The sequence below is a fragment of the Coregonus lavaretus genome, assembly GCF_964263955.1.
Source record: "Coregonus lavaretus genome assembly, chromosome: 32".
Lineage (NCBI taxonomy): Eukaryota > Metazoa > Chordata > Actinopteri > Salmoniformes > Salmonidae > Coregonus > Coregonus lavaretus.
The window spans coordinates 23485452-23557540 of NC_140019.1; the positions used below are offsets into that span (position 1 = coordinate 23485452).

The 72089-nt window shown below is 42.7% G+C and overlaps 3 protein-coding genes across 4 annotated transcripts; all 3 read right to left on the minus strand.

Moving 5' to 3' along the window:
* Window positions 1-23191: 23191 nt before the first annotated feature.
* On the minus strand, window positions 23192-28107 carry LOC311107350 (cyclin-A2-like). Of its 2 annotated transcripts, XM_084149836.1 has the most exons (9): window positions 27814-28107; window positions 27453-27699; window positions 26755-27004; window positions 26536-26642; window positions 26219-26442; window positions 25753-25957; window positions 25231-25344; window positions 24174-24307; window positions 23192-23921 (listed from the first exon to the last, which is right to left on the minus strand). In XM_084149836.1, the coding sequence occupies exons 2-9, from the start codon at window positions 27663-27665 to the stop codon at window positions 23870-23872; spliced, it is 1299 nt and encodes a 432-aa protein (XP_084005962.1). In that variant the 5' UTR covers window positions 27666-27699; window positions 27814-28107; the 3' UTR covers window positions 23192-23869. The 2 variants fall into 2 exon arrangements, with proteins under 2 accessions (XP_084005962.1, XP_084005963.1); XM_084149837.1 differs by having other exon boundaries at window positions 27453-28096.
* A 2003-nt stretch (window positions 28108-30110) lies between these two features.
* Window positions 30111-39031, minus strand: LOC311107483 (BBSome complex member BBS7-like). The gene is made up of 19 exons (XM_084149979.1): window positions 38494-39031; window positions 38197-38262; window positions 38007-38069; window positions 37479-37654; window positions 37075-37261; window positions 36846-36918; window positions 36632-36748; window positions 36281-36411; window positions 35983-36067; window positions 35706-35808; window positions 33699-33891; window positions 33456-33530; window positions 33300-33365; window positions 32924-33063; window positions 31686-31850; window positions 31341-31450; window positions 31061-31164; window positions 30831-30954; window positions 30111-30638 (listed from the first exon to the last, which is right to left on the minus strand). Exons 1-19 carry the CDS (start codon window positions 38527-38529, stop codon window positions 30505-30507), a joined length of 2148 nt encoding a protein of 715 aa, XP_084006105.1. The 5' UTR covers window positions 38530-39031; the 3' UTR covers window positions 30111-30504.
* A 174-nt stretch (window positions 39032-39205) lies between these two features.
* Window positions 39206-44674, minus strand: LOC311107874 (transmembrane protein 33-like). The gene is made up of 8 exons (XM_084150452.1): window positions 44545-44674; window positions 43632-43706; window positions 42618-42712; window positions 41730-41917; window positions 41290-41357; window positions 40892-41025; window positions 40633-40716; window positions 39206-40467 (listed from the first exon to the last, which is right to left on the minus strand). Exons 2-8 carry the CDS (start codon window positions 43683-43685, stop codon window positions 40338-40340), a joined length of 753 nt encoding a protein of 250 aa, XP_084006578.1. The 5' UTR covers window positions 43686-43706; window positions 44545-44674; the 3' UTR covers window positions 39206-40337.
* Window positions 44675-72089: the final 27415 nt, after the last annotated feature.

Sequence of the window (72089 nt, forward strand, 5' to 3'; positions counted from 1 at the left end):
TGGTGGAGTGCTGCAGAGATGGTTGGATTTCTGGAAGGTTCTCCCATCTCCACAGAGGAACTCTGGAGGGCTGTCAGAGTGACCATCAGGTTCTTGGTCACCTCCCTGACCAAGGCCCTTCTCCCCCGACTGCTCAGTTTGGCCGGGCGGCCAGCTCTAGGAAGAGTCTTGGTGGTTCCAATCTTCTTCCATTTAAAGATGATGGAGGTCCCTGTGTTCTTGGGGACCTTCAATGCTGCAGAAATGTTTTGGAACCCTTCCCCAGATCTGTGCCTCGACACAATCCTGTCTCAGAGCTCTACGGACAATTCCTTCGAACTCATGGTTTGGTTTTTGCTCTGACATGCACTGTCAACTGTGGGACCTTATATAGACAGGTGTGTGCCTTTCCAAATCATGTCCAATTAATTGAATTTACCACAAGTGGACTCCAAGTTGTAGAAACAACTCAAGGATGATCAATGGAAACAGGATGCACCTGAGCTCAATTTCGAGTCTCATAGCAAAGGGTCTGAATACTAACGTAAATAAGGTATTTCCGTTTTTAATTTCTAATTCATTTGCAAAAATGTCTAAACCTGTTTTCGCTTTGTCATTATCGGGTAATGTGTGTAGATTGATGAGAAAATGGTTTTATTTAATCAATTTTAGAATAAGGCTGTAACGTAACAAAATGTGAAAAAAGTCAAGGGGTCTGAATACATTCCGAATGCACTGTTTGTGTTATTTGTACATGGATGTGTGATCATATTTGAAACAACACACTGGTGAACATGAGGTTTTAAACTAATTTCCCTTGTCATAATAGAAAATGAAGATTTCACCTTGAATATTGAAGACAGGTCAGTTGGAGGACTCTGGGTAGACTGGAAGTCTGAGAATGTCTGACTACCAGGAGTCTTTGACTTGGATCTTTTCTCTTGGTGTCTAGAACATTTTGTTTAAGAACATTAGATCAAAAATACATGTTTATTCAGAAAATGTATTAATGATGTAAAATTATTTTTACATCAGCAGTTGTAATAAAAGTACTTTGTGACAACTGCTGATGTACAGTAACCTGGCAGTAACCTGGCAGTAACCTGGCCTAGACACCAAAGAGCAAGAAAAAGCAGAAGGAGAGCCACATTGGCTAGGAAAGCTCAGGAAAAAACCTAGAGATACCTGGCTCAGAAGGCTGGCCCATCCTCTTCTGGCTGTACCAATTTAATACAATCTAGGATCCAGGGCTCGATTCAATCCATATAGCTGAAGTTCAGCTCTATAGAGTAATTGAAATGTAAAGGTAATTTCCGATTGAGCCAACATATGAAGTGCTTACTGTGAATGCAGTTTCTGCTAATGTGGGGACATTGCCTTTAAATTTCAATTGCGCTATAGCGCTGAACTTCAGCGATACGGATTGAATCGAGCCCCTAATCTCTTCAATTATAATTTGAATTATTTATATATTTGAAGTATATAACGTATACATGTTTGATGAGCATAGCAGCTAATGGGCGTGGCGTTTGGCCGTAGTGATGTGGATGGGTGCCAGGCTATTGTGTTACCCTATCATAACCCACAATATAAGGTTTAATTATTTACAAACAACAATCATTTAAACAAACAATGTATTGCTGCAAAATGTGTTTAAAACAATCATGTGGATGCCATGGACTGCCAGTCCTTGCATCTATAGAGTGCTGTCTATGAATTTGAGAGCGATTACATTTCCCCAGCCCCATCTCTCAGCTGTATAATGTGGCAGCCCACTGCCATTTAGCTGAAAAACAAATCCCAAATTGTAAACTTAAGAAGTAACTCAAATCCAGTAAAGTAAACTTAATATAGTCCTTTAGTGGAAATGTCTCCATTCCTGAATTCTATTGGTGTTCCTATAGACTGGTCGCTCTTCATTGACACACAGCTGGGGTATTTTGGTCTCTCCTCCTGGACCCTGTCAAAAACAGTAATATTTTCTCAAAGTTTCTGAAATACTTTCTGAATATCCAACCAAACTTCAGTAAACCAAACTTCATAATCTGTAGGCCTACCGTTCCTCTGTAGAAATGTTTCTACTACTGAATTCTATTGGTGTTCAAGTTTCAAGATTTAATAACACATGCAAAAGTACAGTGAAATGCTTTTCTTGCAAACTCAAAACCCAACAATACAATAATCACTAACAATGTAATACTAAAACAAAACACACGAGAAATATGAAGAACACGATAAGTAAGAAACAATACTATATACAGGGTCAGTTCCAATACCATATTTACAATGTGCAAGGAGTGATGGAGGTAGATATGTATAGGGGTAAGGTGACTAGACAACAGGATATAAGATAAACAGAGTAGCAGCAGCTTGTATGTGAGTGTTTGTATTAATTTGTATTTGTATTTATTAGGTACCACATTAGCTGCTGCGTTACTCTTCCTGGGGTCCAAACACATTAAGGCACTTACAGTTGAAATCTGAAGTTTTTCACAATTCCTGACATTTAATCCTAGTACAAATTCCCTGTCTTAGGTCAGTTAGGATCACCACTTTATTTTAAGAATGTGAAATGTCAGAATAATAGTAGAGAGAATTATTTATTTCAGCTTTTATTTCTTTCATCACATTCCCAGTGGGTCAGAAGTTTACATGCACTCAATTAGTATTTGGTAGCGTTGCCTTTAAATTGTTTAACTTGGGTCAAACGTTTCGGGTAGCCTTCCACAAGCTTCCACAAGCTTCCTCCAAACATAACGATGGTCATTATGGCCAAACAGTTATATTTGTGTTTCATCGGACCAGAGGACATTTCTCCAAAAAGTACGATCTGATTTGTTCCAAATACAATGCTTTTAGTTTTTGAAATATTTACTTATTCCTTGCCACCCATTCTAAAACTAATTCATTTCAGTCGCTGTAGTAGCTGACATGTATAGTGTTGAGTCATCTGCATACATAGACACACTGGCTTTACTCGAAGCCAGTGGCTTGTCGTTAGTAAAGATTGAAAAAAGTAAGAGGCCTAAACAGCTGCCCTGGGGAATTCCTGATTCTACCTGGATTATGTTGGAGAGGCTTCCATTAAAGAACACCCTCTGTGTTCTGTTATACAGGTAATTATTTATCCACAATATAGCAGGGGGTTTAAACACATACGTTTTTCCAGCAGCAGACTATGATCGATAATGTCAAAAGCCGCACTGAAGTCTAACAAAACAGCCCCCACCATCTTTTCATCATCAATTTCTCTCAGCCAATCATCAGTCATTTGTGTCAGTGCTGTGCTTGTTTAACGTCCTTCCCTATAAGCATGCTGAAAGTCTGTTTTCAATTGATTTACTGTAAAATAGCATTGTTTCTGGTCAAACACAATGGGTGTGCGTGGTGTGTAGAGTCAGTATAAATGTATGTGCATGTTATGTGTAAGTGAGTGAGCAGATAATGGAGTGAGTGTGTGAGTGTGTAGGGCCCTGTGAGTGTGCATAGAGACAAAAAATGAAAATAAAAAGGTAACTGAGGATACAAGGTTAACTCAGATAGTCCGTGTAGCTATTTTGTTAGCTATTTATCAGTCTTATTTATTTGGGGATAGAAGCTGTTCAAGAGACTGTTGGTGCCAGACTTGATGCACCGGTACCTCTTGCCGTGCGTAAGCAGAGAAAATAGTCTATGGCTTGGCTGGCTGGAGTCTTTAACGATTTTCCGGGTCCTCTGACACCGCCTGATATAGAGGCCCTGGATGGCAGGGAGCTTGGCCCCAGTGATGTACTGGGCTCTCCGCACCACCCTCTGTAGTGCCATGCGATCAAGGGCAGTGCTATTGCCATACCAGCCAATCAAAATGCTCTCAGTGGTACAGCTGTATACCTTTTGAGGAAGAAGAGGCGCTGTCGCACCTTCACGACTGTGCGCGTTGGTTTGGACCATTTTAAGTCTTTAGTAATTTGGACACTCATGAAGTCCAGGATCCAGTTGCAGAGGGAGGTGTTCAGACCCAGAGTCATAAGCTTCGTGACGAGCTTGGAGGGGACAATGGTGTTGAACGCTGAGCTGTAGTCAATGAACAGCATTCTCACATTGGTGTTCCTCTTATCTAGGTGGGTGAGGGCAGTGTGGAGAGCAATTGAGATTGCGTCATCTATGGATCTGTTGGGGCGGTATGCAAAGTGGAGTGGGTCTAGGGTGTCTGGGATAATGGAGTTGATGTGTGCCATAACCAGCCTCTCAAAGCACTTCATGATTACAGAAGTGAGTGCTACAGGGAGGTAGCCATTGTGGCATGAAGCCTTAGAGTTCTTAGGGACAGGAATGATGGTGGTCATCTTAAAACATGTGGGTATTACAGACTGGGACAAGGAGAGGTTGAAAATTACAGTGAATATGCCTGCCAGCTGTTCTGCGCATGCTCTGAGAACTCACCCTGGAATACCGTCGGGCTCCGCGGCCTTGCGGGTGTTGACCTGGTTAAACACCTTTTTCACTTCGGCCTCAGAGAGTGAGATCACCCAATCCTCTGGGTCGGTGACGGCCCTCACACCCAGCACTATGTTTTTGTTGTCAAAGTGTGCATAAAATGCATTGAGTTTGTCTGGTAGACTGGTCCAATAGATGGTCACTCTTCATGGACACACAGCTGGGTACAGGTGAGTCTGGTCTCTCCTGATGGATTTTGCTTTAATACAATATATAATAGAAACATCTTTAATCACTGGTGATGAAGGAGAAATATCACTCCTCAGGAATTCAGTAGATATAATCTTTCGTGGACAGATGCACATAACATAGGATGGTAGTGTCTGTCAACAGACTGTGGGATGCGACGACTACAAGGAACTTTGGGTCCTGCCTTAAATGACGTGCAGCTAAAGCCTTCATAAACACTACATAAATGTGTTACAAATCATCTATAACGCGCATTTGGGCGGAAGTGTCTGGGAACAAGATTAGGTGTAATGTGATTAACATGACATCACTTTAAAGCGTATGCCATTCTTCAGCACAACATGTCACCCTTTATAAAGCACATACATGTTTATATCATATTCGACATTGTGGGTTATGTCACATTTTAAATGGGTGATTATGTCACACAGTTATGCCACATTTATGAACCCTTTATAAAGCATGTATCCTATCTCTCCCATCTCACCGTTCCTGTCCTGCACACAGCAAACCTTAATTAAAGTTACCACTTTCGAGGAGACAGAATCGCAGGTGAGAATTGTCTCGTTTTGAGTTAGCAGTGGTAGAAAAAGTACCCAATTGTCAGACTTGCGTAAAAGTAAAGATCCCTTCATAGAAAATGACTCAAGTAAAAGTGAGTCACCCAGTAAAATACTACTTGAGCAAAAGTCTAAAAGTATTTGGTTTTAAATATACTTAAGTATCAAAAGTAAATGTAATTGCTAAAATATACTTAAGTATCAAAAGTAAAAGTACAAGTATAAATCATTTCAAATTCCTTATATTAAGCAAAGCAGATGGTCACATGTTCTATTTTTTATTTATTTACAGATAGCCAGGGGCACACTCCAACACTCAGACATCATTTACAAACAAAGCATGTGTTTAGTGAGTCCGACAGATCAGAGGCAGTAGGGATGACCAGGGATGTTCTATGATAAGTGTGTGAATTAGACCATTTTCCTGGCCTGCTAAGCATTCAAAATGTAACGAGTACTTTTGGATGTCAGGGAAAATGTATGCAGTAAAAAGCACATCATTTTGTTTAGGAATGTAGTGAAGTAAAAGTAAAAGTTGTCAAAAATATAAATAGTAAAGTAAAGTACAGATACCCCAAAAAACTAAAGTACTACATTAAAGTATTTTTACTTAAGTACTTTACTCCACTGTGAGTTAGTATACAGGTCTTGGTTTCATCTGAGGGTTTTTGAAGTCGAGTCAAAGCTAAAGAAGCAAAGATACCAACACATTCCAACAACAACATACAGTGAGAATCTTACACCACCAAAGACTTCACCCCACCTTCAACCGCCAGCCTGACTGTATGATAGAAACTAACTGTGGTAACACTTTATAATAACTTAAATAACATGAATAAAGTAGTTACAGATAGTGTATCCTACATACTATGAATACATATTTCATTCTTTGTAGAGCGTTCATAAGTATTATGAAATGTTTAATAATTTATGAAGCTTTTAGAAGCATTTATAATTGCTTATTCTTTTTTAGGTTATTAGGTATGATGTGTTACCTATGTTGTCCTGTTGCAAGTGGAAACATGTTAGTGTACTCAAGGCCTACCAGTGCAGCGCCGCATATCCTCCTTCCTCTCAAGAATACTGCCACCTGTTGCTGGAGTTCAGACAGAGTTCACCCTTCCACAGCAGCCGTTTTTCTTCCTCACTCTCAGAATCAACGTCTAGTCGATATGGAAGGATAATTTTTTACAATCTCATTGGACAGCTCACTTTCCAAGTGCTGATAGCGGGACAATAAATTAAATTAATAAATCGAGGCGTCTGTCTCGGTTTCCACCCACTACTTATTTGGTCCCATACTCCTATACTCTGAGGAGGTGGCTGATGAAATGGAGTGGTATACATTTCCATGGATATTGACAGCTCTTTGAGATATTGAGTGGACTGTCTGGGAGCACTTCTCAAATCAGATCATGAGATTTGGTTGGGTTGAAGTGATTTCCTTAAGGGAATGGAAACACTTTAGGAAGTAAAGATAAGAAAAGAGATGTATTCAGTCCACTAATACTAAACGTGCATTTTACATAGAAACATCTGTATTTTTAGGATTTTGATCTTGAACAACGTTTATTAGGGTTGTCACTAGTTACCACAGCCACAAAGTAAGAATTGGCTGGAAAACAACATTTGCTTTTTGGTCTTAATTTAAGGTTATGGTTAGGCATAAGGTTAGCCGTGAGGTTAAGGTTACCGTTAGGGTTAATTCTAGAAATAAGCGGGGTTTAGCCATAATTATGACTTTGTGGCTGTGGTAACTAGTGATGACTGTTTATTAGCGGTGTGGGTAGCGCAATCTTGAATCGCCATAGTAACGACTGATGCCAACGCGTCATTGGAAGGATAGATGCGGTAAAGGGGTCAATAGAACACAGACCGTTCCATTGACCAGATTGGCACACATTCAACAAATCTGATCTTACAAAGTAGATATTTATCATTTTATGCATTGTAACAGGCCCACAATGTGGTTACTTGAGTCCGATGTTGATATATTTGGCTGTTTTAGCTGTTTTAGTTGTCCCTTTTCAGGTTTAGAAGTGACTGCTAAATGCTAACTCCTGTTCGTATAAACTAGTTAGCATAGATAGCATACAGAAATCGGTGGTGGTAGTCAAAGTCGTTTTTAACTGTAATGTAGTTGATTGGTGATGATGACATGAAGATGTGTTGGGGGTTGACATCCATACAATCATTATACTCCATTTTTACATTTGATGTGAAATACACATATAAACAATAGGGGTGTAATGGTTAACCAAACCCACGGTTTGGTACGCATTGCAGTGTTGGGGTCACGGTTTGGTTTCGGTACAGTGGAAAAATGAAATTCCAACAGTTACTGTTTATTTGGCTAAATATGCTAAATTAAAAACCACCTTATTTGTGGCCCAACTCCAGTTTGACATCATGCACAATGCTCCTGTCATTGTCTGTAGTGACAGGGATTGTTATGTTGGGCCTTAAGTAGAGGTCTAAAAAGTTGGGCCTCTTCCAAAAAGGACCTGAGGCTTTCCCACCCAGACAAATATGCATAAATCACAGGAGGGTGGTGGCACCTTAATTGGGGAGGACGGGCTCGTGGTAATGGCTGGAGTGGAATATGTGGAATGGTATCAAAGACATCAAACACATGGTTTCCATTCCAGCCATTATTATGAGCCATCCTCCCCTGAGCAGGCTCCACTGGCATTTAAATACATTTTTCATTATAAAATGGGTTGTTTGGATCCTGGATGCTTGTGGGACAACTCCCGCAAAATACCATGATGTATTAATCTCATAATTCCAATGTCCCGCAGCCCAGGCAGGAAATTCATAAACATCCTCTCCCTCAGGAAAAAAGTGTCTACACATAATTTTTCCATGCTACTATTTGGTTTGCAGCAGTTGGGGGTTGTACAAACCTACCTGTCTGCCTCTACGACCTGTGCAACAATGTATCATTTTACAAATGCGATCTCTCCGGTGCCAGTAGAGTAGCTAGCCCAAGAATGAATGTGAAACTAATAATTCACCATGGAAACCGTCAACACTCAGAACCCATTAATGTATTAACCAGCGCAGTGCGACCTATGTAAGCCTATTGGATATTTATTAAAATGGTCCAAACAAGCATTGTGATTGGTTGAGACACGTTTTAAGCCATACTAAAAAACGTGTTTAGCACAGGTAAGCCTATGACGCAAAAATGGGAATCTTGTTTTCTGAGAAATCTGAGAAATCCCTGTCCCATCAGCCCTGCCAGCCAATTAATTAACTTGATCTCCACTGTAAAAGGCATCTAGACATTATTTCCCCTTGCTTCTAGCCTAACATTTGGTTAGCAACAACGGCGGTTTGTACAAATGTTGCTGTCTGTGTAAGGGTTGGTGTGAGGTGTGACCCAGGTGCGGTGCAGGATAGACAGTAGGCAGTAGGCAGAGATGGTGAAACAAGGATCTTTACTGGTGGTCCCAAAACCGGGATACAAAATAACGGACTTGTCACGAAAAAATTAAGGAGGAGCAAATTGGTCTCCAAAAACAGGCTGACAGCAAACATACGAAATACTAACTACGACTGAAAACAACAATGAAACAGCGAGAACACTTCTCAAGTACCTGTACATACATCTCGCGATCAGACACTGATTAGTACTGTTTGGCATCGAGAACTAGCAGAGAAAACAGAGCAAGGGAACACAGGGAAGTGAGGGCATAAATACACAGGTGAACAGGTAGAGACAGGTGACACCAATAGGATAATGATTCGTCCAGACTGTGAGTGAGGAGGTGCCTAAGGTTGTCGGAGGATGACACCTAGTGGGTCGCTCCAGAACTGTGACCCCCTCCTATGAACAGCCCCAGCTGTTCACCTCGGCACCTCCGAGTGGAGGCAAAGAAATGTTGTTATCAGCCCTGGGTCCAGAATGTCCCTCCTGGGCACCCAGGACCGCTCCTCCGGCCCATAACCCTCCCAGTCCATCAGAAATTGGAGACCTCTCCCCACCCGCCGGCAGTCCAGGATCCGATCCACAGTAAAAGCCGGCTACCCTCCGATGAGGCGCAGCGGGGGAACAGGAAGAGGAGGGGGAGCCAGGGGACAGGTGGCGATGGGCTTGTGGAGGGACACATGGAACGTGGGATGCACACGCATGGTGGGGGGAAGTTGCAGGCGGTAGGCCACTGGGTTGACTCGCCGGACCACTCTGAATGGCCCGACGAACCGGAGGGACAGGTTCCTGGACTCCACGCAGAGGGGAAGAACACGCGTGGAGAGCCACAGCCTCTGTACCGGGCGAAAAACCAGGGCCGGGCGACGCCTGCGGTTGGCCTGATGTTGAGACCTGACGAGGCCCGCTTAAGCGCCGCCCGTACCTGCCTCCAGGTGCGGCGACAGCGACTGATGTGGGCCTGGACCTACGGGACCACCGCCTCCTCCTCTTGCTCGGGGAATGGGGTTGGTACCCGTATTGGCATTGGAAGAGGGACTCCGTCTGCCCGTTTGATTGGGGATGGAAGCCGGAAGACAAGCTGACGGAGGCACCGAGGCAGGTGGCGAAAGCCTTCCAGAACCTGGAGGCAAACTGAGGACCCCGATCCGACACCACATCTTGGGGAAGGCCATGGACCCGGAAAACGTGCTGCACCACCAACTTAGCCGTCTCCCGGGCTGATGGGAGTTTGAGAAGGGGAACGAAGTGGGCAGCCTTCGAAAACATGTCCACAATGACCAGGATGACTGTGTATCCATCAGAAGGGGGTAGGGCGGAAATGAAATCCAGCGAGATGTGGGATCAGGGGCGCTTGGGAATAGGCAGGGGTCGGAGCAGCCCTGCCATGGGCTGACGTGAGCTCTTCGTGCGGGCATGCAGCCGCAAAAGGCGCACGTATCCCCCTCAGCTGATGGCCACCAGAACCTCCTACGCATTAACTCCAACGTCCTGGCGCCCCCCGGATGGCTGGTGAGGTCGGATGCGTGCTCCCACTGAAGCAGTCGCGAGCGCACAGCCTTGGGTACGTACATCCTCCCCGATGGACATCCGCCTGGATCGGGCTCCCGCCGTAGTGCTGCTCTGACCAGCCTATTGATTCCCCACGAAACTGTGGCAGCAATCAGGGCGTTGGGGACAATGGGGTCGTCCCTCTCCACCAGGTCCACAGGGTCAAACTGCCGGGAGAGTGCGTCAGGCTTGGTGTTCTTTGACCCCGGACCGTATGAGATTGTGAACCGGAACCTGGTGAAGAATAACGCCCACCTGGCCTGGCGCGAGTTGAGCCTCTTGGCCCCCTGAATGTAGGCTAAGTTCTTATGGTCAGTCCAGACGACGAATGGATGGGTGGCCCCCTCTAGCCAATGCCTCCACTCCCCCAGGGCGAGCTTGACTGCTAGCAGCTTACGGTTCCCCACGTCATAATTCCGCTCCACCGGGGACAGCCGAAGGGAGAAAAACGTGCAGGGGTGAGTCTTACCGTGCGTGAGGAACCGCTGGGACAGGATTGCTCCCACCGCAACGTCTGAAGCATCCACCTCCACAATGAACGGCAGGGACGGATCAGGATGCCCTAGGACCGGGGCCGATGTAAAGCCCCGCTTAAGCGCATCAATTGCGTTCCCCGCTTCCGGGGTCCAGGCAAAGGAGCGCACACTCGTCTGGGTGAGGCTGTCAGGGGAGCGGCTAGGGAGCTAAAATTGGGAATAAATCGGCTATAAAAATTAGCGAACCCTAAAAACCGTTGTAGTTGCTTGAGGGATGAGGGCTGGGGCCAATCCAGTACCGCGCTGACCTTGGCTGGGTCCATCCGTAGGTCCCCCTGGGTGACGATGAACCCCAGGAAGGAGACTGTCTCTGTGTGGAACACGCACTTCTCCGCCTTGACGTAGAGCTGGTGACGGAGAAGGCGTTGGAGGACCTGCCGAACGTGCTGCTGGTGTTCACTCATGTCCTTTGAAAATATTAGGATGTCATCCAAATACACGAAGACGCAGTAGTCGAGGACGTCCCGGAGCACGTCATTGACCAATGCCTGGAACACCACTGGCGCGTTGGCTAGACCGAACAGCATGACTTGGTACTCGTAATGCCCACTGGGTGTGTTAAAAGCCGTCTTCCACTCGTCCCCCTCCCGAATCCTCACCAGGTTGTAGGCATTTCGTAAGTTCATCTTGGTGAAGACCCAGGCTCTCTGCAACGACTCGAATGCCGTCGTCATCAGGGGGAGTGGGTAGCGGTTCATAACCGTGATGTCGTTGAGTGCCCGGTAATCAACGCATGGCCGCGGCCCACCATCCTTTTTCCCCACGAAGAAGAAGCCTGCGGGCGCGTGTGAGGTAGAGGGATGGATGTGACCCTTGACGAGTGCCTCGTCGATATACTCCCTCATGGAAACGTCTCCAGCCGGGACAAGGAAAACATTCGCCCTCGTGTGGGCATGGCGCCCGGCAGGAGATCGATAGTGCAGTCGTATGGCCTGTGAGGAGGTAGGCCCTTGGCACGCCTCTTACTAAACACCTCCCCCAGATCCCAATGCTCCCAGGGAACGCCTGCCAAGTCTGGGCCGGTGACAGAGTCTGTAGCTGCCGTCCTCCCGGTGGCAAACGCCGCTAGGGCGGTAGGTGGTTCGGAGTGCGGGACCTGGGAAAGAGGTTTATTTATTAGGCTATAGGGCTAGAGGTTACCAACTCAGTAGCCATGTGGTAAGATTGTCTGCTCTAAGATTGAAAGGTTGGGAGTTCGATTCCTGGCTGAGTCCTACCAAAGTTAGAAAAATGGCACCTGAAGAAGTTGTAAAAGCCAGTTATTGTTATCAGATGTCATTCCAGTTCAATTTTGATGACAATATCCCTGAGATGAATGTTGTGTATAATCTTATGGTAATGTTATGGTTATGATAGCTTGCACTTTGTTTACAGGTTTGAAGGAGACAATGTATCCCCCTAACCTTATTCTCTGAATAAAGTTATGTTTTTATTAATATATTACTTGTGTATGTCTTATCATATGTACGACTAAATGCCATTTGTAATGCACTATATACAAAAAAGTAGGTGGACACCCCTTCAAATTAGTGGATTCGGCTATTTCAGCCACACTCGTTGCTGACAGGTGTATAAAATCGAGCACACGGCCATGCAATCGCCATAGACAAACATTGGCATGCTCTTGTGGCTGAATGGAAGCAAGTCCCCGCAGCAATGTTCCAACATCTAGTGGAAAGCCTTCCCAGAAGAGTGGAGGCTATTATAGCAGCAAAGAGGGATCCAACTCTATATTAATGCCCATGATTTTGGAATGAGAAGTTCTACGAGCAGGTGTCCACATACTTTTGGTCACGTAGTGTATGTTTTGGTACATACAGTATGTGTTTAAGACACATAGAATTCTAGAAAAATACCAACAGTCACTAAAATGGCTGTAACTCATTCACAGTAAAGGGTATTACTATTCTGATTCCAGATCAATCCTTACAAAATAAGTGTTAGAAATTGCATAATTCAAATCTGGTATTGGAGTAAGAGAAAACATAATCAAGAGATATTAAATCCAAGCTAAATTTATTATATGCAAAATGTACAGTGAGGGAAAAAAGTATTTGATCCCCTGCTGATTTTGTACGTTTGCCCACTGACAAAGAAATGATCAGTCTATAATTTTAATGGTAGGTTTATTTGAACAGTGAGAGACAGAATAACAACAAAAAAATCCAGAAAAACGCATGTCAAAAATGTTATAAATTGATTTGCATTTTAATGAGGGAAATAAGTATTTGACCCCCTCTCAATCAGAAAGATTTCTGGCTCCCAGGTGTCTTTTATACAGGTAACGAGCTGAGATTAGGAGCACACTATTAAATGGAGTGCTCCTAATCTCAGTTTGTTACCTGTATAAAAGACACCTGTCCACAGAAGCAATCAATCAATCAGATTCCAAACTCTCCACCATGGCCAAGACCAAAGAGCTCTCCAAGGATGTCAGGAACAAGATTGTAGACCTACACAAGGCTGGAATGGGCTACAAGACCATCGCCAAGCAGCTTGGTGAGAAGGTGACAACAGTTGGTGCGATTTTTCGCAAATGGAAGAAACACAATCTCCCTCGGCCTGGGGCTCCATGCAAGATCTCACCTCGTGGAGTTGCAATGATCATGAGAACGGTGAGGAATCAGCCCAGAACTACACAGGAGTATCTTGTCAATGATCTCAAGGCAGCTGGGACCATAGTCACCAAGAAAACAATTGGTAACACACTACGCCGTGAAGGACTGAAATCCTGCAGCGCCCGCAAGGTCCCCCTGCTCAAGAAAGCACATATACAGGCCTGTTTGAAGTTTGCCAATGAACATCTGAATGATTCAGAGGAGAACTGGGTGAAAGTGTTGTGGTCATATGAGACCAAAATTGATCTCTTTGGCATCAACTCAACTCGCCGTGTTTGGAGGAGGAGGAATGCTGCCTATGACCCCAAGAACACCATCCCCACCGTCAAACATGGAGGTGGAAACATTATGCTTTGGGGGTGTTTTTCTGCTAAGGGGACAGGACAACTTCACCGCATCAAAGGGATGATGGACGGGGCCATGTACCATCACATCTTGGGTGAGAACCTCCTTCCCTCAGCCAGGGCATTGAAAATGGGTCGTGGATGGGTATTCCAGCATGACAATGACCCAAAATACACGGCCAAGGCAACAAAGGAGTGGCTCAAGAAGAAGCACATTAAGGTCCTGGAGTGGCCTAGCCAGTCTCCAGACCTTAATCCCATAGAAAATCTGTGGAGGGAGCTGAAGGTTCGAGTTGCCAAACGTCAGTCTCGAAACCTTAATGACTTGGAGAAGATATGCAAAGAGGAGTGGGACAAAATCCCTCCTGAGATGTGTGCAAACCTGGTGGCTAACTACAAGAAACGCCTGATCTCTGTGATTGCCAACAAGGGTTTTCCACCAAGTACTAAGTCATGTTTTGCAGAGGGGTCAAATACTTATTTCCCTCATTAAAATTCAAATCAATTTATAACATTTTTGACATGCGTTTTTCTGGATTTTTTTGTTGTTATTCTGTCTCTCACTGTTCAAATAAACCTACCATTAAAATTATAGACTGATCATGTCTTTGTCAGTGGGCAAACATACAAAATCAGCAGGGGATCAAATACTTTTTTCCCTCACTGTATGTATGATAATTATGAAGGTTTGTATACGGGCTCACTGAAATACCACGCAGGGCAGACAGAGAACTAATCCATTGTTACAGGTTCTTCTTCAAATACTCTGACAGAGATAGTTCCCACTCTCTGCTGGCCAATCAGAGTAGAGACTGAGCGTGGTTTAGACTTACTCAGCCAATCCGTTGGCGCACGGGCTGGTCCCAACCCGCTCCACCGTTCCTAGGCATAAGTTGCTATCATAATAACCTGTGGAGTTAGCACCCAAAAGACACCATTCCACTGTACTACGTTCAAGGACGGTTCACAGACAACAAAGAGGCAGTGTTCGTATCTGTGAGAAATACAAGTCTTATCTATAAGAAATACAAGTTTTATCTCATCCTAGCCCCTAACGTTCCTCACATGAATCACAGCCTGTTATGTGAAACAATTTATATCAGTATAGTACAAACCTATGCTTATCATTAATGCATTCCTTCTAAGCTATTCATCACATACATATCAAATTATGAGAAAACAAATCCCAACATAAGGAAGACTCAATATGCTCTACGTTTTTCTTAATTAGGAAGTTGTGTAAATGGCAGTTGTTTGGGGAAAAAACATAGATTTTTGTATAAGATACACATTTTCACAGGTGTTTTTTCTTGATTGATTACCATTTGATTGATGTGGTGCTATTGTATGTCACATCATTTGAAAGGGCTGTTTCTCAGCTTTCAAAATATGGATGTTTTCATATATGGTTTGACACCAGCAAATTTTGCTCATTAATGCAAGCAGAGGTCATGGTCTGAGTAAATTCAGGAATTCCAAAACTCTCCTACCGGTGATGCAACAATGCCGATTTACAGTTGCAGTTAGCTGGTGTTCTAAAGCCTAGTGTTTCCATTCCAGTTTAAATACTGCTTGGTCAGTATTTTTTGTCACCTTGGGATCTGTGCAGTGTGAGGTTCTAGACGTGGGTTCTGAACTCACAGTAAAACCCAAGTGTTTCTACTATAACCTAAGAATCAATAAAAAATCAAAAGAAGCTAACATATTTGCTATTATTTTAATTTGGTATGATTTTAATTGTTTTAATTGAAGGAAAATGACCTAAATATATCACTCACAACACTGCTTCATTTTATATAGCTGTCCAGTCAACACATTACAGATGGTATAAAGCTTATTATAAACCGGGTGGTTCGAGTCCTGAATGCTGATTGACTGAAAGCCATGGTATATTTAAGTGATAATGCCCTCGAAGCCTGTGTTTGGAGGATATATTAGCATGGGTGTTGTTCGTCTCGGGCCGGCAAACCGTGCCAATATATCCTCCAAACACAGGCTTCGAGGGCATTATCACTTTTATACAACGGGTTATCAACATATTCAAATAATGATTTACATATTTTAATTAAAACCATTATGTTGATGAATTTATTCATACTATTTAATCCTTCCACAAGATATAGTCACAGAACAAATCTAGGGTTGCTACCCAAGCCGGCTGGTCGTTCATTCTATCGGTTCAGTCTTTTTGTTCTGTATAATAATATAATAATATGCCATTTAGCAGAGGCTTTTATCCAAAGCGACTTACAGTCATGTGTGCATACATTTCTACGTATGGGTGGTCCCGGGGATCGAACCCACTACCCTGGCGATACAAGCGCCATGCTCTACCAAATGAGCTACAGAGGACCACATCTAAATGTTCCATTGCCATACTGGCTGGCAACGTTCTTATCCCTTGCTTGCTAGCTAGCCAACTACGGCTAATTTACAGCCACATCAAAAAGTGCAGCCAGAAAAACAGGAAAGTAGCCGCATTTGCGTTTGTTTAAGCTGTTTTCTTGTGGCATTTATTTGGAACATCCATAACAATGAGCTAATGAGGCTCGATTTCGCCTGGCATAGAAAATATGCTCACTCGTCAGGACACTGTTGTTCAGACAGAGGAGCTAGCCAACAACACAGCTAACACAATCACTTCAAACTGAAGCTGGAAAGACTGCAAGCTAGCTGCACTTCGTTTCGTTTGACCTTTTTTCAATAAAAATGATGCCAGCTGATTCATGATTTCGACTGGCTGAGAAACGTTGCCTGCCTGTCTGTCTCATCCCGACACCCAACACGTTCACTACTATGGGACAGCTGGAGATTGAATTTGAATATTGCAAATGTCGGAGAGACAAACAGCAAGGTTTACAAATCTCCGCTGTTGAAAAGTAAATATGAGTCTAAAAGAAATTTGAGATAATGTCTAGATGCTTTTTATAGTGGAGATCAAGCTTATAAAGTGCCTGGCTGGGCTGATGAGACAGTGGATTGCGCAGTCAGATGGAACAGAGTAAATAGGCATTTTAACGTCATAGATTTAGTCGGTGGTAACTTGTGGTATAAACACCGTCTGGAATGCTGTTTTAACCAATCAGCATTCAGGATTAGACCCACCTAACATATTATATACCACTAGTATGACAAAACATTTATTTTTACTCTTCTAATTACACTGTTAACCAGTTTATAATAGCAATAAGGCACCTTGGGGGTTTGTGGTATATTGGCCATATACCACACCCCTTCGAGCCTTATTGCTTAATTATAAGAAGTGTTATATAACCTTCAATTATTCATTCAGTCGCTCATTCATCCATTCACTTCAATAACTAATTAATTAGTCAAGTTTTCCTTGAATCACCCCCCTCAGAGATGTGTTGACTGGGACAGAATCGGTTATCGTTACGATAACGAAGGTTAACACCAGGGAGAGAGAAGAGAGGAGGTGTATGTTGGTTTATTAAGCCCTGCAGTTGACTAAGTGGTGACAGACGACATGAGTCAACCACTGAACGCCTCCACCCATAAAAATAGAAAGATGCTATGTGTCACCTCCACTGTGGGCTCACACACCATCAGCCGTGACATTGATGAATCATGATTGTACAGAACATAGTACCCAACAGGTCACATAATGAATTCTCATCATAGCCATATGTGTCGCTATGCCCAGTTTGATTCCTTATCCACGAATTTGTGTGGCTTTAGTTAGTGAAGTGGATAGACCCACTGTTACCAAGGAGTTTGAACTGTTCAAATTCCTTGACTGTTATGATGTTTGACGTCTAGAGGTTTGGGCCTCTGTGGTTAGTTTAGCCACATCATAGTTAAAGTAATCCCACTTGGGTTGTGGATGTGATAGGCACAGGAATATAAAACACACTTTTCTTGTCAAGGTTGTCACTAAATCTCAGTGCAACAAATAAGCAGTGCAGAACAAAATAACCCATCCTTGACTGTATTCAATAAAGCTTTGTTGGTGAAAACAAGAAGATTTTGTCATCATTATTTATCTATAAAAATAGGACAAGAAATCCTGACATTGTCATTTTTTTTATTCAGAGAATAATGTTTTGTCTATTGATGCCACATGTGAGTCTATTTTTGCTGAGGTACACTGAAGAACATTCAATGAAGCCTTGGCCCATTCGTGACGTCGTATTTAAATTCAAAATCTGTATCCAAATATACAATGTCACAAATGGGGCTACAAAGTCAAGGATGCATTTTGAGCTACATGAACGGTGGATTCAGCCATTGAAACTTCATTAACCCTCGAGGTGAGGACATCATTGATTAGCTGTAGTCTTTCATTGAAAAGAAAGAAATCTTCCCATTCATCACAACACAGTAAACACACACACCTGGCTCAACCATGGGCATGTACAAGGCTGAAATAAAGAGCTACTGAATGATATGTTCTGGGGAAACATAGAAATGCTTTACATTCTCAAGCACATTCTGAAGTACGGACGTGACGTCAAATAGAGCAATCTAATATAAACAGAATGTTCATGGATGAAAAAATTAAGTGTCATACACGTACACCTGCGTGCGCATGCACACACACACACACACACACACACACACACACACACACACACACACACACACACACACACACACACACACACACAGCTTCCTATAGAGGCAAAACAAAGAGCATCCAAACAGGATGGGTTGGAAGGGGTTAGACCAGTCCTTCTCAAATAGTGGGGCGCGCCCCCCTGGGGGGGCTCGGAGCGATGCCAGGGGGGGCGCGTGTGACCCCGGGGAACATGCTTTATTTTGCCGCAGGGAGTAGTTTTTTTATACACCGAACAAGAGCACACAGCACAGAGCAGGAGATATGAAGTGCAGATAACAAACCCTTAAGAGACACCATGGAAACATATTTAACAGGGATGAAAAGAAAGGCGGAGAGAGACGGAGATAATGAGACAAAGTCTCCCGAAAGCTAAGACGAGGAAATATGACGAAGCGTATGTAGCGCTTGGCTTCACTGTGACTACGGTGGGAGACGAGGAATCAGCACAAATTGTTTTATTCATTTTTGTTTTATAGGTCAAAGTGTTTCATATATTGTGCTCCTGAGTTAATGTTGCTGATCAATTTGAATTTATTATTATCTATTGATTATATTTCATTTTATTTTTCAGTATCAAATGGTCAAAAAATGTTTACAGTTTAAATAAGGGTTGCATTTTTTTTAAATTTCAGGCAAATTGATGCACTTTAAGTATTTTCTGTTACAATGTTAATAAAGTTATTCTTTGTTGTAAGTTGATCTATATTTCTTTCTTTTTTATTTTCTTTAATGTTAATAAGGATACAATGTTATGCAGAGGTGTACATATAACACATTTATAGACAAATTATACTATTTACAGTCGCGGCGGAGAGTTGGGGGGCGCGAAATGTTTACTTCTTCCTAGGGGGGGCGTAACAGAAAATAATTGAGAAGCACTGGGTTAGACCAATGATGTGTATAAACCCTGGATGACTGACAGGTGGCGCTGTATTGAAGCCATAGATATTTTGGCAGCTATAGAAATGCATGTATTAATGTCTACGTTCATTTCTGACATGTTTATTTTATAACAGACACTTTAATGCATATTTTTAAATTATATTATGTGAGCTAAACATACACATTTCAAAATACATAACATTTGCCTTAAAGTATTTTTTTTTTGAGTGCTAAGTATTTAAAAAATACTTAAATACATGTAATTTTGTCCTTGACACATTTAATTGAAATACTGTTGAATTCCATTCATTCCTGTGGAGGACTGCTCCTAATAGGGAGTAACAATATGGCCGACCGGTGGCTTCAAAGCCTCTCAATGGCCAATACATAAGTGTCAGCAATCCAGGCTTTATGTACGTCATTGGGTTAGACACTTAGTTACATATATCCATGTCCACGGTAGTACTACATTAAATATATTACCCTTTTCCCAGAAGGACTCATTCAATAATTGGTTTGACATGGCTGTGGGATAGATCTACCTAAACAAATGGTCAAGCTCCCTTCAGATTTTTCATTGGAGACATTTCCTCAATACTCTCCAACCAAATCACCATTGAGATGAGAGGAGTGCAAATTGCCACCCTGAATGTATCACTTTAATCAGCATATATCAAAATGCAGATTGGATCTTGCATGTTTTCTGTTGGTAATGTTTATTTTTGAATGCATTTAAAAGATGAGTAGAAGTAGCTTAATATGTGTACTGTTTTTATGTGCAGTACATGAAAATATAATCAATAACTAATGGTGATAGAGACTCCTATTTGTGGCACAAAACCCACCCAAGTCCTTGTACCAAAATTAGCATTTTTCGGGCATCATGTCCAAATCATCCGAAAGTATCTACATTTTTATATGAATCTCAACAAAGTCACTTTTAGATGATTTGAACATGATGCGCGAAAAATGCTAATAACCGTGTCAAGACTTAATATAATATAATATAATTAGTCATTTAGCAGACGCTCTTATCCAGAGCGACTTACAGGAGCAATTAGGGTTAAGTGCCTTGCTCAAGGGCACATCGACAGATTTTTCACCTAGTCGGCTCGGGGATTAGAACCAGCGACCTTTCGGTTACTGGCACAACGCTCTTAACCACTAAGCTACCTGCCGCCCCTGGGATTTGTGCCACAAATGCTAAAACATTAGCATTAGGAAACAGTGCCAGGGAAATAAAACCAAAGCATGGATTGCTGTCATACCTTAGACCATAGACTGCTTGCAGGGTAAGGAAATCAATGTGTAATTTAGTAATTTGGGTGAACTATCCCTTTAATATTAGAGTATATTCTCAGAAATTCTACATTGTAGGCTTTTTTACACTGTATGCACTCCTCAGAAAATATCTGCTGGTAGAATGGTGAATACATTGTTATATACAATACATACATGGAAATAAGATAAAACACATTCACTGATGATGAAACAAGGATTGCAGCGTCACCATCTCTGTCAGACACAACCAAGTAGTCTGAAGCACTTCTCTGGTCTCTGGTCTCTGATCCATTGTTCAACAGACTGGAGAATAAGCAGTTTATCAGGTTATAGGCATGTTAGAAGCTCTATAGTGTATAGCTCCAGTCAGTCAACAAGCTGAGGCACAGTCAAGCACACTTCTGGAGAAGGCTTTATGTAAGTGTTCTATAAACCATGAGATACATTCAAACAGATTTCAAGAGAAAACAGTATTTTCTTTCAACAAGCTGTGAGGGATAGACCAAAACCCTTTCAGAAAATACTATTGTTCCTTATGACAGGTCTACAGCATAGTCTGACACCTCTTGAGAAGAAAGCATTTTCTTATGACAAGGTATTTTGCCCTTTCAGAAAAGACAGTCTTTCCTTCCAACACAGTCCAAAACAATTATTGATCTGGAGAAGACCGTCTTTCCTTCCAACAAGCTGCGAGACACAGTCCAACAAAGTCAGCACACTTCTTCTTCACTCACACTACATAGTTTCCTCTCTGACCATGGCGAGGGTCCCTCAGAGAGCATCTAGGCTGCAGACTATTCCCCACCGAGTTCCTCAGCTGCTTGAGGAGCATCCAGAGCAGTAGCAGCATGAGCAGAAGCAGTAAGAGCAACAGCGCCAGGTACACGCTCAGGTTCCAGCCCCAGCCCAGGGCTACGGGCAGCGAGGTGGACGCCACCAAGAACCTCCTCGGTGAGGGCATGGGTCAGCTCTGGATTCCCCCCTGGACGCGTTCCGGGTCCTTTAGCATTTGGACCGAAGCCGAGGTGTGGTCATGGTTGTCATTTTAGAATGTTAGATCCTTGGGGCTGGTTGGCTTGGGAATTTTCTTTCCCTCCATGGTTTTGTTTTTCCTCAGATATTCCTGTTGAGTTGTCTCGTCATCGTTATCTAGAGGAGAAGCAAGGGAGAGGCGGTCCATGGTGTAGACGTGTGCTCTCGTCAAGACAGACTGGGGAAATGGGTGGAAAGCTTTCTGTTGCTGGGCTCTGTACTCAGCGCTTGCCGTACATAGCCAGAACAATGTATCAATGTACATCCACACAAAGAGAGCAAGAACCCCCCCCCCCTCACTGCCATTGGCTACCTGTTCACTTGCAGGCAGAGAACCAAATCAAAGGCGAGCTGGGAACAGAAAACATAAATGTTGTTTTATCATTATGTTGTCATTGGAGTGACCGTTTGATTAAATTACACAGTGTAACTAAATTGTCATAAGACATTTTTAACATGATCAGTCTGCTTGTTTTATCTCATGAAACAATGTTGCCTAGCTATATATGTGCTATAAATCCACATCTTCAGAATAAAAGGAAACTATTATTTGTTGCCTATGTGATGAACTGCCATTCTTTTCTTCAGGACTAGGCGTTCTGACGGCTAAATCTTTTGAATAGCATTTTCTGAAGTGTCAATCATATCTCCCTTCAAGTTTGTATCTGTTCTTAAGCAGCTTTCAATGGCAACTTTCAAATAGAGCCAGATGCCAACCATAACTCGTAACAGTACAGAATTGATGAGAAAATACACATTTATGGCACAGATGTCGAGATCTGTTGTTTTTCTAACTTAGCGACATAAAATGAATTCAAGCATGTTCATATACACCTTACCTTGCATGATGCCAATATCATTAAAACAAACAAAAATGGCATCCACAATCTGCCTTTGTCATTCTAATTGTTTAAATTTGCATTAATCTGTGTTAAGTGGTTTTCATTGCACGATGTTCACAAACCATGTGCGCCGACTTTGATCAAAACAAAGAACTTACATTCTATCACCATGACATGTAAAGCATTCCTCTAAGTTGAGGGAATCAATGTGGCAAAACAAAAATGCACTGCAGACAATGTACAAAACACCATCATCATTTATAACACATTACATTTATAGTTGGAAGGACATTTTGAAAATGTCACTTTTAAAAAAGGACAACACATGTTACTGGTTACCATTAACCAGAATACATTTGTGCGATATCAAAACAACCACTGAGTTTAATTCAAATTGCTCTGCAAGGAGTTGAGAAAAACATTGGTGACAATTTACTCACTAAGGCAGCATTTCCCCAAACTAGGTCCTGGGGACCCCAAGGGGTTTTGGGTCTAACACTACACAGCGGATTCAGATAATGAACTCAACCTTTGATTATTTGAATCAGCTGTGTAGAGCCTTGTGGTCCCAAGGACCGAGTTTGGGAAAAACTGCAGTAAGGCAAGGAAGTAGTGCTCTGCTGCCACCAAGTGGCCACAAGGCATACTGATATTTCACTGCTGCCACCAAGAGGCCACAACAAGACATGGCATACTGATATTTCACTGCTGCCACGAAGAGGCCACAAGACATGGCATACTGACATTTCACTGATGCCACCCACAAATTCATTTGAAACTCACTTCAAATTATAAACCCATCTTACATTGGGCTACTACTTTATACTACATTTCTGAAAGTTCAATACACTAAGAAATTTAAAACAGGAAGGATTAATAACGTAGGGTCTGTGGGAATGGAATTTATTTACGAGACATTTTACAGAGCGAATGATGCCTTGATTGATAACCAATAAAACACATACCTTTGCACAAGGCAAGTGATTTAAAAAAAAAAATTAAAAAAAAGGCAGACACTGTTCCGCAGAATGTCGAGCCAAACTACCTAGACTTATGCGTCCAACTTCTCCTAGAATACCATTAACCAGAATACATTTGTACTATAAAAATAACAATTCAACCACATCCATATAAAATAAAGTTGTCATAGAAAACCCAACCATGGTTAGTCAGAGATGTCAGGAAATATTCACAAGTGTCTATTAGTTGAAGAGGGGAAATAAGCTGCGGTTTTATTACAAGAATGCAGACAGTGAAAGACTCATCTTTACAGCTTTTTAGCAGTTAAAAACATTTGTCTAGTAAGACAAAGTCAAACATGACATTGCTTGATTAACTACATTAAAGCTCAGGGCTGCGTCAAGCATAAAAAAGACAATCCTTATCCTACAGGATCGTACATATAAAATGCACATTACAATTTTTTTTTAAATGTTGTCCACATGCCCTAGACCGCAGCCGAGCAGAGTTAAGTTATTGAAATTCTGGCAATATGTGAAACGCAGTAAAAATATAAATATGCAAAGGGAAATACAGTTTGGCATTGGCGAGCACAAAAAATATAAAATCATTTCAATGACAGTTTCGTGGGGGGCTCGATGAGAGAGACCTCTTCGTACCTAGAGAGAAACAATATGGTATAAATAAACAAGCTTTCATTCAGACCCACCATTCATGTTCAAGCTAATAGAAATCTATAAAATTACAATATGAACAAGTAGTATCCTAGAACAAAAAATAAAATAGCCATGTGTGTAAGCTTACTGGCTATTTTAGATTAGAATTGCAAATGGATGGATACCAATGGCATGTATACATTAGGGAAATATGCCAACATGACGAAAATAAATCCATCTGTATGGTCCACTTACTTTGCGCCCTTGTACTTCTCCCTCACTGACTGCTGCGCATGAGTAGCAGCATTGAGGTACATTTGGTACAGATCCTCTATGCATGGCATCAGGTCTTCTAAAGAGTTGCCTGTCACCTCCGCCAGAGACTTGGACTGAAATAAAACAAATTAAACAGTCAGAAAAATGCACAAAACTCAAATAGTCACTGCAAACCGGTTCGTTCTAATTTAGGGCAAAGATTTCAGGTGACAAAAGATCTGAGTTGAGGAAAAATGATTGTTGGTGAATAAAAGGCCGCAATTGAACATAGGTTTGCTGCCTATCTCGTGCTACAGTTGTATAAGGACAATGTTCGGTTTAAACTTTAAAGTGTGGAAAATAAAACACTGCATGGTACCCCCTGAAGATCAAATGCAATCAAGAGATTGCTTGTCAGGGATGAGCCTGGGAATTGAAAATATTGGGGAAGAGATTCACTGTATTCCCCATGTCAGTAAGCAAACCTGTCAACTGGGGAATAGACTACTTTTCAAACACATCTTACAAAAGCAGACTTAATATGGCACTGACTTTAGTGAGGTGGAAATAACATTGTTTGTGCCAAGTTTAGGTACAGAATTTAATAAGACAAGGCCACTTGCCCTTCAGTGACAACTAATTGGCTAGTGCACCAAGGCCATTAGCAGTTGTAAATCTCGGTTTCACAAAGTTTACTCCGAGTTGTGATAAGCTAGGTGAGTTACCATCAATATATGAATGTTTGGGCAGCAAGTGAGACAAAAAAAGCCTGATTATTACTGTGAAGACTTGCATATTTACATGAGGAGAGGTTCATGACACACCAAAATGTGTTGATTGTTTCTCTCCCTGAGTAGCCCAACAGACAGTGTGAGCCAGTGGCACATACACCGCAGGGAGAGAATTACTGTTAGCACCAGCTACCAAATCCTAGCCTACCGCTCTGAGGCAAAGACCTGTTTAAGATGCTTTATTTTGAGTGGAGCATCAAGGCCGAACCAGAGGGCCATGAAACTCCTACCCTGCTACAACACTTACAGCAGCATTGCAAACTTACCCATGAGCCTCCTGTTATAGTGTGGTTTGCCAAAATAAAGGCAGCAGCAGCGGTCTGAGAGGGGAGGTACTTTAGGAATGGGTCAGAGTCTACTAGACTGAGCTCCCCTAGGAACTAAGGAAACAAAGACAACATTTGTAAGAAAGAACTCACCAAATATCTATAAAAAAAAGTATTTCAACTTAGACACTCCAGTGATTTTTGTGAAAAGTGATATCCCAAGTATAAATAGATTAAAGTACACACTAAACAGTACACAATGCAGCACAAAAGTGTTTAGACAACTGTAAACTTCAAGGAGTATGGCATTCAAGGAGTTAGTCTGATGTGATCAGCCTCCCCCTTGCTTGAGGAATAGAGAACAAAAGAGTTAAGGCCCACCCTCCCACTTGTGCCATTTCATGATACCTGGACCACCTATTGAGATTTAAGTAAATCGGGTGTTAAATGAAGTGAAACAGACTGGAGTAGGACTTTAAAATTACAAGATGTGAACACCACTACAATGTGTACACTACTCACCATTGACAAGCTCTCCACCTTGTTGCTGACAGGCTGGGTGAGAAAGTACTGGGTGAGAAACTGGTTGATGGTGGGAGAGGCCAGATCAAAGGAGAGCACTTTCAGCACCAGATGCTCCATCCGCAACACTTGCTTTTTGGTGTAGGTGTCGTCCGTGATGTAAACAAACTCTGCCACCTCCGGGGGGTAGATCTCTTCGAATTTCCTGCATTTGAAGAAAAACCAGTGAGTGATCAAAGCACACATTGCTTAGATTGACACTATCAATTAAAGGAGTACTTCATCTCTAGGGTTTACTTTCATTTAAAGGGATAGTTCCCACCAATTAAAGTTAGTCAGATGTTGGTGCCAATCTTTTCTATTAATTTGGGACAGACACCTAATACAGTGGGCTCTACACAACAGATAGCACAGACTTGGTTTACTCTGCACACAAGGTGATGCTGTGGGGGTCGACAACACTTACGAGGCCAACAGCATGGCAGCGGTTCCGACCAACTGCAGCTTCCCCCGCAGGACTGACATGGAAGACAGGAAACGGTCGATGTAGTTCACAGCAAGGTATAGAGTCTCGTTCTGGAGCTTGTACTCCTCACCAACCTCCACCAGCCAGTCAACGAGGATAGCTCGCATGCTGTAGGTGATATCTGGCTGCTTTTTCATGTAGCCTGCTTTTGGTCTGGACTTAACCTTGGGACAAGAGCACAAATGGAAAAACTGTAGTTATTGTTCAGTGATTTGTGTGACAACTGAACAATGAATAGCACACATCAGTTTGCTCACCTCCATTTCCCTAAGATACGCATGTATTTCTGAAGCATACTCTGTTGCTGCGTTCATGTCCACTGGCTTCTCTTCACCTTCAATAACTGACATATCCATGGGACAATCTATATAGAGGAAAATGTGACTTTTTAATCCAGAGAAAATACCATGTTCTCCACAGGGTTTTAAAAGTGTTTAAAAAAAAAAAGCTAAGTGGATTATTACTCAAATACTCACCACCAAAACTGCCATCCATGTTTGACAAACATGTCACAGGTATGTCAAGAGAGGCGAGAGGCTGCCTGAGACATGTAACTGTTGGGTTCAGTTTTAGGGGGGAAATCTCTGTGGAGGGCTTGGCTTTGAGGGACACCCTTTTCCTGGAGAAGGCAGCATCTGGCTCATCCAGGTGAATCTGAAAAGCTGGCTGCTTGGTGCCCAGCTTCTCTGCATAACTTTTAGGTACTTCATTTTCGCAGGACAGCACCTGAAATGACAGTTTTAAAGATCAGACAAATATTTCAGTACCCATGGTTTCGACAATGAGTTAGTTCCACCTAGTCATTTAATGCTAATTAATTAATAATATAGGAAGAAATGTTTGAAAACGCAAGTTAGCCATCCCAATGTTTAACACAAGACATTGACAGCATAAAATGGCGGACTACTTTGGAGGGTACCTAGCTAGTTAGCGGACATTAACACATTACTTGACAAAACGTTGTAATTGTAAATTAAATATACTGTTATTGGTCGTCAAACTATAACCTATATTTATGACCGTGTTTTCCTAAGATGATCAAATTTTAGGTAGTAAGTAAGCTAGCCACCAAGCTCAATTTACATGCCAGTTATGCTAGCTAGGCAACAAGTCTGTGTTTGTATAGTGTTCGCTGGTTGTGGCTAGTTAGAAAAGCTAGCTAGAAGTTAACAACCTGTTTTGTGCCGCGAGTTTGAGGTTTGCTGCATTGGTTGTTTTGCAAACCTCCCAGAACAGTTCTCTGTGGTGCTTTGGGGACAATGTTCTCCTGGTTGTCCACCCGGTTTTTAATTGGACCCCTCAGTCTGGACAGCATATTTTCTTGGTTTTGGTATTCTGGCAGTGGAACATCAACCGCGATTCCTTGTCCTTGGTTTGATCCTGACATGTTATCCTCAGTTTCTGGTTCACCAAACAAGTCACTGCAGAAACGTGCACTTTGTTACAAACAAAAATAAAACCTTGACGGTAAAGAAATACCGTACCGAATAAAAACAGTGACTTACAAATTGTATTAGATAGTACAAAGAGACTACCTCTGTTAGCAAGCTAGCTAGTACAGTAGCATAAGTTATCACACACACGTCGGTGGTGTTGAGATGGCAACAACGTAAGTCGGAGCTGCAAATTTAAAACCCTATTTTTAACGTGGATGCAAAAAAAATCATCTTCTGCATGAAAACCGACATTAGCGCGACATTCTGTTTGACTAAATTCAATAAATGTAGCTAACTATCGCGCAACCTTTATCTACAAACAGTCCCTTGTCCTCTCAAAATATATATTCATGCAGAAATGTTGCTTGTTCTCAGTTCAAGTAGCCCGCGACTATTGAAACGGCCAATCACAACCGAAGGCGAAACGGCCAATCTCTACGTCACGCATCTACGGCGGCTGATACAACTCAGATTTAATGTGTCCGCGAATACGCAGGCCGTTGCGATTTCGTCGGGGTGTCAGGTTTGTTGTCAGCTAAGGCGGGACAAACTGACAAGGTACTTTTTTCATAATTTTAATTAATATAATATCGTACAATTATGATCTCTCTGAGAGCATCTCAAAGTCTTGTTACACTCACTTATGTTATACACAGAGACAACCCCACCCCATGACAAAAAAAAAAAAATGTATTTGTGTATTTAAATACTCTAGTCTATATACTTCAATAGAAATATAACTGCCAAACATGAAGGATGATATTTTCAAGTGCCAACCTATAAAACAGAACATATAACTGAATATACACTACCAGTCAAAAGTTTGGACACACCTACTCATTCAAGGGTTTTTCTTTATTTTTACTATTTTTTTCATTATAGAAAAATAGTGAAGACATAAAAACTATGAAATAACACATATGGAATCATGTAGGTACCAAAAAAGTGTTAAACAAATCAAAATATATTTTATATTTGAGATTCTTCAAATAGCCACCCTTAATGACAGCTTTGCACAGTCTTGGCATTCTCTCAACCAGCTTCATGAGGTAGTCACCTAGAATGCATTTCAATTAACAGGTGTGCCTTCTTAAAAGGTAATTTGTGGAATTTCGTTCCTTCTTAATGCATTTGAGCCAATCAGTTGTGTTGTAACAAGGTAGGGTGGGTATACAGAAGATAGCCCTATTTGGTAAAAGACCAAGTCCATATTATGGCAAGAACAGCTCAAATAAGCAAAGAGAAATGACAGTCCATCATTACTTTAAGACTTGAAGGTCAGTCAATACGGAACATTTCAAGAACTTTGAAAGTTTCTTCAAGTGCAGTCGTAAAAACCATCAAGCGCTATGATGAAACTGGCTCTCATGAGGACCGCCACAGGAATGGAAGACCCAGAGTTACCTCTTCTGCAGAGGATAAGTTCATTAGAGTTACCAGCTTCAGAAATTGCAACCCAAATAAATGCTTCACAGAGTTAAAGTAACAGACACATCTCAACATCAACTGCTCAGAGGAGACTGTGTGAATCAGGCCTTCATGGTCGAATTGCTGCAAAGAAACCACCACTAAAGGACACCAATAAGAAGAAGAGACTTGCTTGGGCCAAGAAACACGAGCAACGGACATTAGACCGGTGGAAATTTGTCCTTTGGTCAAATTGGAGATTTTTGGTTTCAACTGCCGTGTCTTTGTGAGGCGCGGTGTGGGTGAACGGATTATCTCCGCATGTGTATTTCCCACCGTAAAGCGTGGAGGAGGAGGTGTTATGGTGTGGGGGTGCTTTGCTGCTGACACGTTCTGTGATTTATTTAGAATTCACTTAACCAGCATGGCTACCACAGCATTCTGCAGCGATACGCCATCCCATCTGGTTTGGGCTTAGTGGGAGTATAATTTGTTTTTCAACAGGACAATGACACAACACACCTCCAGGCTGTGTAAGGGCTATTTTACCAAGAACGAGAGTGATGGAGTGCTGCATCAGATGACCTGGCCTCCACAATCCCCCGACCTCAACCCAATTTAGATGGTTTGGGATGAGTCCGACCGCAGAGTGAAGGACAAGCAGCCAACAAGTGCTCATCATATGTGGGAACTCCCTCAAGACTATTGGAAAAGCATTCCAGGTGAAGCTGGTTGAGAGAATGCCAAGAGTGTGCAAAGCTGTCATCAAGGCAAAGGGTGGCTATTTGAAGAATCTCAAATATAAAATATATTTTGATTTGTTTAACACTTTTTTGATTACTAAATGATTCCATGTGTTATTTCATAGTTTTGATGTCTTCACTATTATTCTACAATGTAGAAAAGTCAAAATAAAGAAAAACCCTTGAATGAGTAGGTGTGTCCAAACTTTTGACTGGTATTGTATATAGCTAGGCCAACAAAATATTGGTTTAGACATCAAATCAAATTTTATTTGTCACACACGTGTTTAGCAGATGTTATTGCGGGTGTAGTGAAATGCTTGTGCTTCTAGCTCCGACAGTGCAGTACTATCTAACAAGTAATATCTAATAATTTCACAACATATACCCAATACACACAAATCTAAGTAAGGAATGAATTAAGAATATATACATATATGGACGAGCGATGTCAGAGCGGCATGGACTAAGATACAGTAGAATAGTATAGAATAATAAAGAATTCAGATTATGTAACATAATTCTAGTATCTTACACAAAACAAACATAAAGCTGGAAAGTAAACTCTATACTCTAAACAAAACAAAAGCTATTACAAATGGAGTGTCAAAGTTTGCATCCTCTTTGCTCAAGTTTGATATTATGCCTCATTGAAGAAATTCATCAAAGAATCCAAATCGTAGTTATCCAGAACTTCCAGCAGCAATGACACCTTTGTCTTCACATTCTGTCCTTTGAATTTGAATTTGTCGATGAAGAGGTCCGTTATCATACCTGGGGAAACGGAAAAACACACACACACAGGTTACTGTCATGGTAGTTTTGCATAACTATACTGTCAAATTCGTTTTGCACCAGGAGATAAGGATCCCTGGCAAGCTAGGCTACTGTGATCGCTGAACATTTAATTTGTTTTTAATTCTAGTGAAATGAGAATGTTAGAGCAATAACTATACATTGAGATACCATAAAGTCTTTCCAGGTGAGCTGGTTGTTTCTTGTATTCCTCTAGCAGATAGGCAGACTCATCTAGAATGTTACGATATTCTGGAATGAGGAAGTCAGCATTCCCCTCGTGAACCTGAAGCTCCTACCAAACACACACAGCATACACACACAGCGATATGTGAGCAAGAGTTGCAATATTAAACTAGTTTCATTTTTCTCAAATCACTGTTTGCAACACTGGTACTTACTTTTAATGCGTCAATCAGCTGAACCTTTTTGGCCAATAGCAGCTGATACTCAAGCTTCGGATGAATCATCTTGAGTGTGTGGCCCACTGAATCGTCATTGATATCTGGAAATTAGAGCCGCAAATACAATTGTGAGATTGTCTATATTGGCCTGGATAGAGACAAGATAAAGATAATATGTTTTTTATTTCATGAACAGACATAACTGTTTCACTCCATCGTCAATAACTCTAACTAGTAGCCTAAAAACAGATAATAATGTAACTAGCTAAAGACCTACCATAAGAAATGTTGAGATTGTTTTTTCTTTTGGTGGCTTCTTTGGAGAGGACATCCTTCAGTATGGAGATGGTGGAAATGTTGTCAGACTTGAAGTGGCCTTCCCCTTTACTAAAATGACAAAGGGGGGAGAAGAAAACCCATATTGAATGTACAGTCTTAATTCATTCTCCCTAAAGTACAATGGCAAAAAGTATGAGAGGTGCGCTTGATTTCAAGCTTTAGTTTGCACTTTTGGGATTATTCCATTGGTTACAATTACTGGGAAAACTAAACCAAGCACTCTGATTGACGCATATCCCTAAGGGGATAAATTAAGTTGTATTGAATTAATTTAATTCCTAACCAGTATGTAGCTTCCAGCTGCGTGCCAAGGAAAGTGTTCTGGAAGTAGAAGGTGATATTCTCCCCTGCTGGAGTCTTCTCTGGGACCTCTGGCAAGCAGAAGAGGACCCAGGAGTGGATCTCTGCAAAGCTGAATTGGCCAACTAGACTCAAAGTGTTCATGGGTCTGTTTGGGGGGGATGGAGAGAAAATGGGAGACAATGAAAGAAGACAGAAAAAGAGTGAGATTGAGTCAAACACTGTCTTTCTTTCTGTAGACTATTACCATATAGGACCATATAGTCTTACTCAACTTCCGGCACCAGTGGCTGGGAGGTTGCTGACTGCTCTCTCAGATATGATCAGTACCCTGGGAACCATCTACTGCTGTTGTGCCCTTGAGCAAGACAAGTCTGCTCCAGACTGACAATTTGCCACAACCCCTCGGGGTGCATGTGTGTGTGTACGTGCCTAGGGGGTCAATTCTTTTTTTTCTTTTATAGCTGTCTAGCATCCATTAAGTCTGTTTTAAATGTTAGTTCATGTTAGTTATTGTTAGTTCATTTAAGTTGTCCTCAAAGCAAAGTGTTATTAACAGGCCAAAGGAATCACATTGCCGCACAGCCCAGATAGGTTTTGGCAGACTGACCAAATTTGGCACAACAAAGTCTTTGTAAAAAGGCACCTGAACAGCTTCTACCCCCAAGCCATAAGACTGCTGAACAGTTAATCAAATGGCCACCCGGACTATTTACATTGACCCGCTTTATTATTTATTAATTCATCTTAATTGTTTTGTACTGACTCCCTTGCACTGGCTCTATGCACTCACTTGACTCTACCCACACACTCACACATACTACTCTGACACTCCAACACACGCGCACACACACACGCACAGACACACTTTCACACTTCGCATACGCTGATGCTACTCTGTTTATTATATATCCTGATTGCCTAGTCTCTTTTACCCCTACCCACATGTACATACTGTATTACCTCAATTACGTCAACTACCTCGTACCCCTGCACATTGACTCAGTACTGGTACTTCCTGTATATAGCCTCATTATTGTTTTTATCGTGTTACTATTTCCTTTTTATTAGCAAATATTTGTCTTACTTCTTAACTCTGCATTGTTGGAAATGGGCTCGTAAGTAAGCATTTCACTGTAAAGTCTACACCTGTTGTATTTGGTGCATGTGACCAATAAACATTTATTTTATTTGATACTAGTGCTTTATCCTTCTCCTTACCTGTCCTGTTCAATGGTGTGAGTTCTCTGGTGAAGGGACAGGGGTTTGATAAGGTACTGGCGTACCTGGCAGGTCTTGGGCTGCAGGCGTGGGGTGATGTAGGCCTGCAGGGTGCCATATTGGCCCTCAATGGACCTCACCTGGAGAAGGGAGAAGATGCTGTGACACAAGTCATGAGAACACACAGCAGTGTTCCCCTCCGCATTGCAGAGGCAGGTGGGACTGGGAAGGAACTGGAGACTAGAGAGTGGTACTTCTAATGGTTTCAATTTACATGTTTTTATTAATTGCCATTAGTACAATTCTAAATTAATAGTTATTGGGCTAAAATCTGTAAGAACTGACTTTAAAACATACTCTTAAAAAAAACTCTCACCTTCAGCTCAAGCCGTGTAGTATTTGCTTGGCATCTGTACGTAACGAGGAGAAAATTGCCTTTTGGCTGCGGGAACAGATAGCATAATTAGTGCTTTGAGGAGTCTAAAGCATTCACTTGTAGTATTTGTATGCTCTCTGTACTAGGACATCTCACCTCTGAATCACATTCGCTGAAACTCACGACAGCAGAGTTCTTGTCGACATCCAGCAGATCAATTGGTACATCACTCTGTAAAGAAAACAATACTAACATTACAATCCATGACATAAAAATCCACAAGTCATCAAATAGTCGTACTGTATAATTAGCAGATCTCTCTCATGCAAAGAAACTTTCAAACCTCTCTTTCGGGTTCAATACACAACATAAATACAGAGTCAAGTCAATTTGTTTCACCTGCAGCAGCAGATTGTCGATGGCCGTCTGCACTTCCAGGGTGAGGCTGTAGCTGGCGTCGTCCTGACACAGGGTGAACTTGTCGTTGACGCTGAACACGGGCATGGCGGAGACCGCCGTACTAGACTGGGAGGTCTGCTGGTACTTCTCACGGCCCTGAACGACCTTTATCTGCAGTTGGTCTAGCTCTTCCCTGAGGGGGACATGTGCTGTGGGTTCATACTGGGAGAATTGTAACAATAACAACAGACAGTATCTGTCCTCATATTTAAGTTAGCTAACAAATGTTTTGCTACACACAGGACTTCACTTTGGCTGTTGAATTAACCTTGCCAACACTGAGTTTTGCTTACAAAGTTCCATTGATATACAGTGGGGAAAAAAAGTATTTAGTCAGCCACCAATTGTGCAAGTTCTCCCACTTAAAAAGATGAGAGAGGCCTGTAATTTTCATCATAGATACACGTCAACTATGACAGACAAAATGAGAAATACAATTCCAGAAAATCACATAGTAGGATTTTTAATGAATTTATTTGCAAATTATGGTGGAAAATAAGTATTTGGTCAATAACAAAAGTTTCTCAATACTTTGTTATATACCCTTTGTTGGCAATGACACAGGTCAAATGTTTTCTGTAAGTCTTCACAAGGTTTTCACACATTGTTGCTGATATTTTGGCCCATTCCTCCATGCAGATCTCCTCTAGAGCAGTGATGTTTTGGGGCTGTCGCTGGGCAACACGGACTTTCAACTCCCTCCAAAGATTTTCTATGGGGTTGAGATCTGGACACTGGCTAGGCCACTCCAGGACCTTTAAATGCTTCTTACGAAGCCTCTCCTTCGTTGCCCGGGCGGTGTGTTTGGGATCATTGTCATGCTGAAAGACCCAGCCACGTTTCATCTTCAATGCCCTTGCTGATGGAAGGAGGTTTTCACTCAAAATCTCACGATACATGGCCCCATTCATTCTTTCCTTTACACGGATCAGTCGTCCTGGTCCCTTTGCAGAAAAACAGCCCCAAAGCATGATGTTTCCACCCCCATGCTTCACAGTAGGTATGGTGCAACTCAGCATTCTTTGTCCTCCAAACACGACGAGTTGAGTTTTTACCTAAAAGTTCTATTTTGGTTTCATCTGACCATATGACATTCTCCCAATCCTCTTCTGGATCATCCAAATGCACTCTAGCAAACTTCAGACGGGCCTGGACATGTACTGGCTTAAGCAGGGGGACACGTCTGGCACTGCAGGATTTGAGTCCCTGGCGGCGTAGTGTGTTACTGATGGTAGGCTTTGTTACTTTGGTCCCAGCTCTCTGCAGGTCATTCACTAGGTCCCCCCGTGTGGTTCTGGGATTTTTGCTCACCATTCTTGTGATCATTTTGACCCCACGGGGTGAGAACTTGCGTGGAGCCCCAGATCGAGGGAGATTATCAGTGGTCTTGTATGTCTTCCATTTCCTAATAATTGCTCCCACAGTTGATTTCTTCAAACCAAGCTGCTTACCTATTGCAGATTCAGTCTTCCCAGCCTGGTGCAGGTCTACAATTTTGTTTCTGGTGTCCTTTGACAGCTCTTTGGTCTTGGCCATAGTGGAGTTTGGAGTGTGACTGTTTGAGGTTGTGGACAGGTGTCTTTTATACTGATAACAAGTTCAAACAGGTGCCATTAATACAGGTAACGAGTGGAGGACAGAGGAGCCTCTTAAAGAAGAAGTTACAGGTCTGTGAGAGCCAGAAATCTTGCTTGTTTGTAGGTGACCAAATACTTATTTTCCACCATCATTTGCAAATAAATTCATTAAAAATCCTACAATGTGATTTTCTGGATTTTTTTTTCTCAATTTGTCTGTCATAGTTGACGTGTACCTATGATGAAAATTACAGGCCTCTCTCATCTTTTTAAGTGGGAGAACTTGCACAATTGGTGGCTGACTAAATACTTTTTTTCCCCACTGTATATTGCAAATGCAGGTGACAACAACAACTGTCCACAAGTATACCTGAGAGCTGCCACTTTGCTCTGGGTCTCTCGACTCATCTTGACTTCCTCTCCAGCGCCTGCCTCAGCCTGCTGGGGCTCTGTGGTCAGCCCTGTCACCCACCCTAGACACATACATATTATTTCAAGTCGCTCACAACATTGTATCTGTATCTCCTATAGAGCACTTATTGTGAGCAGCAAACAGTCAGCGGACATTCGTTTTTTCTCTCTCTAGTGGTTCTTTTTTCCATAGCTCTTGTGCATAAAACAAATCCTTTCCTTCGTTGATAGCTCACCTGTGTATGTGGCTGTCAGAACCTCGTCATAAGACTCCTTCCCAACACAGCCACCCTGGATAGAGGTGACGCTCTCCAATAACACCTGGTGGACAAGTTAGTATCCCAAAGACATGGATTTCTACAATATTCTCTCAACTTTAGGATAGAAAGTTTGTTATTTCACCGCATTTTACAACATAAAGACATTTCTATCAACTTTGAATTAAAATAAAGTGTCAATTTTCCCCCTGAATTGCAGATGATATGCACAGTGCCAGTAGGATATAACATATAAAAATATGATTTGTGGACTTACATGCTCAAAGCGCAATGAGGGCTCATTGGAGCTGTCAAACCCATAGACCTCCACTGTCCCATCGTCCCTGCCAACAAGGATGTCTTTCACCCCGTCACCCAGGATATCATATGTGTCGATGCACAAAACACCTAGTAGAAACAACCATAAAAGAAGAAAATGGGAATAAGCTCAATGAATGGAATGATGCTATATGATTGAGTGATGCCCAACATGATAAGTCAATGTTAATAACATTCTTATAACATACAATGTTAATAAGTGTGCTAATTGTGTTTCAGTGCATAGATACTCTGAGTCTCTGACAGATGAAACATATACTAGTTTACATCTTCTTTAACAATATCGTACCTCCTTTCTTTTTCTCATTATCAATCTCCCATTTGGAAGAGGAAGAGGAATCAGTTATCCTAATCAGTCCCAGTTTGCCATCCACAGTTCCATAGAGAATGTCTTCGCCATTAGTCCCTAAAGCAGACGGTGGGGTAGAAGTAGACCAGTTTGCTGTAAGTACAGGGATGTGTGAAATTGAAATTTGAGTTCAGTATAAGGATTTTATACTTGCCTCCATCTCTATTGTACAGCTCCAAAACTGAGGGAGGACCAGGGACTTCAATATCATACACAAGCTCAGATCCCTATGGGCAATAAAACACAAACTCACTGAAGTACTCTGTAAGTCGCTCTGGATAAGAGCGTCTGCTAAATGACTAAAATGTAAATGTAAATACTCATTGAAGTACTTATATACTCATACTGCAGTACTCATACACAATTTCCATTCACCCATTCACCTGCAACACTCTGAGGACTCGGTCTTGACATGCCAACACAGGGACAATGCGGCCCAAGTTCTCAGCAGGCAAGCACACAATGTCATTAATTTTGTCTCCAGACAGGTAGTAGTCTTGATCCTTGCAGTCACAGTAGTGGTTGTAGATGTAACTCGCACACACAAAAAGGTCTGCTCCTGAAACGTGCCTGAAAAACACATTGTAGGCACAAAAACAAACCCACAATTCCCCTTATTTATAAACCAATTAAAGAACGCTCCAAGTGTCTTTATTAATAAAAGCTTGCCTATACTCTCGCAAAACCATACTCCCAAGTCTCGTTCATCACTGTTGACAAACATGTGTAGAAGGCCTGGAACCGAGGCAAGGTAACCTATAATTCACATCAAAAAGTTAAAACTCACATCGCATTGATGCTTTCTGTAAGGTTGGCCTCAAAGGACAGGAACTGTTTGCCTTTCTTGGTGTATCCCTTCACTTCGGAGCCAGCACACACAAAGATCTTCTCCTGTGGGGTTCCAAGAGCCCCACCAAGGTCCAGTCTGGTTATCTTCTGCCCTGGCAAGGTCTTGAACACAGGCTGGAAAAGATAGCTACAATCAACATTCATGGAATGAAACTTTATTTATTCATTACACAATGAGAAAGGAAACTTGTATTTTTGAGGACACAGTACCCATCCCACCGAACAGCACAGGGTCAGCTGCAGAGCAGCTTCCCTGGTGCAGTTAGGGATTAAGCTGTGCCTTGTTCCTGGGCACAACGGCAGTAGGTATTCATATGAAGTCCTTGAAAGTGGCTGTATTCTGCTAGCCTGGGTGCCAGTTTGGCTCTGATTTAGCCAACAGTGATGAATGAGTAGGCTCCCAAAAACAAACTGGCACCCAGGCTAGTATTTCAATGTTGTTAAATATGTAAGACTCAATACCTACCACAGCTTCTCCTTTTTTCATCCCAAAACAAGTTATCACGCCATCATGATCAGCAACCGCAACCTGAGACACACAAAATGACATTTCTAACTCAAGACTGCTTGGGACATTGTTCAAAACGTATATTCAAAACCAACCACAAGGTCTATTTATGGGTCACCTCTAATAATGCACATTCACATTTCAGTACCTTTTGGGTTGCTTTGCGTCCCAAGGCAGGGAGGAGCCTCATGGTTTTCTGAGATATCACACCGACCTGTGTTAATGAATGTGACAGCCAGTCAGTCAGTATCACAAGTAATCTAGTTACTGAAATCAAAGTTGGCAGAGTACAAAAAAAAACAAGCTGTCCAACTCTTTTTCCACTCAATTTAGGCTACTGTTTAGCCATAACATTAGTGACATGATCACGGGTCAAAATGTAGGAAAAAGCTACCCAGTTGAATAATCTAGCTAGTTATACTAGCAATACATGCAACTCAGTTACCTGTAGATAATCAACTCGGTTGAGGTTGATCTCCATGATGTCCTTGGCTTGATGTGAGTGTTTTCTCGGCAGAAATTGGTGTGCAATTCAATTGATTAGCTAGCTAGCTAATAGCTATATCTTAATTATCCAAAAGGTTTCTGTCCAGTTACGTTAACAGTTTATAAGCCATTTTTTTTCAGAACGGCGTTACAGGTATCTAAATCAACGTTAGCTAGCTAATAAAGATAGCTGGCTAACATGCTAGGTAAACAAAAAGCATTTGGTCAGATTGGGATTATTCTGTAGTAGGGATTAGCCTAGTTGGTTAATTTAGCTGGCTCGCTAAAACTGTAGCTAGTCGGAATGCAGGTGACTACTGACATATGAATATATTCTATATAGCTGGCACATCGTTATTTGAATTACTTAAACCATAACGTTAGCTAGTTTATCGACATTATAGTAGCTAGCAAAAAAAGGTTGTTGTCGAGATAGCTAGCATCTGATTCTGCTGTGAGCACACTGGACCCGTTACCATGAACAACGTTGTTTGTTTGAAGAAGCTTCAATATCATTGGGTGATGGTGGTGTCGGTGTTATTCAACGTAGATTCTGAATGGTTTAGCGGTTCCAGTATTGTTGTCTTCCTGGTTAGTAGAAAGTGGCCATCCTCAAATAAAAACCAAACCAATAAAATCACCGATGCTCTAAAAAGGAGTAAAAAAATACTACTTGATACAAATCATGTTTATATATCAGTGAATATGGAGGTTATACATCTCATTCAAGGTCATTTTTTTCATTTAAGAGAATGGAGTAATTTATTCCAGATCTACACAAACATGGTTTCTCTACAAGTAAATAAAGACATTTAACACGGGCATGCATTGAATCGGACAACTATAGGGGTATTAGCCTCAAATCAGTTTAATCGAACGTGAATTTAAAGACATTTTCAATTAGAAAACCTATTCAAAATGCAAATATACACTTGCATTTGAAGCCAGCCTAGTCCTTCCCATTTACTGCAGAACATGTGCTTTGTGCACGGACTGAGGAACTGCTGGTATAGTGAAACTGATTAATTTCAAGCATAAATCCTACAACTACATGTCCTTGTACCATTCAAGTCTTCAAAATACAGCATATATGCTGCTTTTTCATTTCAGGGCCCTTTTGGACTCTGCCAACACATTTTCTAAGTAGTGAGTTACATGGCATAGATCACATTTCAAATTCAAAGAGTAAAAACGTGTTTTAAGACAAAATCATAACCAATGCTTGCCGCTAAGAAAACTAATGTATAAAATGGAATTAGTGGATGTAAAAAAAAAGAGCAACTGACATCTCATCTCGCCTTTGAAAAGCACAATATGATTAAGCTATACAAAAATGACTGCAACTATGTATAGTACAATTGAATTATCTAATCTCAGAAGTAAGTCTTTTTTTTTTTTTTTTTTAAAGAAGAACAAGTATTTCCCATGAATAAATAAATCATACAGGACAGACCAAAGACATTTAACCATCATAAGGTCAATCCTTATAAGTAGAACACATCAGATAGTCAGCTGGTGTTTATTCCCAAAGAGAGAGAGAAGAGGGGGTGGAGGAGGGGGGAGTGAGTGTTCAGCTGTTCCATAAAGCCATATCGAAAACGATCTGGGGTTTTCAGTGCGTCGTAGGCCGAACCTCAGCCTCCGCTCTAGCATTTGAACAGCGCCGCAGGAAGACAGACCAGACTAACATTCAAAAAGGGTTTTTTCCTCGCTCTCAAAGTTGTTTGTCAGTCCCTCTCGAGTTGAAATGCTGCCACGCCCCTTACAGTACAAACTATGGTTGTGTGGGAACAGGAAGTAAGGTCACACTATGGTGGGGGCCAGGCGGCTCATAAAGGCGATACTGTTGAGGCACATCTTTCTGAAGAAGGGGGGACAGGCAGGCTTCATGATGAAATGCTCCAGCAGGATCCGCAGCTCTGAGAACAGGGTGCTGGGACAGGTGGACAGGGAGATTAGGGGATAGGGGGAAACGATGGTTTGAGAAATGATTTAATCAACATCAAATACATAGAAAAATGCAATTCGCCATATTTGGTATTGTACAATTATCCTACATATTAAAATTACTTCACAAAAGTCAAATGAGGCTACTTACCGGCAATATGGGTTTCTCCTTGAAGTATAGCGGAGAGTTATAAACCTGTAGTAAATGAAAGGCTGCAGCAAGCTTCCCTGGCCACTGTAAACACAAAAAACAATCATTAATCAAGTGACTGGGGAGGACAATCGATTAATTCTTATCTCAGTGCATACTGGTATAGTAAGACATCGACTAAGAAGGAAAAACCCTAATCTGACTTCAGTCTAAGGTACCATTCAAATGTGCAGCGAAATTTACCAAGAAACAGACATACCTGAAGAGCATGAATATGGTGGCTGGCATGAGGAAGATCTCATTGCAAGCGATGAACTTCAGGATGTTCTGCTGGTTGACCGAGAGCTTGTTGAGGAAGTTCCTCATGAAGGGCAGGCTATTGGGGCCCATTGCCTACAAGTGGAATTATACACATCAGGAGCACCACATGACTAAACTAGCAGAGACATAGAGCACCTTATACACTGTACATTTTCCATTAATGCCCTAAAACCAGAAATGTCCAATTGAGGAGCAAAATGACAATTTTACCTAGCCAAAACTAGTAAAAGGGTATTTTATAAAATACCCTTTTAAGTGTTGGCTATGCTTTACTCAACTGGCTTTGTATGGCTTCACTAACGTTGAAATGTTTTGGAATCAAGAGAAGATACTTACATCAAGAACCTTCTTTGTGTAGGTGGTTGCATGAAGCAACGAGAACAGGAAGACTGGGAATATGCTCACTGTAGACTGCGGTTAAGGGGCAAACAGCATTAAAGATTGACAACAATACAAAATAAACATTGAGGTCAGCATCAAATAGTGCTGTCAATCAATGCCATCTTGTTAATAGGTTTTTAGTAGGTTTGCATAACTGAAACCATGACCCCCAAGCATTACAAAAACCTTCCTGCAACACAATTGGCATTCTCCCCAAACCAGTCTGGTGGTGATATACCATGCTCTAGCTTTATCAGAGACCCTTATGACAGAACAACCAAGGCATGGTGATATTAGCCTGGCATGACAATGACCATAGGAGTTGGCTATACAGCATAAACAGATCTTGGACCAGGCTATGGTGATAAGGCCTTTATGTATGGTTGAGAGGATACTTGTGATAGGGTAAGAGTTGACCAGGATGAGGGAGTACAGCAGGTAGTGACAGCTGTCCTCTTGGAGTGCCTGGGTTAGGAAGGCTCTGCTGAGCTGGAAGTGGGGGAGCCGCTGGTGCAGCCGCAGAGCACTGGTGAGGGCGTTGGCCAGCAGCGCACGCTGATAGAAATTGGCGACCGCCTCGGGTCTGGAAAATGTAAAGAAGAAACAGATAAATGCATTACTCTGAGGGAACTCAGACTAATTAACTATACTGAACAAAAATATACAAACCCAACAATTGTACTGAGTTACAGTTCATATAAGGAAATCAGTCAATTGAAATACAAGTATTAGGCCCTAATCTATGGATTTCACATGACAGGGTAGGGGCACAGACATCAGAATGAGTTTTTCCCCAACAAAAGGGCTTTATTACAGACAGAAATACTCCTCAGTTTCATCAGCTGTCCAGGTGGCTGGTCTCAGACGATTCAGCTCATGAAACATGGAAACAACACTTTACATGTTGCATTTATATTTTTGTTCAGTATATATTTTGGAGTATATAAAAATGGTGGAAAAACAATTTGGTCCAGAATATGCTATAAAAGTGAATGTGGTGGCATCAGGTGATCATTCCAGACATTTGATAATGTTATTAGTAAAACATCTGTTCATTTGGCAGTTCTGCATTGGTTGTCCTTGTCAGGTATTGTTGCTATATTGCTATGTGCACATGCAGAAAAATATTTCCCTGGTGCTGGAACTGAGTAAACAAAAATAATGCAAAACCCAAACTGCACAATGCAGTAGAAAACCAAACCCAATGACCAGTCCCTATCATAGCGTATTGCTTTCTAAATAGACATATAGACAAAGCAAACAATTGGAGCATTGACCCTTACCCTAAGAGAGGTAGAATGAACATTACTGAGCAATAGACGGTGAAGAGCCGCGAGAGCCACATTGCCGTCTCTAGTTTGTTAGCCAACATGAATTGCTGTGAAAAAAGAGAGTACATTCAACTTCATAAGATTAGGAAAAACTAGACTAAATCATCCACTGTAGAATCACCGTCCACTGTAGAAGCACAACCATAGGCCTATATTGTATCAGTATGAGAACTACGGTTGCGGTAATCCAGATTTTCATACCGTTTTCGTACGGCATTACCGAATGTGCACACAAGGCGGGCAAAAACAATTTAGGCAACAGGGATCTTGATCCAAGAGGGGATTGAATGTCTCTGCTGTAACCAAGAAGCTTGATCTTGACATCTAGCCACTCAGCTAGCAAGTTAGCAAACCAAATGCATAGCTGGAGCCCTGAGCTGGATATTATTTATTTGACCCAACTTAGATTTCTTATAGTCATACTTAACTTATAAGCAGTGGCGTAGCATGCACTCCCCGTCTGTATTTCGAAATATACCGCTTATACCATATACCGGGGTATCGCCCAAGGCTAATGAGCACTATCCAAATGAAATGCAATAAGCCAAAATGTGAGAGCAAAAAAACGAATGTAATGTTACCTTACTGCAATGACGCAATGCAGGGACACAATTACATACGCAAAAATGGTTTGCCTTGCGTTGCACTACAAATTTGGGGCTGCACACATTTGCATGTTTTTACAATGCAACTACACAGGACAGTCAATTAGTGTAGCTAATTATGTCCTTACGTTGCGTACTTGCACAAGGTATAAATTAGACTTTAGGCTGGGTTTATCCTCCACCAAACATTCACGGTTACAAAATGTCACTGGAGCGTGCATAAAGTTACAAGCTATGACACGCAGTGAAATGTGTGTGGTGAAGTCAGAGCTTCTACACTAGAGTACATCTAGTGGAGTATAAATCCAGCCTAACAAGTACAATCTATGATCTGATGAAGTAAAAGTGCATGATTACTCACCACTGTCCCTAATTGAGGGGGAGGAGGGGCACTTGTTTGCTCTGTGTCAGCCATCTTCTTGACTCTGGTTTATCCCTGAAAAGAAAAACACATGAATAACTTCTGGCACCCTGACATTGCAAGCCCACTTGAAATGGCAAGAATGAGACAATGCTGCTTAGTTCATGCATACCAAACTCATAGTTCTAACTCTTTCAGGTTTAGGCCAACTTGAGCTCAGAAAAATTATTGGATTCATAATGATAGATGAAGTGAAACCTTGGATACTAAGGCTAGTGAGCTGAGAAATGTTCACACATTAACAGGCAGAAGAACACAGTCACTTGGCTTGCAAGCAGAGCATGCCATGTTCATGAGCTGTTTTTGATATGCGGAGTAAAGACGTTAACATCAAAACTAGTTAGCGAGCTAAAACGTTTAAACTGAATCAAGCAAATGTTAGTTAACATACTTAGCTAGTTAACTAGTTAGATGACTAAATTCATCAATATCATTTGTAAGTTAGCATTGACAGAACACAGGCGCTGTCCAGCTAGCTTAGCTAACGTTAACAATTATTAGCCAGAAGTGTGAGACAGTGCCAGGAAATGATAACTAGCGAGCAAATGTGTTGCCTTTATTTAATTAATTGAGCAAACGTTAGCAAGCTGGCTAATGTCAGTGAATAAATTAGCTAGCCTAATGTACGCTAGCTACTAGCTAACGTTGGACTGCCTCCACTGGCACTAGAATGTTCAGCACTTGCTTGTTAGCAAGCTAGCTAATAACGGTAGTTAGCTGATTCACTTTCGTAGCTCAGTATTTCTGTCTAGCTAGCTAGCTAAATAAGCATTATGTGTAGCTAACGTTGGAGACTGTTTGACTTCAATGTAATACGAATAATGAGATTCAGGATATATTTTCCGAAAATTACCTGAAACTGTCGAGATCAACGTCAGATGTCACTTTTACCAGTGACTGCGTTATTTTGTTGCTAATTTTGCTTCTCAGCCATATGCGTCGTTCCCACCAAAGACAGTACAGTATGAAGATAGGCAATAACTGCTTCTCCCTGATCAAGCTGTAGGCGATGTCATTGCGACGTTGGTTAGCTAAGCGCATGCGCAGAAATACGTCATCGGGTCTAAAGGTCGTCTCTCGCGGAAATGTGCTTGCGCATGCCATCAAAAAGGCACTCCTTCGATATAAAGTAGTTTTTGACGAAAATGAAAACGTGTCAGTTTGTCACTTTCACGAGGCAGCTACTTAATACGTTGGCTCGAATCTCACCCGATACAGAACCAATCAGTCGATATAATCGAGAACAATCATCAGAAATCACGCGATATGAATCAACACAGTGGGGCGCCGCCTGACCCACTAGTTGACCTTGGTCAGAAGGTTCAAATCAACGTTTCATATCGTAATTTCCGAATAGGCAAAAAGCATCAACCATGGCTGTACTACACCCCGTATACGTTGGTGGCGGTAATGACCATTTTTATTGTGCTGTAACTAAAACTAGAAGATCTTCTGATGTCCCTTCCCTTCTTCAAAGGCACATAATCGTATTATTTTTTAAACTGTGATTTAAAAAGCTAATGTAATGGATTTTAAAAAGTGTTTTTACCCAGGGATAGCCCGCTAATATGACCCATAGTAGGGAAGAACATGTATTGAGTGCAATTCGATTTGAACATAATCCATTTAAAAGGATTTGCAATTTTGCATTAGCAATCTTTTTGGCTTAAATTTCCTGTTTTTGGTGCTGTTCTCAACTGGCTTACCTGGTTAAATAAAGGTGAAATAAATAAAAAGGCTTAGAAATCCTTCTTTAACCTGCCTCTTCCCCTTCATTTACACTGATTGAAGTGGATTTAACAACTGACATCAATGAGGGTTCATAGCTTTCACCTGGATTCACCTGGTCAGTCTATGTCATGGAATGAGCAGGTGTCCTTAATGTTTTGTATACTCATTGTATGTGCATATATTATTACCAACCTCTGGGGAATTAGACACAGGTCCTGTTGCAGCCCAACCTCCAGCTCCAGCCTCAGCCCAACCTCCAGCTCCAGGCCCTTGTTCCAGCTCCAGCTCCACTCCCATCTCCAGCTCCACTCCCACTCCAGCTCCACTCCCATCTCCAGCTCCCCTCCCATCTCCAGGCCCATCTCCAGCTCCAGGCCCATAGATGTACAGATGTTGGATCTTAATTTGAGTCAGTTTGCTACAGCAGGAAAATAATCCTGCAGTAACAGGAAATGTGAAATGTGGATTCTAATAAATTGAAATTTTGTCAGGGGTTGATACATTTATGGCAAGGGAAAATCATGTCTGAAATTTCTACGTGGAAATTACAAACTTCAGAAGCCTTTTCAAACCTCAAATACACTACAAGTTAAAAATGTCCTTCATTGCAGAACAGCTTTCCTGCAACAGGGTGATAAAATGTATATCCTACATCTGTATGCTTGAGGTTAAATGTTATCAAAGTTATTTTAAAAATATGTGTACCAGAAAGGTGTACAGAAAACTTGGCGATCAGATCCTGGCCCTCAACACATTCCTTTCCCCTCCCAGATGAGGCTGTGCTGACTGGAATGGGGTCCTTGGGGTTGTGGACAAGGAATGTTGTGTCAACCCCCATATTTTCCAACTCGATAACCTAACAAAAAATTATGTAGAAATAGACAAGATAAATAATAAATGAAATTAGATGTAAAAAAAAAAGACATCTAAAAATGCTTATAGGAAAAGAGTTGGCAAAAAGACTGAAATCCTTTCGTAAGAGAAATGTCTGTTCTCTGGATCTTAAATCTGTGTCTCAAATCTAACTCCAACTATCAAATCCAAATCCATTACTTTTTTTAAGTAAAAGTTTCAAAATGTCATGATTTAGTATTGTGACCCTACAGTATATATTCCCACCATTGATTTCAGCCGTCTTAAATAATCTTTGACTTTTAAGGCCATCAGGTTTCCCTCCAACTCCTGACCTCCTGCCTGTAGCTTGTCTGCCTCCTCACTGTAATGGGCTTTTGTTGCAGGTGGTAATGCCTGCCATTTGCCCTGTGTACCTGCCATAACTCTTGACATACAACAGAAAACATGACAATGTCAGTGACATTGTTTTATCTATCTATTCTATCAAGGCGTTACTACAACAAAACATTTACTTGTTGAAACTAAGTAGAAATATATGTCAGATGGAGTCAGTAGACTTTAGAATTTGTTGTTAGACCCATAACGTTCTGAAGAGAAACCCCTCTGATCATTCATCTAAAAATAATAATAATTTACCAACATCAAAGACACACCGATTGAGAAATGCATACAGTCCACAATACTTGAATGCCCGCTTTGCTCTTGTAATTGCAAACAGGTAATTAAAGCCAAACCTGCACAAACATTTTGCTTTCAGGTGGTCCCTCATAAACAGGTTGTAAGCTGACACATTCTGTTTGTAGAGCTTAGTTTTTTTTTTTAGGGACAGCTTGACTCTGGGACAGTTTTCTTCTTTCATTCCCTAACCAATTCTAGAGGAAACAATTGGAAGAAAACACAAATCAGAGTAATTGCACATAATAGTTTATTAAAAGAGTAGACACAAAAATATTGCTCCACCAACTCAGCGTTTTATCTTGCAGATGATTGAAAAAGGAGCCCTTATTTACCATGAATGATCTGTATTGTGTCACAACCAGAAGGGCAGTGGGGGGGTGTTTTGAATCTGGGTTTTACCAGGCAATATGAAACTAGAGGCAAAACACAAATAGCTACTGGAAAAAGCTAAAACAACATAAGAATCAACATTATTATCACAACAGCAGGGGATAGGATCCAGGATTTGCATGACATTTCTTCAGAATTTGAAGTCATAACCCTCTGATAGCTAGTCAAGGGGAAGAGGTAGGGAGTGCATTGGGACCAGGTGATGGAATCCAATAGCCCAACAACGATGGATGAATGAATACTTAATTGTTCCATAGCGGCATTTGTTTGGGAATAATGGCACGCATGTAACACATCACAGAACATTCAACACTTCACTAAAATACAACATAAATATCACAGGACATACTTCACAAGACAAGGTCAGACAGACAAATAGATAGAGGTATACTGTAGGTGGTGAGTTACGGTTTAGTCTTCCTGGATTTAGGAACCTGATGCTGGTTGATATGAATGACTTGTGTGCCCTGTTTGTTCTACAGAGTGGGGTTTTGAACCTTCGACCTGACAGCAGCTGTTGGTACTGGTCGTATAGTGGGTGTATCTTAGTAACATTTTCTGGATTTATGGATGGTTCTTGATTTGTAGAGTGATGGGATGCTTTGAAACTTGACGCTGCCGAACCATACCACCCATGGAAGCAGAAGGTTAAGATGCTTTCAATTAATGTCTTATATAAAAGGTGAATCATCAGTAAGGAAGTTTCCTAAGTAGTCCTAAGCCAAATGTTTTGCCCAGAACCCAGGGAGATATTACAAAAAGACAAAACCCTTTCTGATGTTCACGGAATACAAAACAAAACATTAATGACCCTCACCTCCACCACACTCACCTCCACCACACCTCTCCTGGTCATTCCCTGGTCAAATAAGGCTTTCGAAACCTCTCTTTGATCAGGAAAAAGTTACGATCTTCTTTGTCCTAAGAACAGAATGACACTTGTTAAGACACATCCTAATTCAGTGTTATACACTGCTCAAAAAAATAAAGGGAACACTGAAATAACACATCCTAGATCTGAATGAATGAAATAATCTTATTAAATACTTTTTTCTTTACATAGTTGAATGTGCTGACAACAAAATCACACAAAAATTATCAATGGAAATCAAATTTATCAACCCATGGAGGTCTGGATTTGGAGTCACCCTCAAAATTAAAGTGGAAAATCACACTACAGGCTGATCCAACTTTGATGTAATGTCCTTAAAACAAGTCAAAATGAGGCTCAGTAGTGTGTGTGGCCTCCACGTGCCTGTATGACCTCCCTACAACGCCTGGGCATGCTCCTGATGAGGTGGCGGATGATCTCCTGAGATATCTCCTCCCAGACCTGGACTAAAGCATCCGCCAACTCCTGGACAGTCTGTGGTGCAACGTGGCGTTGGTGGATGGAGCGAGACATGATGTCCCAGATGTGCTCAATTGGATTCAGGTCTGGGGAACGGGCGGGCCAGTCCATAGCATCAATGCCTTCCTCTTGCAGGAGCTGCTGACACACTCCAGCCACATGAGGTCTAGCATTGTCTTGCGTTAGGAGGAACCCAGGGCCAACCGCACCAGCATATGGTCTCACAAGGGGTCTGAGGATCTCATCTCGGTACCTAAAGGCAGTCAGGCTACCTCTGGCGAGCACATGGAGGGCTGTGCGGCCCCCCAAAGAAATGCCACCCCACACCATGACTGACCCACCGCCAAACCGGTCATGCTGGAGGATGTTGCAGGCAGCAGAACGTTCTCCATGGCGTCTCCAGACTCTGTCACGTCTGTCACATGTGCTCAGTGTGAACCTGCTTTCATCTGTGAAGAGCACAGGGCGCCAGTGGCGAATTTGCCAATCTTGGTGTTCTCTGGCAAATGCCAAACGTCCTGCACGGTGTTGGGCTGTAAGCACAACCCCCACCTGTGGACGTCGGGCCCTCATACCACCCTCATGGAGTCTGTTTCTGACCGTTTGAATAGACACATGCACATTTGTGGCCTGCTGGAGGTCATTTTGCAGGGCTCTGGCAGTGCTCCTCCTGCTCCTCCTTGCACAAAGGCGGAGGTAGCAGTCCTGCTGCTGGGTTGTTGCCCTCCTACGGCCTCCTCCACGTCTCCTGATGTACTGGCCTGTCTCCTGGTAGCGCCTCCATGCTCTGGACACTACGCTGACAGACACAGCAAACCTTCTTGCCACAGCTCGCATTGATGTGCCATCCTGGATGAGCTGCACTACCTGAGCCACTTGTGTGGGTTGTAGACTCCGTCTCATGCTACCACTAGAGTGAAAGCACCACCAGCATTCAAAAGTGACCAAAACATCAGCCAGGAAGCATAGGAACTGAGAAGTGGTCTGTGGTCACCACCTGCAAAACCAGTCCTTTATTGGGGGGTGTCTTGCTAATTGCCTATAATTTCCACCTGTTGTCTATTCCATTTGCACAACAGCATGTGACATTTATTGTCAATCAGTGTTGCTTCCTAAGTGGACAGTTTGATTTCACAGAAGTGTGATTGACTTGGAGTTACATTGTGTTGTTTAAGTGTTCCCTTTATTTTTTTGAGCAGTGTATATGGAGCAGTATACATATCACAGACTTCATATGAGAAGTGGGCCATAATCAGCTAAGAAATCACTAAGGCATAATACAAGATTACACGCAAGGCAAGCCCCATGGCAGATGATACTGACTTCACATTATTCACATCCAACCATAGGTACCATATGATGCAATAAGGCATGTTTCAGTATAAGCTTTGTGCCCTTAGCCATTAACACACTAAAAACCTACTCCACTGATTATTGTTAGGATTTACTAGTGAGATTGTTTCTATGATATGTTGGCTGATGCGGTACACTGTTGTTATGTTACTGTGTTGTGTTGCTATTGACATGGTGATTTTGCTTCTGTTTGTAACTAACTTTGTAACAATGGGCTGTAAAATCAGAACAAACTTTATTCACCAATAATATTTACATGTACCAGGAATTTGACCTGGTGACATGGTGCTGATATACAGTATATGGATTATACGAATATTATAACAATATTACAAGGGCTCATGTATTCAAGTATGTTGTGCTGGAGGATGCTGATGTTCAGCTTGTCAGTTGCACCAAAGAGCTATAGAAGGAGCTTGAGTGAGTACAATGCAGACGGTTATATCTTGCTCCCCTGCTCCCCAGCTCTACCCTCACGTTTTTGGCCATGGTTGGTGACTTTAACAGAATGTAGATAGGAAGCCACAATTTTACCCCTCAAACACATGAGAGATCTTCACGACCTCCCTCCACTCAGAGAGCACTGACAATTACTGGCTTCTCAGTTCCACCTGCTAGGACAAAGCCATTCTAACTATTTCCTACATTCTGCTATCTGACTCTATACTGGTAGAGATACATTTAACGTCTACATGATTCTATGATATATTCAAATCAAATACAATTTTATTGGTCGCATACACATATTTAGCAGATGTTATTGCGGGTGTAGCAAAATGCTTGTGTTCCTAGCTCCAACAGTGCAGTAGTATCTAACAATTCACAACAATACATACAAATCTCATTTAAAAGAAATATATTAATATTAGGATGAGCAATGTCGGAGTGGCATTGACTAGAATAAAGTAGAATACAGTATATACATATGAAATGAGTAACACAGTATTTAAACATTATTAAAGTGACAGTGATTCCATGTCTATGTACATAGGGCAGCAGCCTCTAAGGTGCAGGGTTGAGTAACCGGGTGGTAGCCGGCTAGTGACAGTGACTAAGTTCAGGGCAGGGTACTGGGTGGAGGCTGGCTAGTGATGGCTATTTAACAGTCTGATGGCCTTTTTCAGTCTCTCGGTCCCAGCTTTGATGCACCTGTACTGACCTCGCCTTCTGGATGATAGTGGGGTAAACAGGCCGTGGCTCGGGTGGTTGATGTCCTTGATGATCTTTTTGGCCTTCCTGTGACATCGGGTGCTGTAGGTGTCCGGTAGGGCAGGCAGTGTGCCCCCGGTGATGCTTTGGGCAGACCGCACCACCTTCTGGAGAGCCCTGCGGTTGCGGGTGGTGCAGTTGCCGTACTAGGCGGTGATACAGCCTGACAGGATGCATCTGTAAAAGTTTGTGAGGGTCTTAGGGGCCAAGCCAAATTTCTTCAGCCTCCTGACATTGAAGAGGCGCTGTTGTGCCTTCTTCACCACATTGTCTGTGTGGGTGGACCATTTCAGATTGTCAGTGATGTGTACGCGAGGAAATGGAAGCTTCTCACCTTCTCTGCTGCGGTCCCGTCGATGTGGATGGGGGCGTGCTCCCTCTGCTGTCTCCTGAAGTCCACGATCAGCTCTTTTGTTTTGTTGATGTTGAGGATATTTTCCTGGCTGTTCTATATTGTTTTGTCTCTTGCAATTCAAGAGTCAATGCAATTCACAATGTGCCTTAACATGTTCTACTAGTCTACTAATAAATTCAAATTAAAACTGTGTCAGAGTTTTTGCCTATTATGCTGTACCAAAAGCAATATCCACCAACTCTGATTGTGTGGCAATAAAGAGTGTTGCTGCGACCAGTGTAACAGAACAATCTAAAGACACTACACGAGATGGACGACAACGACTGATTAGTTACCGGAGTGTAACTCCAGTTCTATGAGTGGAGCGGAGCCCCATAGGGGAGCTCTGCTCCTAATGGTTTACCCTCTGCCCTAAGGCAGCAGCAGCCTGAGACAAAATTATGCACACACCTACAGCCAATAGGAGTACAGGTGTCCCTATAAGAGGGGGTGCCTCCCCTCAATCAGCCTCCCGAGATATTTTTCTTCAGCGAGACTAGAGAGGGTCGGCAGGGCCTTAAGTCCTATGGGGCTCCGCTCCACTCATAGAACTGGAGTTACACTCCGGTAACTAATCGTTCTATATCGTGGAGCTCCGCCCCATAGGGGAGCTCTGCTCCTAATGGTTTAAGGCGGAGCGTAGCGCTCCAAAATGTACTCCCTGCCGAGCCTAACACTTCCCATCGAAACGAGAAAGTCTAGCAATGGCTGCAACCGAGTCCCGCAGTACTGCAACTAAAAACCCCTACGGGCGTCACAGTATACCGCGTCATCGGTTAAAAGACCTGCCCCACCTAGTCCAATGGCAATGCCAATGACTAGTGGGCAGATCACCAGAATAGAAGCCATACTAATCTGTACTAGCAGATAGATGTGCCTCAATATCCTGTGAAAACACTACCGACCACTAATGGAATGACATCAAGTGTCACTCTACATTATGAACGCGGTAGACCGCCTCACTCACTCAATGGAATCCCAGAGATTAGTGGGCGGGAACAAAACCTGGGTCATACTAACTGAACAAGCAGATAGATGACCTCATACTCTGTTAATCAACGCATGCCTCTACTGTACTGACCCTGTCAGTCAGGATTCATGCCACAAAATATGTTTTCTTATCCAAAGCGGACCTGATGGAAACCCAGTCCATAGTCCTGCTTTTCCCTCTCTTCCTAGCTCCAGATCTCCCTTCAGCTATGCTGATTACAGACCGAGCCAAAGAGTTAGAAAACACATCTGTCAAAAACACGTCTTAATAACCAAAGCGGACCTGATGGAAACCTGTGTCCACAGTCCTGCTTCTCCTCTCTTTCTTGCTCAAGATCTCCCTTCAGCCACGCTGAGTACAGATCGAGCCAGAGAATTAGAAGACATATCTAAGAGATAGAAACGGATAAATGGAGACGGCGTCGACCAGGATGCTGCTCTACAGATATCCTCTACTCCTGCTCTAAAAAGGGCAGTAGAAGCCGCTACTCCACGAGTGGAGTGAGCTCTGATACCCTGAGGCAATTGCCGCCCTGCTACCTCATAAGCTGTCTCAATGCCTTCACAAAGCCAGTGAGACAGCCTCTGTTTTAAAAGTGGTCTACCTAGTGCAGCCACACCGTGACACACAAACAACTGAGGCGATGACCTAATCGCTGCTGTGCGCTCGACGTAACACGCCAAAGCGCGTACCGGGCACAGGCGATGGAGCTTCTCCTCACTCCTCTCTCTATGAGGAGGAGGAGAAAAAGCCCACAGCTCCACGGTCTGTGACCTATATGAACTCTTAATAACCTTCGGCACAAATGCCGGGTTAGGACGTAACACTGCTCTGCTCAGGTCACCATTGATGGCCAGGCAGTCAGGTCTCGTCGAAAGAGCACACAAATCACTGACCCGCTTAGCTGTAGTCAAAGCGAGCAACAGTGCTGTCTTGATAGACAGCATCTTGAGGGGTATTTGATTCAATGGCTCGAACGGCGACTTACATAGCGCTTCGAGTACCAAAGCCAAATCCCACTGAGGAAGCGTGACTCTAGGTGTTGGCCTAAGTCGCCGCGTTCCTAATAGGAAGCGTTTCACTAGAGGGTGACTAAAGACATTGTCTCTGCCAAAACCCTCATGACAAGCTGAAATCGCTGCTGCAAACACTCTAATCGTGGCAGGCGATTTTTGCTTATCAAACATGAGCTGCAGAAAAGAGAGAATACTCTCCACCTGACAGCTCATGGGGTCCACACCTTGTGTGACACACCATCGTGAAAACACGTTCCATCTACTGGCATACATCTTAGAAGTGGAACTGGCACGTGAACCCTGTATGGTCCTGATCACTGCATCAGATAACCCACGGCGCTCTAGCCTGTCCCTCTCAGCAGCCAGGCCTTCAGTGGTTGGCCGATTATGGGCAATTTCCCTATCGTGCCAGCCGCCTGAGACAACGCGTCCCGTCAATGTGGAATTGGCCAAGGTGGCGCAATCAACATCTGACTCATCTCCGCAAACCACAGAGCCCCCGGGCGATCGGGCGCTATCAGTATCACTGACAGCCCCCCTGACCTCACCCTGGCTAGCAGTGGGAGAATGCAGGACAGCGGAGGGAATGCATACAGGAGAACTCTCGGCCACGGTTGGTGCGCAAAGGCGTCCCTTCCCAGTGGCGGTTCGTCCTGTTCCCTCAGAGAGAACCACAGAGGACATTGCGCGTTCAGAGTGGGCTGACGACATGAGACCCAAAAGTGACATGATCGACAGCGCCGTCACCGTGTGATTCGGACGACACTTCTTTAGGGCGAGCAACAAGGCTACCCTTCGGGGGTCCGAAATTCGAGCCCTCATCCTCACAGTGTCTAGCTGTATCCCCAGGTAGACAATCTGATGAGTGGGCCAGGGAGCGCTCTTTTTCCAATTCACAGCGAACCCCAGACTTGTGAGATGCATCACTGTCTGTGTTGTGTGAGTGATCGCCAGCTCTGCTGACGGGGCGAGAACCAGTAGGTCGTCCAGGTAGGCTAGTAGCCGTATTCCCTGACGACGCAACGGTTCCAATGCCGCCTCCACACACTTGGAAAATGTGTGAGGTGCCAGGGCGTACCCAAATGGCATCCTCGTGTATTCGTACGCCACCCCATGAAAGGCGAACCGCAGAAACATCCTGTGACGCGGCTGAACCGGCACATGAAAGTACGCGTCCTTTAGGTCTATGCTCGTACAAAAGTCCCCTCTCTGGACACATTCCAGCAGACGTTTTGTCGTTAGCATTCGGAAGGGCCGTTTGGTTATGCTCTCGTTGAGAATGCGTAAATCCAAAATCGGCCTCACTCCCCCCGTCTTTTTGGGCACTAGGAAATAAGGCGAATATAGCCTACTGTCACCACCTCCTTCGCCAAAAGTTCTGTAATCTCTGTCATCAGAGCGGCCACTTTGTCTGGCGTTTTCATCACCGTCTCCACCACTCCCCTGAACGGGGGTGGGGTCCGGTGGAATTGGAGAGCATAACCCTTCTGCAACGTCTGTTCTAGCCAGCGTGAGAGGGTGCAGCTTCTTCGCCACTGCCAGCAATGCAGAGAAAGTGGCTGGGCGCGAAGCTGTGGTGCATCCAGTAGGAAGGACCTGTATTCCTCTATGGCCCTTACCGCCACTGTTCCCCAACATTAAAGTGGTGGAACAGCCCAAGGTGGGCCTCCCGTGAAAGGGAGAGGAAATGCGTTCTGAGAAAGAAAGAGGAGTAGGGACATCGGTTAAACCCGTAACCGTCGTATTCCTGCCCTCCTTGAACGCATCGCGGGTCTGAATTGCGCTGACCGAGGCCACAGCCTGCGGCAGGGCACCATCCCCAGCAAGCGATTGCGTCATCTTAGGTGACTGCAATTCGCTATCAGAGCCCTTCACTACAGTACTCCTAGAAGTCTGTAGTATGAGGTCTCTATGAGGTAAAACAAAGCGGCGCCTTGATACCTTCTTAACTTTCACCTTCTGTGTGTGTTCAACTCTGCACCCCTGGTGGGTTGAGTCACGCTCAGTGTGGTGAGTATTAGCGCGTTCAAAGGGAAGTGGGGGCGCCGATACACTGGGCACCTTCGTGACCGTGGTAATCGGGCCCTCCGTGAACGCAGCATGGGTCTGAATCGCACTAACCGAGACCTTAGTCTGCGATAGTGCGCCATCCCCAAATAGCGGCTGCGTCATCATGTCTCCTGACTGAGACTGCAGCCTGCTATGAGAGACACTCACTACAGTACTCCTTGGAGTCTGTAATGTGAGGTCTCTTTGAGATAAACCAAGACGGCGTCTAGGTATTATACCTCCTTTCACCTCCTGTGTGCACAGTGGCGGCTCCTGAAAAAATTCTCAGGAGGGGCAATTTTTCTGATGATTTAGGTGACCTACACACATTTTAAAAAAGATATGTCCAGCAACAACATGAAGACAGGGGCAGCATATAAGTCAATACCAGAAGCATTTATTGACTGATCTGGGGAGATGGATTCCAGTTTCTGTGACAGATTATAAATAATCTCTGATGCCTTTGTTATATTAGCTTTTGGTTGAATGTACTGTCGTAGTAAATATATAATGTTATAGCTTGGTCTGACTAAAATCTTGTGCATGACCCATTTTGTGTTGGGCCTTTGTATTCAATACAATGAACAAGAGTCCTATCTTGTCAGCCTTGTCAGCAGGTGGCTAAGGATAACACCCACGCCATAGGTCTCTCAGTTCTTCCAACTCACGAGTTCTTGCCCTGAGGTCACACACACACACACCCCCCCACACACACACACACACACACACACACACACATCATCACTGATAAACACACACACACACACACACATCATCACTGATAACAAACACACACACACACACACACACACACTGATAACAAACACACACACACACACACAAATCCTCTTCTCTTAGGCTGAACATCTGAAGACAGAGAACCCGACTCAGAGCCAATGCAACAGTGACACTAGCCTGGAGGTGACCTCGCCCAACTCATCAGGACCAATCAGAAGATCAGAACTACTAGATTCAACCTACTTCATTTTATTGTATAAAATGTCAGCACACAATGTTTAGGGGCTCTTCTGATAAACTCCCTACGAGTTTGACGAACGGGTCCGTGCACGCGATTCCAGATATCTTTATCTCTGAATAAACTGCCTTATATTATACAATTATCCACCTTGTCCAAAAGTCTCTACTTGGTCTCCGTTCTCCAGTAAACTTGTTTTATCAACAATAGTAAGGTTCAATGACACAGAAAGCAGTTCAATGTCGGGGTACAGAGTCGCTCTCTTACCAGGATCGCGGTCCGCTCTGACCAGGGTGAAGCCGGCCGGCTCCACCTCTCTGTCCGGGACTCTGTCATCCAGCCAAGTCTCCCAGCTGTATTGGGATTCCGCTGCCAGCAGCGTTTTCATTATTTAGTCCGTTCGTAGCGGGTATGTACACGATCAACAAGATCAGTCCAAAACCGAAGATCAGTCCAAAGCAGAATGTTTGCAGAATGTTTGTAAACTAAGTCTACAAATTAAAAACATAAAATAACGCCACACTGCAGGTCGCAACATAGACGCTGCTAGCCGCCATTGTCTTAGTTACGTTCAACGTTACGTCACGTATGACGAAAGCGCGTAAGTGCATGCCCACAGACACCCATAGAGAATGTATTGAAAGCTTTGAAATGTGAAAAAAATAGATTTTACATGACAGGCTATGAGAGACTTCTGGGCGATTTTCAACCTGACTGAAATCGCCCAAAAAACGGGCGGGGCCATTTGAAGCACGACTTTAGCCTGATTTGACATTTAGTGGCTGGCAGATCAGACGTGAACACTGATAACTGCTGTTGCCGTGATATAATTGATTAGAAAAAAAATCCCTTCCTTTTCCCGTTTGGCAGTGCGTCGCCCATATCGCCCTATTGAACAAGCCGTCCCTGTGTGTGCATTCAGCTCTGCACCTCTGGTGGGCTGAACTACACTCAGTGTGGTGAGCCTGGGCGCGTTCAGAAAAAGGTGGGGGCGCCGATACACTGGGCACCTTCGTGACCGTGGTAATCGGGCCCTTCTTGAACGCAGCATGGGTCTGGGTCGTACTAACAGAGACCTTAGTCTGTGATAGTGCGCCATCCCCAATTTGGTTATTATCAGCGTGTTCTGAGAGAAAACGGGGGCGCCGATACGTTGGTTACGCACGTAACCGTAGTAATCAGGCCCTCCGTGAACGCAGCACGGGTCTGAACTGCACTGACTGAGGCGTTAGCCTGAGACAGAGCGCCGTCCCGAATAGCGGTCGCGTCATCATGCCATTATCTGGCTGAGACTGCAGCCTGCTATGTGAGACACTCACTACAGCACTCCTAGGAGTCTGTAAAGTGAGGTCTTTATAAGGTACACTTAATACCTTTTATATACCTGCCTTATGTGTGCATTCAGCAACGCACCATGGTGGGCTGAGCTGCACTCATAGTGGTAAGAGAGAGAGCGAGAGTGAGGAAGGTCGAACGCTCTCGGATGTATTATGGAAAAGGGGCTCTTTTTTGACAGTGTCAAGTAGAGCCAACTCTTTATTACACACATCAACAAAAAACATTCTCCTCCATACACTCAACGGTAGAGTGGGGGGGGGGGCAGTGGGCTCGGTCACAGCAGGCGCTGTGCCGTCTTCCGTTCTCTCCCCCTCGCCTGTCATAAACGGCGTCTCTTCTGGCCGCCCTTCGGGTGATGCCAGGATGACGCTTTAATGACCTCTCTCGCCGGCACCTCTGGCGCTGCAGGGGGGGGCGAGGACCGCTCCCTTGCTGCTGGAGGCCGCCGTCTGACGCCAAGCTGTAGCGAGAGTAACGGCCGCCCTTCCTCATATCCACTTCCGGGTTGGAGGGAATGGGGGGCAGCTTAATCTCCCGCTGTTTAGCAGCCCACTCAATGAGACCTGAGAATTCAGGCACAGAGAGGCTGTGGCGTCATCATCCAGGGATGTAATGACCTCACAATTTCCCGAAGGAAAAGGGGTGTTAAACATCTGGGTCAGTGTAATGAATTGTTCCAATAGAATATTCATTTCTTCCCCAATAGCCCTGTCATCTCCTGAGTCAGCGCCTTCAGATGATGCCTCAGAAGCTGAGACTAACACTGATAGCACATCCTCAAGAGGAATATCCTCCCTAAAAATGCCCAACGCTGCTTCCACTCCTTCAAAAAGGAGGGCGCAGCTGGCGCATAGTGGGGGATTAATGAAGCTGTCCCTGGCGTGCTGTGTCCCTCAACCCACGAAACATATGTCGTGGGGGTCGACAGCCACCAAGGGGAACAGCGACATTGAGCTCTGAAAAGAGCTTTTGTTAAATACTTACCCTATAGATAAGCTTGGTGTGCTCATTGTAGGACGACGTCGATGATCTGGAAAATCGACGCCGTTTTCTTCGTCCTGAGTCTTCTCTTCGTCTCTTCTTGGCTTCTTCAGTCTAGTCCAGTCGCTGAAGAAAAAGGGAGGCTGATTGAGGGGAGGCACCCCCTCTTATAGGGACACCTGTACTCCTATTGGCTGTAGGTGTGTGCATAATTTTGTCTCAGGCTGCTGCTGCCTTAGGGCAGAGGGTAAACCATTAGGAGCAGAGCTCCCCTATGGGGCGGAGCTCCACGATATAGAACAGTCCTTTTGATCTTTCCTGTGAGCAGTGGCAGTCTTTCTGAATTGGTAAAGTACAATCTGGGTCGGCCATTGGACAACAACCAATGCGCGAGACTGCTCTCTACACAAAAACAAAACAAACTATAGAACTGAAAATTTGCCGTCGTGGGGCAGTGTGCCCACAAAAGCCTGGGACTTGGTTGGAAGCAGTACAGGGTCGTTTTCACTAGGCACCAAACAGAATGAAAACGGACTGAAACTGCAAGGGACTACCTGAACTTGTCCTATAAGAAACGCTTATTTTTAGTTTTTCATTGCGAGGGGGTTTTGCTACGGTCCGCACCAATAAATACGACCTAGTACTTACATAGGTTACAACAGAGCTACCTAACCCTCTTCCTGGAGATCTACCCTCCTGTGGGAATTCAGTCCAACCCGAACCTAACATACCTGATTCAGAGGGTCATGTTCCAGGACCTGACCAAATTGCAGATAATGCATTGCATCAACCAATAGTTTAATAGCATGTCATTTGCATGCCACGTCATTGACTGCGCAGTCGGGCATTAGATTGCTATACCGCTATATCATATAGGTCACATTCCTGCTTGACTACATTGCAGACGGCTGCCAGTTCTCGCAAAGCTTGGATAGGTGTTTAACATATCATAGCAATGTAATGCCCGACAGTCGATGACATGGTGCACAACCATTGGTTGATGCAATGCAACGTCTTCAACGTAATCAGGCAGGAACATCACCAATATTTGGTTAGTTGATATGTTCAACACTAGCCTCGTATGGCCATTCTTCCTAATCTTGTCTCGTTGAATCGTGTTGGAAATCTTGAGAAATCCAGTATAGGATTCTGGGTTTGAATGGGATTGTAAGTTTTTCTTCAAACCCTTATCTAGCGCACCTAACTAACTGGTTGATAAGCTGAATCACGTTAGTTACTACTGGGTTTGGAGCAAAAACCTACAGGATGGTAGCTCTACAGGAACAGAGGTGGTAAGCCCTCCAATAGGGATTTGGGATTTGTACAAAAATTAAAGTAGAGGCCAATATATCATCAAATAATCTGAACTAATTATGCTAATCTGTTATGTTAACTATCCAAAATTAGTAATACACCCATAATTTAAGAAGCAATGAAGTCCACCTTGAACGCACCCGTGTCGACCTGCAACCGCAGCCTAGCAATGAACGCACCCGTGGCGACCTGCAACGCGCCCGCGGGCTATTAATGTGGTGATTGTTGTCTAATCGGGTGTGCCAGCTGGGTCACGAGTTGCCGGAGCTCGTTCAGAGTTTACGTTTTACGTTTGAAATGTTTTTATTAATTAAGGTCCTGCAAATGCAATGTTCACTTATTATTTATTAATTACCATTTTGCTTCCTATGGCGGGCAAGTGAGGTCTGGTTGTCGGGCATGCTGGAAATGTGATCTTGCGTTATTGTGTCATTGTCAATACAGTACATGTACACCACGATATGAAACGTTGATTTGAACCTTCTGACCAACTAGTGGGTCAGGCGGCGCCCCACTGTCTGATTCATATCACGTGATTTCTGATGATTGTTCTCAATTATATCGACTGATTGGTTCTGTATGGGGTGCGAATCTAGGTAGTGCTTTTATATTTAGAGAAAAAAAATCACTTCTTGGGCGTGTTTAAGTGGTAAGGCTTAAGCAACCGACTGTAGACGAAAGTCGGCGGAGGTGCGTCAGTGACAGCTGAAAGTCTGACACTAATGTGGGTTTCCAACAGCAAGCTTCAGATCAACATGACAGTGTTGCCATTGTTTATAAAAGGTTTTCTTTATAATGTTGAAATAAACATGTCTCCAACACCCATATCACACACTCACAAACTGAAATCATATGTGTGCACTTTATACAATCAATCAGTGAGAGAGAGCGCCTCAAACATCACTTTTATTTTTTATATACTTACTGTACACATGAATTGTGGCAAATTGGTTCCCCTTTCACGTCTTTGGTCACGTTCGCGTGGGTCAAACAAAAACACCCTAACATAACTAAATGACTATCGCCCCGTAGCACTCACTTCTGACATCATGAAGTGCTTTGAGAGACTAGTCAAGGATCATATCACCTCTACCTTACCTGACACCCTAGACCCACTTAAATTTGCCTACCGCCCCAATAGATCCACAGACGATGCAATCGCTATCGCACTGCCCTATCCCATCTGGACAAGAGGAATACCTATGTAAGAATGCTGTTCATTGACTGTAGCTCAGCATTCAACATCATAGTACCCTCCAAGCTCATCATTAAGCTCGGGGACCTGGGTCTGAACCCCGCCCTGTGCAACTGGGTCCTGGACTTCCTGACGGGCCGCCCCCTGGTGGTGAAGGTAGGAAACAGTCCCCTCCTGTACTCCCTGTTCACCCATGACCGCCTGGCCATGCACACCTCCAACTCAATCATCAAGTTTGCAGACAACACAACAGTAGCAGGCCGGATTACCAACAATGACGAGTCAGCCTACAGGGAGGAGGTGAAGGCCCTGGGAGTGTGGTGCCAGGAAAATAACCTCTCACTCAATGTCAACAAAACAAAGGAGCTGATCGTGGACTTCAGGAAACAGCAGAGGGAGCACCCACCTATCCACATCGACGGTACCGCAGTGGAGAAGGTGGAAAGCTTCAGGTTCCTCGGCGTACACATCACTGACAAACTGAAATGGTCCACCCACACAGACAGTGTGGTTGCGCCTCTTCAACCTCAGGAGGCTGAAGAAATTTGTCTTGGCACCTAAAACCCTCACAAACTTTTACAGATGCACAATTGAGAGCATCCTGTCGGGCTGTATCACCGCCTGGTACGGCAACTGCACCACCCGCAACCTCTCCAGAGGGTGGTGCGGTCTGCCGAATGCATCACCGGGGGCAAACTACCTGCCCTCCAGGACACCTACAGCACCCGATGTCACAGGAAGGCCAAAAAAATTATCAAGGACCCGAGCCACCTACCTGTTCACCCCGCTATCATCCAGAAGGCGAGGTCAGTACAGGTGCATCAGAGCTGGTACAGAGAGACTTAAAAACAGCTTCTATCTCAAGGCCATCAGACTGTTAAATAGCCATCACTAGCACCTTAGAGGCTGCTACCCTATATACATAGACTTGAAATCACTGGCTACTTTAATAATGGAACACTAGTCACTTTAACTATGTTTACATATTTTGCATTACTCATCTCATATGTATATACTGTATTCTATTCTACTGTATTTTAGTCTATGCCACTCCGACATTGCTCGTCCAAATATTTATATATTCTTAATTCCATTCCTTTACTTTAGATTTGTGAATGATTATTGCCCCGTAGCACTCACGGGGCGATACATTTGTGTGTATCGTTGTGATATTGTTAGATATTACTTGTTAGATATTCCTGCACTGTTGGAGCTAGAAACACAAGCATTTCGCTACACCCGCAATAACATCTGCTAAACATGTGTATGTGACCAATAACATTTGATTTGATTTGATTTAATGATTGATTAAATATAGAGCCTCATACAATGTGAATAGCAAATGCGGAAACTTGCAGTCGACTGCAGTCAAAACTTCATGACCTTTGATCACATGATTTTTGTAAAGTTCATGCAGTCGATATGTAAGCGCAAGTCGGAAAATCTTTTGCCCCAGAATGCAACACACTTTGGAAGGTGGTGACCAACAATGGTCAACAACTTGACAAAAGGGATCCGCTCTAACGCGCCCATTGACTTCTCAAACCCAGGCCTGGTCTGCCAAGTCTGTGTTCCCAGAAGTCTCCCGATGTTGCGCCTCTGGGTTTAGAAACTCTGTGGTTCCCACAGTGAAGTAAAATGTATCAGCTGACCTTGCACCAGAAAGGGAAAAAGATATTGCGATGTTTGTAGAGGTCACCAATTCAAATCATCTCTGTTTTATTGTATTATCTAAGTAAGGCTTCTATTATGTTGTCTTAGCAATATTTCTGAGTCAAACATTCACCTTACTGGAACAATTTTACTGTATATATACAGAAGCCTACAGATCTAGGACTACTTTAGTCAGGATTCAATGTTTAAACTTAATTGGTCTTGTGTAAATACATTGGAAATACTCCCAAAAAAATATGTGGCAACTAATGAGCCTCACATAAGTTCTCACATGTGCTGTAGGCTAGGAAAAGGCTACAGGGGGAATGTGCAAGAAGGGTACTTGCATGATCATGTCCATAGGGGGAGGATAGCAAGAGATGTATTACAGCGTTGTATCTTAAATGGCTTTGATGTTTTAAATAATAGAGTTGTTGTGTGGTACATTGCATATTTAATAGTTGTTTTTATCAGAATCCACATTTATTAGAAGTGTCAAGCTAGCCAACATTTATACTCCTCTATATCATGCACACACACACACACACACACACACATAGGGAGGGTTAGGGCAAAGGTTAAGCCTGGGTTGAACGTAAGGCTAGGGTTATGCCAAGATTACACTGGGTGAAAAAGGGGATATTACATGACACATTTTTGATATCCTAGAGAATACAGGCCATTTCCAAGTCTATCTTCACTACATCCCTAGCTTTTCCCATCAACCTGCTCATGATGTCTTCCGCTTGATCAGGCACCTCACATCTTTGCTTTTTCAAATAGTCTGTTGTCATATCAACCCACTCTTGAACTGTGTACTTGTCAGAGCTGTCACCTCTGAACACTCTGGGTTCTCTCTCGGACTTGACGTGGACTGTCACATGTGGAACTGGTGGAACTTCCTGTCTTACTGAATCAGTTGCTGACGTTTCTCTTCGTGGTGTACTGTGGATCTCACCACTCACATCTATGGCTCCTGCTGACATCAATCTGGCTACTATGGAGTCACCTATCTCCACTCCTAACTGGCTTACCATGTCAGTAAGGTGTAGTATGGCATCTGTATCGTTACTGGGTGTGGACTGGTGTGAACCTCCCCTCAAAAACGGACCCATAGGAGAACAACCTGACCTTGCCCCGCTCTCCTGACTATCAGCTAATGACTGATATGTCCCCACTCCCCGACCATGAAACCCACTGGACATCCCATTGCTACCTGTATGCTCGCCAAACCAAACACCCCTCCCCTTGGCAATAGTAGTGGTAAAATCGTCAACTATTTTACTATCAGTTGAAGATTTGTGAGCTATGACACCACCCTTAAATTACAGCAGTCCTATGACCATGAAACCAAAAATCTGACCAGAAGAGCACACTTGATCTTCACTTCCCCCGGTGATCTGCGTCAGGCTGATCTTGAGGATCTGACGGGTCATGGCACCAGTGTAACGGCTCTCATATGGCTCATCAACAAAGGACACAGTGCTGTTCTCGTTCACTGTTTATTCTGCAAATACAGTGGGGAGAACAAGTATTTGATACACTGCCGATTTTGCAGGTTTTCCTACTTACAAAGCATGTAGAGGTCTGTAATTTTTATCATAGGTACACTTCAACTGTGAGAGACGGAATCTAAAACAAAAATCCAGAAAATCACATTGTATGATTTTTAAGTAATTAATTTGCATTTTATTGCATGACATAAGTATTTGATCACCTACCAACCAGTAAGAATTCCGGCTCTCACAGACCTGTTAGTTTTTCTTTAAGAAGCCCTCCTGTTCTCCACTCATTACCTGTATTAACTGCACCTGTTTGAACTCGTTACCTGTATAAAAGACACCTGTCCACACACTCAGTCAAACAGACTCCAACCTCTCCACAATGGCCAAGACCAGAGAGCTGTGTAAGGACATCAGGGATAAAATTGTAGACCTGCACAAGACTGGGATGGGCTACAGGACAATAGGCAAGCAGCTTGGTGAGAAGGCAACAACTGTTGGCGCAATTATTAGAAAATGGAAGAAGTTCAAGATGACGGTCAATCACCCTCGGTCTGGGGCTCCATGCAAGATCTCACCTCGTGGGGCATCAATGATCATGAGGAAGGTGAGGGATCAGCCCAGAACTACACGGCAGCACCTGGTCAATGACCTGAAGAGAGCTGGGACCACAGTCTCAAAGAAAACCATTAGTAATACACTACGCCGTCATGGATTAAAATCCTGCAGCGCACGCAAGGTCCCCCTGCTCAAGCCAGCGCCCGTATGAAGTTTGCCAATGACCATCTGGATGATCCAGAGGAGGAATGGGAGAAGGTAATGTGGTCTGATGAGACAAAAATAGAGCTTTTTGGTCTAAACTCCACTCGCCGTGTTTGGAGGAAGAAGAAGGATTAGTACAACCCCAAGAACACCATCCCAACCGTGAAGCATGGAGGTGGAAACATCATTCTTTGGGGATGCTTTTCTGCAAAGGGGACAGGACGACTGCACCGTATTGAGGGGAGGATGGATGGGGCCATGCATCGCGAGATCTTGGCCAACAACCTCCTTCCCTCAGTAAGAACATTGTCGTGGCTGCGTCTTCCAGCATGACAACGACCCGAAACACACAGCCAGGGCAACTAAGGAGTGGCTCCGTAAGAAGCATCTCAAGGTCCTGGAGTGGCCTAGCCAGTCTCCAGACCTGAACCCAATAGAAAATCTTTGGAGGGAGCTGAAAGTCCGTATTGCCCAGCGACAGCCCCGAAACCTGAAGGATCTGGAGAAGGTCTGTATGGAGGAGTGGGCCAAAATCCCTGCTGCAGTGTGTGCAAACCTGGTCAAGACCTACAGGAAACGTATGATCTCTGTAATTGCAAACAAAGGTTTCTGTACCAAATATTAAGTTCTGCTTTTCTGATGTATCAAATACTTATGTCATGCAATAAAATGCAAATTAATTACTTAAAAAGCATACAATGTGATATTTTTTTTTGATTCCGTCTCTCACAGTTGAAGTGTACATATGATAAAAATGTCAGACCTCTACATGCTTTGTAAGTAGGAAAACCTGCAAAATCGGCAGTGTATCAAATACTTGTTCTCCCCACTGTAGGTACTTAGTTGTATTAGTAGTTGTAGCAATAGTTTTTAGTAGTTGTATTAGTAGTTGTAGCAGTAGTTTTTAATAGTTGTATTAGTAGCTGTAGCAGAAGTTTTTATTAGTTGTAGGCCTATTAGTAGTACTACAAATTCTTTATGCTGTTAATGGAAGTTGTGTTGTTTGTTTAACTATTATTATTATTATGATTAATATTATTATTTAATTGTTATTATTATTATTATTAGACAGTGGTTGCCATATTATTATTATTATTATTATTATTATGTCATTTTTATTATTATTAGACAGTTGTTGCCATATTATTGTTATTTCATTGTTATTATTATTAGACAGTAGTTGCCATATTATTATTTCATTGTTATTATTATTAAACAGTACTTGCCATATTATTTATTATTATTATTATCATTATTATTATTATGTCATTGTTATTATTATTAGACAGTAGTTGCCATATTGTTATTTCATTATTATTACTATTAGACAGTAGTTACCTTAATAATAACAATTATAATAATAATAATAATAATAATAATAATATTTCATTGTTATTATTATTATTATTATTAGACAGTAGTTGCAATATTATTGTTATTTCATTTTTTATTATTATTATTAGACAGTAGTTGCAATATTATTTTTATTTCATTGTTATTATTATTAGACAGTAGTTGCCATATTATTATTATTTCATTTTATTATTATTATTAGACAGTAGTTGCCATATTATTTCATTGTTATTATTATTAGACAGTAGTTGCCTTATTATTATTTCATTGTTATTACTATTAGACAGTAGTTGCCTTATTATTATTATTATTATTATTATTATTATTATTATTTCATTGTTATTATTATTAGACAGTAGTTGCCATATTATTATTATTATTATTATTATTTCATTGTTATTATTATTAGACAGTAGTTGCCATATTATTATTATTATTATTATTTCATTGTTATTATTATTAGACAGTAGTTGCCATATTATTATTATTATTATTATTATTATTATTATTATTATTATTTAATTGTTATTACTATTAGACAGTAGTTGCCATATTATTATTTCATTGTTATTACTATTAGACAGTAGTTGCCATATTATTATTGCCACGATCGTTGACTGATGACTCGTGGAACCAAGGCGCAGCATGATAAGCGTACATTTTATTTAGTACACAACACACGAACAAAACAACAAAACGAACGATACGTGAAGTCCTGAGGTTACAACAACACAAACCTTTACGGAACAAGATCCCACAAACTAACTGGTGCCAACAGGCTGCCTAAGTATGGTCCCCAATCAGAGACAACGAGCTACAGCTGTCTCTGATTGGGAACCACCCTGGCCAACATAGATCAACACGATCTAGAACAAAAACATAGAAAACTAAACAATGAAAATCCACACCCTGGCTCAACATTTAAGAGTCCCCAGAGCCAGGGCGTGTCAATTATTTCATTGTTATTACTATTAGACAGTAGTTGCCATATTATTGTTTCATTGTTATTATTAGACAGTAGTTGCAATATTATTATTATTATTATTATTATTTCATTGTTATTATTATTAGACAGTATTTTATTTTTTCACCTTTATTTAACCAGGTAAGCCAGTTGAGAACAAGTTCTCATTTACAACTGCAACTTGGCCAAGATAAAGCAAAGCAGTGCGATAAAAACAACAACAGAGTTATATATGGGATAAACAAAACGTACAGTCAATAACACAATAGAAAATCTATATACAGTGTGTGCAAATGTAGTAAGTTATGGAGGTCAGGCAATAAATAGGCCATAGTGCAAAATAGTTACAATTTCGTATTAACACTGGTAGATGTGCAGAAGATGATGTGCAAATAGAGATACTGGGGTGCGAATGAGCAAAATAAATAACAATATGGGGATGAGGTAGTTGGGTGGCCTAATTACAGATGGGCTGTGTACAGGTGCAGTGATCGGTAAGCTGCTCTGACAACTGATGCTTAAAGTTAGTGAGGGAGATAAGAGTCTCCAGCTTCAGAGATTTTTGCAGTTCATTCCAGTCATTGGCAGCAGAGAACTGGAAGGAATGGCGGCCAAAGGAGGTGTTGGCTTTGGGGATGACCAGTGAGATATACCTGCTGGAGCGCATACTACGGGTGGGTGTTGCTATGGTGACCAATGAGCTAAGATAAGGCGGGGATTTGCCTAGCAGTGATTTATAGATGACCTGGAGCCAGTGGGTTTGGCAACAAATATGTAGTGAGGGCCAGCCAACGAGAGCGTACAGGTCACAATGGTGGGTAGTATATGGGGCTTTGGTGACAAAACGGATGGTACTGTGATAGACTACATCCAATTTGCTGCATAGAGTGTTGGAGGCTATTTTGTAAATGACATCGCCGAAGTCAAGGATCGGTAGGATAGTCAGTGTTACGAGGGCATGTTTGGCAGCATGAGTGAAGGAGACTTTGTTGCGAAATAGGAAGACGATTCTAGATTTAACTTTGGATTGGAGATGCTTAATGTAAATCTGGAACGAGAGTTTACGGTCTAACCAGACACCTAGGTATTTGTAGTTGTCCACATATTTTAAGTCAGACCCGCCGAGAGTAGTGATTCTAGTCGGGCAGGCGGGTGCAAGCAGCATTGGATTGAAGAGCATGCATTTAGTTTTACTAGCGTTTAAGAGCAGTTGGAGGCTACGGAAGGAGTGTTGTATGGCATTGAAGCTCGTTTGGAGGTTTGTTAACACAGTGTCCAATGAAGGGCCAGATGTATACAAAATGGTAGGGGTAGCCGTAGCCAGGTGGAACGCATGGCCAGCCATAGCAAAATGCTTGTTGAAATCTTCGATTATCGTAGATTTATCGGTGGTGACAGTGTTTCCTAGCCTCAGTGCAGTGGGCAGCTGGGAGGAGGTGCTCTTATTCTCCATGGACTTTACAGTGTCCCAATTTTTTTGGGAGTTAGTGCTACAGGATGCAAATTTCTGTTTAAAAAGCTAGCCTTTGCTTTCCTAACTGATTGTGTATATTGGTTCCTGACTTCCCTGAAAAGTTGCATATCGCGGGGGCTGTTCGATGATAATGCAATACGCCATAGGATATTTTTGTGCTGGTCAAGGGCAGTCAAGTCTGGGGTGAACCAGTTCTTAGTTCTGAATTTTTTGAATGGGGCATGCTTATTTAAGATGGAGAGGAAAGCACTTTTAAAGAACAACCAGGCATCCTCTAATGACGGAATGAGGTCAATATCCATCAAGGATACCCGGGCCAGGTCAATTAGAAAGGCCTGCTCGTTGAAGTGTTTTAGGGAGCGTTTGACAGTGATGAGTGGTGGTTTGACCGCGGACCCATTATGGACGCAGGCAATGAGGCAGTGACCGCTGAGATCCTGGTTTAGAGGGTCAATTAGTCAGGATGATATCTATGAGGGTGCCCATGTTAACAGGTTTAGGGTTGTACCTGGTAGGTTCCTTGATAATTTGTGTGAGATTGAGGGCATCTAGTTTAGATTGTAGGACGGCCGGGGTGTTAAGCATATCCCAGTTTAGGTCACCAAGCAATACGAACTCTGAGGATAGATGGGGGGAAATCAATTCACATATGGTGTCCAGGGCACAGCTGGTGGCTGAGGGGGGTCTGTAGCAAGCGGCTACAGTGAGAGACTTATTTCAGGAAAGGTGGATTTTTAGAAGTAGAAGCTCAAACTGTTTGGGGACAGACCTGGATAGTATAATAGAGCTCTGCAGGCTATCTCTACAGTAGATTGCAACTCCGCCCTCTTTGGCAGTTCTATCTAGATGGAAAATGTTGTAGTTGGGAATGGACATTTCTGAATCTTTGGTGGCCTTCCTAAGCCAGGATTCAGACACTGCTAAAACATCAGGGTTGGCGGAGTGTGCTAACGCAGTGAATAACTCAAACTTAGGGAGGAGGCTTCTGATGTTAACATGCAAGAAACCAAGGCTTTTGCGGTTACATAAGTCAACAAATGATAGCGCCTGGGGAGTAGGAGTGATACTGGGGGCTACAGGGCCTGGGTTAACCTCTACATCCCCAGAGGAACAGAGGAGGAATATAATAAGGATACGGCTAAAGGCTTTAAGAACTGGTCTTCTAGTGCGTTGGGTACAGAGAATAAAAGGGGCAGATTTCCGGGTGTTGTAGAATAGATTCAGGGCATTATGTACAGACAAGGATATGGAAGGATATGAGTACAGTGGAGGTAAACCTAAAGGTAACGATGAAAGAGATAGCATCACTGGAGGCACCGATTGAGTCGGTCTCTGCGTGTGTGGGCGGTGGGACAAAGGAGCTATCTGAGGCAGGTTGAGCGGGACTGGGGGCTCTACAGTGAAAAAGTACAGTAAGAACTAACCGAAACAGCAATAGGCAAGGCATATTGACATGGGAGAGAGGCATAAAGCAATCACAGGTGTTATTCGAGAGAGCTAAGACAACAGCTGGTAATGGCGATGACAGTTTGAGCTGAGACTAAACAGATAAACAGGATGGGGTACCGTATAAAGGAACAGTCCAGCAGGCATCAGCTGTGTAGCTGAGTGATCATAAGGTCCAGTGAACAGCAATAGGTGAGTCCGGGTGTCACGCCCTGACTTGTGGGACTCTAGTATGATGAGTCAGGGTGTGGAGTTCTATGTTGTATTTTCTATGTTCTTGTTCTAGGTGTTGTATTTCTATGTTTGGCAGGGTGTGATTCCCAATCAGAGACAGCTGTCGCTCGTTGTCTCTGATTGGGGATCATACTTAGGCAGCCTGTTTGCTATCATTAGTTGTGGGATCTTGTGTTGTGTTTAGCCTGAGGACTTCACGTCACTTACGTTGTTTTGTTCGTGTGTTTATCATTGAAATAAACATGTACGCATTTCACGCTGCGCCTTGGTCTGACCCGTCCTTAAACGAACGGCAGACTGGCCGATAATTATCCAGGCTAGAGCTGGCTGGTAGGTAGTGCAGGCCACGGACAATGGTGAAGACTGCTAACGGTGGCTAATAGCAAGTAGCTAGTTAGCTGTCTAGCTGGCTAGTTTCAGCTGGATGTTCTAGGTAAGAAGGTATAAAGAAATAATAGAATCCGTTCCACATTGGGTGAGGCGGGTTGCAGGAAAGTATATTTAGTTAAAGGATGGAAAGTGAGATTGAGAAATATATATACGAAAAAAACAAAAAGAAACTGCCTATTTACATGAGGACACTACAGAGAACAGACCACACTGCTACGCCATCTTATTATTATTTCATTGTTATTATTATTATTAAAAGTAGTTGCCATATTATTATTATTTCATTGTTATTATTACTATTAGACAGTAGTTGCCATATTATTATTATTTCATTGTTATTATTACTGTTAGACAGTAGTTGCCATATTATTATTATTTCATTGTTATTCATTATTTCATTGTTATTATTATTAGACAGTAGTTACCATATTATTATTGTTACTAAGTATTGTAGTGTGGTCCTCTGTAGCTCAGCTGGTAGAGCACGGCGCTTGTAACGCCAAGGTAGTGGGTTCGATCCCCGGGACCACCCATACACAAAAATGTATGCACGCATGACTGTAAGTCGCTTTGGATAAAAGCGTCTGCTAAATGGCATATTTTAGTATTTGTATTATTGTTATTATTATTATTTTTTGACGATCTTGAAAAGGAGATCTTGCATCTTGAGATTTCATCCTGCAAAATTTCAAATAATAATAAATAAATAAAATATGCCGTTTAGCGGTTGCTTTTATCCAAAGCGAATTACATCATGCGTGCATAAATTTTTTACATACACACACAAGCACACAAGCAC

Excerpts from the sequence above, each read along its gene's own strand:
- LOC311107350 (XM_084149836.1), bottom strand. The coding sequence starts at position 27,665 with ATGTCAGGATCAAACCAAGGACAAGGAATCGCGGTTGATGTTCCACTG. Across the intron at positions 25,345-25,752 it reads AGGTGGAGAGCTTGTCAATG|TTCCTAGGGGAGCTCAGTCT; the intron begins GTGAGTAGTGTA and ends TTGTTTCCTTAG. Across the intron at positions 24,308-25,230 it reads CTATAACAGGAGGCTCATGG|TCCAAGTCTCTGGCGGAGGT; the intron begins GTAAGTTTGCAA and ends GTTTTATTTCAG.
- LOC311107483 (XM_084149979.1), bottom strand. The coding sequence starts at position 38,529 with ATGGAGATCAACCTCAACCGAGTTGATTATCTACAG. Across the intron at positions 37,262-37,478 it reads ACAGAAAGCATCAATGCGAT|GCACGTTTCAGGAGCAGACC; the intron begins GTGAGTTTTAAC and ends TGTGTTTTTCAG. Across the intron at positions 31,451-31,685 it reads CAGCTGGAAGCTACATACTG|TAAAGGGGAAGGCCACTTCA; the intron begins GTTAGGAATTAA and ends TTGTCATTTTAG.
- LOC311107874 (XM_084150452.1), bottom strand. The coding sequence starts at position 43,685 with ATGGCTGACACAGAGCAAACAAGTGCCCCTCCTCCCCCTCAATTAGGG. Across the intron at positions 41,358-41,729 it reads CAACTCTTACCCTATCACAA|TGAGCATATTCCCAGTCTTC; the intron begins GTATCCTCTCAA and ends CGCAGTCTACAG. Across the intron at positions 41,026-41,289 it reads ACACAAAGAAGGTTCTTGAT|GCAATGGGCCCCAATAGCCT; the intron begins GTAAGTATCTTC and ends TTCCACTTGTAG.